The following is a 72,089-nucleotide window of genomic DNA, read 5'->3' as shown; positions in this document are numbered from 1 at the left end:
GCGCCTCTCCTCAACCTGTAGTGGAGTGAGGTCCCAGGATGTGGGAACGTGGTCTGACTGAGAGGCAGAGGGGAGAAAAAGATCGAGTAGTGCGGAGCAGTGTACGACCCCTCCAAAGTAGGTGTCATAATCAGGGAGAGAACTATAGTGGGAGAAGAAGGGAGAGATGGTATCAGTGACAACCCCTCTATCCTAGGGGAGGGTGGAGCAATCGATGTCATGGATAGGGGTATATCAGTGCTAGTAGCTGTAGTTGTGGATGTAGAGGCTGTGGATGGGGCTGAAACTGAAACTGAGGCTAATGCTGAAGCTAAAGCTGAGACTGAGGCTGAGGCTGATGTAGTTGAGGCGGAAGCTGAGACGGAAGCTGAGACTGAAGCTGAGGCTGAAGCTGACGCTAAGGTGGATCCTGCCTTTGCTTTGCTGTCAACTCCAAGTCCACTGCGGTTGTAGTGTGTGTTCACATCCTCGAGTTTGAGTTGGGTTTGTTTCTTGTTTTTGTTGTCGTCTTTCTTGGCGGCTTTATCCGTATCTTTGCCACCTTTCCCCATTTCTTTGTTTGGCTGATCCTGCGTTCGGTGCAGGTCTTAGTGCAAGAGCGGGAGCGGGAGCACGAGCCCCCCCCCATGGCGTGAGGCGTACCCAGTCTTGGAGCTGAAAATGGCGGGGAGTGGGAGAGCTAGAAGGGGGGGCTGAAGGGGAATGAAGGAGGGGAGCAAGGGGCTCCTGCAAGGGGCTGCAAGGGTGGAGCAGCAAGGAGGGGAGACGAAGCAGCTAGGAGGGAAGGAGAGGCTGGAGCGGAGAGCAGCCGGCGGGAGGGGCGGAGGAGCTGTGAAAGAGGAGAGGAGGGGGCGGAGCTGCAGGCAGTAGCAGCGAGCAGGAGAGGGGAGGGGGGGGCGGAGCTGTAGTGGGCAGCTAGCAAGAGCGGAGAGGAGGGGCGAGCAGGAGCGGGGATGAGGGAGCAGCAGGCGTGGCCGGCGGGCAGGGAGGGAGCTGCAGGGCGGGGCAGTGACCAGGAGCGGAGAGAAGGGGCGGGCAGGAGCGGAGAGGAGGGAGCTGTGGAGGGGCTGCGAGGGCGGAGAGGCAGCCGGGTGGAGGAGCTGCGCGGGCGAAGGAGGAGGAGCTGCAGCGGGCGGGGGAGCTGCAGCAGGCGGGGGGGAGCTGCGAGGAAGGAGCTGCAGCGGGCGGGAGGGAGGAGGGCGGGAGCGGAGAGGAGGGGAGGGGGCTTCGCTGCAGAGGCAGCGAGCAGGAGGGGAAGGGGCAGAGCAGCGAGCAGGTGGGAGGGAGCTGCAGCGGGCAGGCGGGAGAGAGAGAGAGAGAGAGAGAGAGAGAATAGGAGGATTTCTAGGGAGAAGAGGGGATTATCTAGAAGTTAGACTCCAAAACTAGTTTCATCACTAAGGCTACCTTTCAGGCAGGCCAAAAATAAAGAAGAAAGAAGAAAAGGAAAGGAGATTACATTAGCATGTCTTCAAAAGATCAATGTGATTTGCGGACGAAAATTGATAACCATCAATAGATTTTTTAATGACTGTGTAACAATGTCAAGCAAGGAATTCCAATCAATTGTACTGGTGAATTGTCGGCAGAGTGAGTTGGGGGGGTGGACGTCTATCCATACCGATGCCATTTTAAGCAATGGCACTAACCAATAAGAGAGCCCCAACCCATGTTGATTTAGTGGGTTGCTGCAACAACTTAAAGAAGCAAGTGGTCCCATTTGGGTCACCCAATGGAAGGGAGAAGATTGTCGATGGTCCCATGTAGCATCTCATTACACAAGTGGCCTTGGGCCAATAATAAATAATTTCAAAAGAATGTGAGTTTCCACATTACAATAATTGAGAATTGTGGTGGGACCTTTTTGTCTTGAGGATGAAAGGGTTGAGTTGCCCTGAAGATCCTCTTCTAAGAAGAGGATTTTTGAGGTAGTAATTCAAAAAATTAGAAGGTATCCTCAACACAACCTAGTAAAGAAGAGCTACACTTTAAATTCCTTGAAGCCTTGAAGGAGGCATATAATGATCCCAGTACGAGATAGCCTAAGCTACCAACTTGATGTAAGCCCATTTCGACTTGAGCCAATAAAAGTAGTGGTCAAACCAAAGCATTGATGAGCGAGGGAAGCCAAGATGTGGAGGAAAAAGCCTTCTTTGAAGCTAGTCTTCTAGAACCCAAAGCTCTCGCCATTTATTTATACCAAGTCTTCAGCATTTGCAACAACTAGTACTACATTGGTAGCAACAGCTGCACCAAAATGGCATTAGTACCATCTATGCCTACTTTTTACCGCTCTTGGCTTCAACACCAATCATGTTCAAACTGTATTTACCATATTTTTCAATTTCCTGTAGACTATGATTCGACACCAACAATAGTTTTGTGTTGACTATTATAGCCTCCACCCACTATTGCTCCACTCACTTTTGCAACAGAATGACCTCCTTACTTTTTTACATCAATAATTTTTTTATTGACCATGGCCTCAACATACTATGGCTTCACCAAGGCTTCTGCAACAAGCATGAATTGTGGTAATGCCTCAAAGTAGTGGATATCGGTGAGTGTGTCTTGCATGATTGAGGCCACCGCCTCACTATTGGTATCATCATTGGTGAGGTCATGGATTCAAAATAGATGCCTTCATCTCTATCTTGCAGATGGATGTCTAATTCCCAAAGGGGCGGTAGGGATGGCATCTGCCAATGGAGATTGATCGCCCTCCACCAACTCGTAATATATAATAAACAAGTATTTTCTTTTTATGCTTGATTAGAATTAATTTGACTACAATCAAAAGACCTGGCCATGGCAAAGAGACTTGAGTCCACTTGACTTCGGTCCAAAACGGTTGACCATGGTCAACCCTTCTTGACCGAAGTCAAGTCTCCTAGCTCAACCCCCTCGTGGTCCCTAAACTTCTTATCAAATGGAAGGACAAATTAGTGGCAACAACTCTTGGGAGAGTGTTGCATTGGCAGTTTCCTAATTTCCTAGCTCAAAACTTCCTAGTACAGATGTTTTGTGGTGGGAGAAATGTTATGACCCCAAGGTCATAGCTTGGTTAGGCCTTAGCATTGGATTCTTTAAAATGGGTCAGTTAGAACACCTAGTGTACGTGCCCTTAAGTTAAGGACATCCTTGGGTAAGTCTATAAATATGAGTTGTGGAATCCCTCGGGATGGATTCCATGGGACACCGAGACCTTGAGCAAGCCTACGCCTAGACAGGCCGAACACTTAGATTGGTAGACTCATGTGGTATGGGACGTAGGGTTATGGTCATGGATAGGACATGGTGCTTAGCCAACCTCAGGCTTGGAGGGTGATCCTTTATACTAGATCTACAGCTGGGTGGTGAGGCTATCAGCTCTCCTTTATATGGTCTTCCTAACCTATGGTTGTTTTTTGGTACTTGGCGCTAGAGTAGAACCTGGATTACACCCAAGATTGGGCCTAGCTAACTTCGCCTTCAGTGCCCGTTTCTAGACTAGCGACACTCTACTGCCCTTCAACATATGGCCGTGCTTGCTTAGCATTGACTTTAGTCAAAGACACTAGACTTCGGTCAAGAAGGCTTGACTTTGATCAGGCAGACTTGGTTTAGGCCAAGAGGGTTGCTGACTACGATCAACCAGAGTTTTTGTGATCAAAGAGATTTGACTAGGGATAAGTATTCTCTTTTCTACTGTCAACCATTGGGTTTGTAGAGTGCATAGTAGGAACAACTAGAATTCTTGCATCTTGACCTTTTCAGGGGGCATAGTCAGGTATGATTCCACTTTCCATTTGCTGAACCATTTCCTTATATCTGTCCCCCATCCTGTGCAGATGATCTTGCTTTTATGATTCTTCTGAAGTTTCATACTACAGTCCATGCTCTATGTGGCTACTTCCACTAGGTACTGCATCACTCTGATTAGTGCATGGAATTCAATTGGCCGCCTGCCCGTTTCCAATAAGAGGACTAGGTAGTTGCCTTGACTCCTAGATGTCTTCGTAGGAAAGCTTTCTGCATTTTTTCAATCTCATGCCATGTGGAGAGAGTGATGCTGCCCCCCCATACTTCTAATCCATATAACACTGTTTGAACCACATATGCATCAAACAACATATTCTGAATCTTCCAATTCCAGGTGTCAGTGTGCCTACAGTCGTTTTCAAATTGATAGTACTTCCCCCAACCTGTATCCAGCCTTCTTTGTGCACATTGACACCATCTGTGATCGGCTGGTATGTCAATTCCCAAATATTTAAAGGTATCGACATATTCAATGGGCTGCCCCTCAAAGCTGATAACCGGGGGATGTTCAGGTCGGGTGGTGCATACTACCACCACATTCATATGGGCCAGGACATAATCAAGGACACTATGCCCCCCGTTGGCAGAGGAGCATGTCATCTTGTTGGTCCTTGGAAAGCGTTGCATCCCATTCAAAATTGGCATATGCAGCCCATTCATCATACACCTGAGTGCTCTTCCTTGCGCATTTACACTATCATCTTCTGATGTCCTATGCCACAAGGCATCTATTTCAATTGCAGCTTCTTTGTCCAATTCATCGTGCATAATAGGTTGGAATTGCAACTGCCCAATTCTGGCATTGAGGTCTCCCATGACTATTACCTTGCCAATGTCTTTCAGTTCTGCAATGTCTAGGCATAGTGATTCAAATGCATCACTTGAATCCAGGCATAGAAAGGGGACTCATGGTGAGGTATATAACATCCTGCCAAGAAGAGAGGGTAGTCACCAAATTCTAGTTTCAGCCATATAAACCTCTTGTGCTTATCAGCTCTGTACATGCTGATTTGTCTGCTAAGTGTTCCTGGATCATGCATGCCACTCCTCCTTGGCCTCTCTTTCCAATTTGTTTTTGGTAGACTGTATGTAATACATATTCCGGTATTTCTGGGATTCTGCAAAGCTCGCTTTCCCAAGTTTCCCCCAGGAAAACTATATATGCTCCCTGTATGAATGCATTAATACTGACTCCCTTATTCCAAGGGAAACCTCTACAATTCCAAAACATCACTTGTAACGACGTGTATGTCCCATGGGTCTTGTACCCCTATTTGGCATCCTGGTTGCTTTCTTAAGTAGGGGACATCTTGCCTTGTCTCATTTGTCTTTCTGCATATTGCTTCCTTCTAGCTTCTTGCTGTTTCGGGGTGCGATCTTCGCTGACATAATAGGGGGGACCTTTGAGATAAATCCTGCTACTATCAAGAATGATAGCCCTCTTCCTGGCATCCATCACAATGCATACAATGGCTCTCTTGTTGGGCATGCCCTCTTGCATCCTCCCAACCCGATGGGCTCCATAGACTGCCACATCTGGGATCGCGAAGTGTTGAGCAAAGAAACCCGCCACCTCCTTTGCCAAGGTAAGGGGGCTTTCCTTTTCCACTTCTGGGAGCCCACAAATCACTAGATTTTGGGCACGCTTTTCTCTTTCCTTTTGCTCCTACATGTCCTCCTTTGATGGGGTGTTACTGCGTGTTTGAGGTTGGGCTTTAGGCTCACTTGCAGGTTCCATAGGGGGGAACTTGGAGGCAATCTCTACCCATTTCTTGGGCTCTTCCAATTTGGCTTTCTCCTTAGTCTTTCCCTTGTTTTGCATTAGATTTTGCAACTGTTCTAGTTGCTGGGCACCCTCTTGTAATTGCTTGCATCCTGCTTCCATAGCACTTTCTAGCACATGCACTTTGCTTTGGAGTTGAGTAACTGTTTTTTTCAGTTGAAAATTCTCAGCTTGAAGCTCTTGGAAAATGTCCATGAGCATATCAATTCTCTTACTGTTTTTTGTGACATATGCTTTCGGGAGTGGTGTGACCAAGTCATTCTTCTTGTTCAATCTGAAGGGAGTCTTGAAAGGAGTTCCCATCTGTCTTAGCAGAAAAGAATTACTGTTTGCAATGGGAGCAAAAGGAATAGTCCAAAGGTGACTACAATCTTCAGAAAGATGACAGTCGCCCCTTGCTGTGGGAGATGACAGATGACTGTACACCTACCACACAAGTGGCTTGCGGGATCTGAAAAAAACAGATGAAGTCGGCCCCTTGACAAATGACAGTCAGCCTCAGATGACCTGTGTGATCTTCTTTGAAAACAAGCCCAGTTAGAGCAGCAAACAAGGGTCCAATGAGCCAAATAGCCCAACTTTTCTGCTATACGTAATTCACCAGGCCTTTGTCCACAGGCACTGCAAGGTTCCAAGCTACCACAAACGCCACAGTTGTCGTCACAAGTCCTGCTCTATATAAAAGAACCTCGCGCACGTCATTGGAATCGATGGACCAAGGACCGTAAACGCCTTGAAAAACCTGTCCCTTGGGAGAGGCAGAGTCATCGACAGCAGCTCGGAGCGACTTTCTCCTTAGAGTTCCCAGCGATGATTTCCTGCGCAATCCAAAATATGGTGTGCGAAGAAGAGGGTCGATGCAAGTCGGAGCAACGAGCAACAGGTGCAAGTCGGGGGTTAGCAGCAGGTGTGGGGTCAAGGTGCTGGTAGAGGTGCGAGGTGCAAGCGGCAAATAGCAACAGGTCGAGGTGCGAGGTCGAGAAGCTCGCAGGTCACGCGTGCAATGTCCATGCAGGTCACGAATCATGCAGCCATCCACGCAGTCACGTCCTCACGCAGCTCACTTCCATGAAGCCAGAGAGAGAGAGAGAGAGAAGGCGTCCTCACACAGCTCAAAAGCGAGAGAGAAGAGGCTCCTCGCGCAGGTCAGGTGCTCAGCAGGAGGTGTTGGTTCTAAGCCCTTGTCCTATGCAAAGAGAGAGGAGAAAGGGAGTGATTTTTCAATTGTGAAGAGATACTGACGATTGCATCTATGGATTTCTCGTTGAAGTACCTGAAGATTGCATTGGTATCAAAGCGAAAGTTCACGCTCTTTCTCAAGAGGGGACAATCTTAGAGTCCAAGAGAGAATGGAAAATTCACAGACTATGTGCATATTGTGATGAATACGCCAAAGGAGGACGCCCAGCTTACGCATGCATACTCTATTTGCATGACTCTACGTCACCAACTTGAAGATGAGCCACAGGATTTATTTGGGTATCTAATGTCCAACATTTCCTTGGTAGATCCGAAGCCTGTAGTGGTTCACCCTCGAGCTGACACCTGGCGATTGGCTAGGAGGGGATACAGTCAATGTATGCATAGTGTGAAATTATCCAACATGCACAAGGAGTGACTGTGAGCAGATTCTTAATCACACTTTGGACGCATATTCCCTGAGCCACATTGAGATTGAGAAGTCAAGGTGCATCTTTTGAGCACATGATGGTCAACGACATACTGAGGGCCTTAGTACGGGGGAAAGGTGTAGGATCGAATGAAAGAGAGAGAGAGTGCAGGTAGCAAAGAGTCGCACGAGTCATAGCCGTCAAAACTAGGATCAAGTACAAAGTACTTGTACCTAGGACTAAGTGTCCTAGGTGTCACATAGGACTAAGTGTCCTATGTGGCCTAAAAGGCACTAACACTACAAGTGCCTACATTTATGCCTACAAGGCACCATGGCCTATAGGGCATCACTAGAACCACCAGAAGATGGCCTACAAACCTCCCTCCATGGGATGGGCTGAAGTACTCTGGAAATGTCTCAGAGTACCTGGTATTTTCTGGTCATGGTGGCACATGTTTATCCAAAAGGATATAGCCACCTATGAATGTACAAGGGATGTCAGATCATGTAACAAAGGGAACCAAGTGTAAAGCATGTCGGAAGACTTCGAACTTGGGACGAGGAAGTGCCTTTGTAAACATATCTGCTATGTTGTCCTCTGTGGGAAGATAGGACAACTCTATGTCTCCTGCTGACAACCGCTCCCGAACATAATGATAGTGAACTTCAATATGCTTGGTACGCACATGAAACACTGGGTTATGCGCAATAGTGTAGACAATAGTGGAGGATGTCTGGTAAATACCAAGATCTGTAAGTAACTGTCAAAGCCAAACACACTCTACTGTAGCGGTAAAAGCTGCCCTGTACTCAGCCTCACAGCTAGACGTGGCAACTGCTGGTTGCTTCTTGCTGAGCTAACTCTTTGCTGTCAAAAGCATCTTTATGGCACAAAGGCTCTTCATTGCAAGCTGTAGCAAGAAGAGCAAACTCAAAAAAGTGACCATGCTGTCTGTTCCCTGATCTTGTCCGGGCAGCAAAAGGCTAATCTTGTTTGCTGTCCCTCAATGTATCAAGAAGCCATCTGGGAACTTGCCTTTGCTGTCTATTGACAGCTCTTTCTTCAATGACTGCATCATGACTAGTGGGATCATTTTGTGCCGGAAGAGAAACCTGCAAATCAGCATGAGGTTGTGGCTCATTATTGCTTAGTGGAGGGCCTGCAGGAGGCTCATGTTGCTGGTCAAAATCCTCTTCTGATGATGGCAGAGGTAACCAAGATTCGAAGGCATCAAACATGTCAACATCTGGCTTTGCTTTGCAGTCCACAAGAGGAGAAACTGAATGTTCAGCAAAGATTACATCTCTACTGACAATAATCTTCCCAGTATTTGGTTGATATAACCGATACCCTCTGCTCTCCTCGCTGTAACCAATAAATATGCATTTGATTGCCTTGTCATCAAGCTTATGTCTCAGCTGAGATGGTACATGAACATATGCAAGAGACCCAAAAACTCTCATGTGTGAAAGTGAAGGTTTCATGCCTTTCCATGCTTCATAAGGTGTAATAGTCCTCAATGCCCGTGTAGGTGATCTATTCAGCACATAGTTGGCACACATTACTGCATCAAGCCAAAATTTATTGGGTAAAGACTTGGCCTTAAGCATGCATCTTGCCATCTCCATTGTGGACCTGTTTTTCCTTTCAGAAACAGGATTCTGCTGAGGAGTTAAGGAGTAGTGCATGAGTGAATAATGCCCCGTGAAGACAGAAATGCATCAAACTCCTTTGACATATACTCTCCCCCCCTATCTGTGTTGAGGGTGACAAGCTTGCATCCTGATTCATTCTCAACCATATTCAGCCATCTCTGAAAGCATAAGAAAACTTCAGATTTGGCCTTTAAAGGATATACCCAGCAATATCTTGTGAAATCATCAATGAGAGTCATGAAATACTTATACCCCCCAATGGCATTTGTCCTCATTGGGCCACAGACATCACTGTGTACTAGCTGCAATTTCCTTTGTGAGAGTTTTGGACAATTCTTTTGAAAAGGAAATCGATGCATCTTACCCAAAAGACAACCCTCACACACATGTTTGGAAACTGTGTGAGTCTGACGTACGTCATTTGCCATCTGCTGTGAATGTAGCTTTGCAAGAGCTCTATAATTGAGATGGCCCATTCTCTCATGCCAAAGATGACTTTCAGCAAGCTGTGAATCTGAATGCAGCTGAATGATGATCAAGGCGATAAAGCCCTTTTTGCATAGTGCCAGTGAGAACTATGGCATTGTCATCACGAAGATCATAAACTAGACATCTGTAGCCATCAAAAATCACTTTGAAACCTGAAGTAGCAATTGCTGAAATTGAAATCAAGTTGACTTCAATGTCAGGCACAAAAAGAACATTTGTCAGAGTGACAGGATGGCTTGAAATGGATGTGAGCTGCACATCTCCAACTCCTTTTACAGCATATGAAGCATTATTAGCACATGTAACAGTCCCCCCTCGAGGTGCAGCAGCTAAAGAATGAAACAACTGTCTGCAAGATGTGACATGCTTGGAAGCACCACTATCAAAGTACCAGGACTAAGCATCATTGGCAGTAAAGAGATCAGCTTTGGATGGATCAAATGAGCAATGGACAGCCCATGCCCAATCATCCTGAAGAACATGTGCATGTGAAGCATCTTCTGGCTCATGGGATTCAATAGCATGAGAGGCATTAACTGTCAATCCTGCTTTCTTTTTCTCTGAAGCAATGCGCTTCCTGCATTCTGAAATGTCATGTCCATGCTTGCGACAATAGTTGCATCTTTTCTTCTTTGCCTTATCTGCTGTATTTTTAGATGCATGGGAGGAATTGCAGCTGCTATGCACAGATTTTGGCTTGCCCATAGGCTTGGAAGCCTTGCCTCTTCCTGTCTGCTGTGAAGCAAATGCATGATCAGGAATAATGGCTTGTCTATTAGCTCTACTTTGCTCTTCCTGCAAAAGCAAAGTAACTAGCTGATCAAAAGAATAGTGGTCTGGATTACCCATGGCCACTAATCGAAGGGTTGTAGCAAACCCTTGATATGTATCTGGCAATCCATTCAATGTGGTACTAACAAGCTGTGAATTTGGCACCACCTCATCAATGTTGACAAGCTGTTCCATGAGGTCCTTGACCTTTGTCAAGTATGCATCCATTGACTCACCTTCATTCATGCTGACTTCCTGTAATTGCCTTCTCAAATATGCAACACGAGCTTCATTGCGAATCTGATAGAGAGAAGCCAATTTATCCCAAGCATCCTTTGCTGTCCTGCAAGACCGGATGTGTGGAATAATGATTCTCTTGCATGATAAAGCAATGCATGAATGTGCATTTGCATCTCTTGCATCCCATCTTGACTGTTCTTGAGTTGGAAGAGCAGTAGCAGGAGTGCTAGAGGAAGAGGCATCAGGAGGAGTACCCCCTGCAGAAGGACCAGCAGTAGAGGCAACCACTGTAGCGTTGGCTGGCCTCAGATCAGCCCCAGAAACAATATTCCACAAATGCTTTGCAACAAGAATATGTTTTGTTTCATGAGATAAGACCACATCGGATAGTTGGTGCCATCCAACTTATCATCTTCACGAAGAACTCCAAATAAATCTTGATTGTTCCCAGCCATAGTAAATGTGATACCCTGAAAAAGACTTGAAAACCCAAAAGCCTCAAGGCTATCACTGCAAAAAGCTGGCTGTCCAAAAATGACAGCAAATATCTGCAAATTTCTGACCCAAATCAAAGGGCAAATGCAGATCTGACCCAAATGTGACTGTGACAGGCAATGTTCACCGCAAAAAATAGCAAATCTGGCAAAAGCCCCAAATTTATTGAGGGCAAGTAGGCCAAAAAGAGGGCAAATGCAGAAAAGCCCCAAATTTTGCTGAAATTTTCACAAATGTGACCCAATGTATGCAAATCTGACTCAATGTCCTGCAAAAGTGACTCAATGTCTGAAAATCTGGCTCAATGTCCTGCAAATGTGACTTAATGTACTACAATCAAAAAGAAATTGCAGACCAAATCCCGATCTCTAGTGTTCTTGCAAGAAGTTGCAACTAGAGGAGATGAAAGGTATTGAAAGCCCCAAATTTGCCAATGTCCTGCAAAAGACTTCACACGTGCCAAACCTCTACGGAATTCTCGGGACAAGTACGAGCTATACAGACAACTGTTTTGTACGGAACATGTACGGTGTAGTTGTACAGATGTACTGAGCAAGTCCAGTGTACGGTGTACGTACAATCGTTTAGATCTGGTACAATGTACGGATGCAAGTACAATGCGCGGATGCATGTACAGTGTACGGATGCATAGTACATTATACAGTTGTACAGCGGCGCATGTACGGAGTTGTACGATGGCTGTACGGGACACATGTACGTAGATGTACGGTGGCTCAAGTACGGAGCTCAATGTACGTCAGTACGTCGACGTGTGTACGGAATGCAGTACGGCAAAGTACAGAATGCGGGTACGTAGATGTACGGTGGTTCAAATACGGAGCTGAGTGTACGTCTGTACGTCGGCGCAAGTACGGAATGCAGTACGGCGAAGTACAGAACGTAGGTATGTAGATGTATGATGCAAGAACGTTGTTTGTGCAAGCCGTGTGTACGAGCGTCCGTACAGTCGTACGGACTGTACGGATGGAGGAACAGGTAGGCTGAGAGGAGCTGGTGCACGTCCAGGAGCAAGAGACGAGTCAAACGTGGCTCTGATACCACTGTAGGCTCGAATGAAAGAGAGAGAGAGTGCAGGTAGCAAAGAGTTGCACAAGTCTTAGCCGTCAAAACTAGGATCATGAAAAATAGGAGTACAAAGCACTTGTACCTAGACCTAGGACTAAGTGTCCTAGGTGTCACATAGGACTAAGTGTCCTATGTGGCCTAAAAGGCACTAACACTACAAGTGCCTACATTTATGCCTACAAGGCACATACCATGGCCTATAGGGCATCACTAGAACCACCAGAAGATGGCCTACAAAAGGTTCGCAGCCCATAAAATTATCAAGTGTGTATTCACGTATCGCAATTCTGCCAAGAGAAATGTCCAAAATCGTATGCTGGTCATGTTTGTTTGGATTCAGTAGTATATGCACAGTTTGGGTTGCAAATTGACGTGGTGATGAAACATTTCTTGTATGTCTTTCTTTTCTACCCAAAAAACAAAAGAAAGAGAGCACATCTGAGTGCTTGACTGCCTAAAATTGACAGACCCAAAAAGACAGCATGATAATTTGATGCCTAAAAAAATTTAGGGGATTATGCCTTGAAAGAAAGCAAATTTTTGCACAAGGGGGATACTGTCAAGATAAAGTTGCAGGTTTTCCATACCTCTTGCTTAAGGATTTTCCAGCTGAATAGGAAAGACTGTCTGGATTATCTTTATAATCCTATCATCTCCTTTGAGTGAGGCTGACAAATTTGAAGTCAAGATCATAGAGATGGCTTCACAAGACCAATTTAACTCACCCCATAAAGGGATCGCAGGCACTGATAAGGTCACGAAGAGGGCACGCAGTTTAATATTGAGGACTCCTACAGGGAGTTGCTTGCACAGCTATAGCACAGGCAAGAAGGGATCCTCTATTTCGCAAATTATAATTTCCTCTTGCAGAAGAAGGGCCAGAGAAAGCTCCTTCTGGAGCATCCCAAACGGAGATTGGCAGCAAGAGATCCCTGAGTTCAACCCCTTCTCTTTCCTCAGATGATGCATCTAGGAGGAGTAAGAAATCTCGCCATGAGAGCAAGAAAAAGAGGAAAAGAGATGACCAAGAGAGTCCAGGAAGAGGAAAACCAGGCATCATCACAAATCCCCAAGTTCTTCTTCCTCTTCTTCTAGTTCCACCTCTTTGTCTTCTTCTTCTACATCAATACCACCTAAGTCCAGAAGCAAGAGGTCAACCAAGGGGAAACATGCAGTAATAAAGGCAGCAAAGCCTCGGGAATTTAAAGAAAGTGGGGAGTCTGTAAAATTCGTCACCTATAATGGCCAGTATGGTCACACTATGAAGGCTATGCAGTTCATAAGACAATTTGATGCTGCTTTTGGTACAGAGAACTTTCAGGAGTCTTCAAAATTGCGCATGGTTAGTTTGCATCTCATAGGCACAGCCAGTGCACGGTGGAGTGCACAGACCATAGATGGCTTCGTCTTCAAGGATTAGAAGGGCTTCAAGAAAGCCTTTCATAAGAAGCTTATGCCTAAGCAATTCCAAGACCACGTCCTCCTTGGTTGGGAGTGCTTGCGTATGGATGCGGGGGATACAGTAAAGGTATGCCACCGTGCCATCTTTGCAGGCAAGGGACTACTAAAAGAAGGAAACTTGAGTTTTCCAGGTCCAAAAAGAAAGAGTTCCCTAAGGCTGAGAAAAAGGGATTTCAACCTCAGAAGCCGAGGGGCACTCAGATGCCCAAAACTTATAAGGGTAAGTCCTAGACTCCTAGTTTACCCATGAGCCGATTGCCATTTTTCGCAGAGACGGGAAGTGTTTTCGATGTGGGAACAAAGGGCATGTGTCTACCCAGTGCGCTGAGAGGCCTTCGCTCTCAAGGGAGAAGAAAAGGCCACAAGGACCGCCGAAGCCAGTGGGGGGAGGAGTCCCGGATGTATTGGGACGAGCTAGTGGTCCTGAAGCAAGAGAGTTATACCTTGCTTGGGGAAAGATCAGAGACCAGGCAATAACATTGTTTGACCTAGGGGCAATGGATAAATTTACATTAGGGGATCTAGCCCTCAAACTAGGTATTAAGACTGAAGAGTTAGACAGATGCCAATCAAATGTTTCACGAGGACCATGTGCATGTTACTCCCTTGATTGGGAAGCTTCATGTGCAAATACTAGATCAGGAAGACGACGACTTCTTTTTTTTTTTGCTTTGAAAAGAAGATTTTATATTAACTTTGAGTAACCTTTGTACATCAATAGAGTTTATCCATGAGAGTTTTTCCGACCCTCGTAAGGTCTAACATCTTACAAAAAGCTAAAAGCAAAAGATAGACAAGATGCATCCTCAGTATTTCTTGTGCAAACAAGATGAAACTTGAAAAGAAAAACTTGTAGTATATATCATCATTGAGTCCTACACTGTGAACAGGAGTAGTAGCAGCAGCAGTAGGAACGCCGTGTGCAGGATCAAGAGACATCTCCTCATAAATATGAGACCAAGGCTGAGATGAGGGGGCAGCAGATTCTTGACTTTGGGTAGATGGGTGCTATGTGGAAGGGCCAGCAGCAACAGAGCTCGGGCCAGCTGAGGGAGGCCTCCTTTGCAGAAAAGGGGGCGGCTTGTCATGTTCTTTAGTGATAAAACACCTGCTCTTGTGCTTTGAAATAGCACCATTCAACCTTGTGTACAAGAGATTGTAAGCCTCTATCTGAAATTCAAGTCTTCTATTTTCCTGTCCCACCATGAAACAAACGGGGCATCAGTACAGAGTTCTTTATGATTAAACTGAAAATTATTTCTAGAGATCCAAATAAACCATAGAGCATGTGCCCTTATTTGGAACCAAGGCTCATGCCTAGTTTTGCATGCATCCCCAAGAAGTATAGCTTTCCAGTTAATTGGCTCTACACACTCTATCTGGATGAACTTCCAAACTCTTCTCACATGAGGACAAGCTACAAACAAGTGTAATATATCCTCCAAAGGACCAAGGCATCTTTTACAATTCCCATCTCCCTTCCCTATTCTGAGTCCGTCCATACTGAATAGTAAAGAATGGGCTAGGAGAGACACGACATCTTCTCTAGCACCATTTAACCCAGAGTTTGTCAAATCTTTCATACCATTTATCTCTACTATCCTGCAGATTCCATCTAGCATTAAGAGTATTAAAAAGATGTCTTCCATGTGAACTATTCTCTCTGCCACAGCTGGCCCCATGTATGCAATTCTTTCTTAAAAGGGTGTTTGCCAAAGTAAAATGATCATCAGTTAGTTGAGAGTTTCTAAATTTGATGAAACCCAAATTGAATCATTAGCCATAAAGGCATCTTTGCCAAAGAATTGTAAAAAAGCTTTTATATCCTCAAAAGCTCCCCAAATGGATTGCCACAGTGAGCTCCCTTTGGCTTTGCAGAGTTCATCTATATTACAGACAGCAGAAACTAGGGGATAATTCTTCCACTTGGGAGCCCTAACTGGTCTAATGTATTTCATATTTCTCAGCAGAAGCTGAACCCAATCACACTTTGGGTTTAAAATAGCTTTAATTACCCAAGTAGCAGATAGCTTTCTTGCTGCAATTGATATATCTAGCCCTCTAGGTTTAGTACAATAGCTCCATCTTACTTTGGATATCTCGGAGCTACCTCCTCACAAAAAAGATCTGCAAATTCTTATAAACCTCAGGGAGCCCAACAAGAGAGAGAAAAGATAGCGATAGGGCATATGCAGTAATTGAGAACTAAACTCCTTCTTGCCAAATTGGCCTGAAATCCCCTCAAATTGTCAATTCTTTTTTGAAATCTGTCCAAAAATCACTCCCACCTTGGCTTCATAGTTACTTCAAAGCCCATTGGAATCCCCAGAAGTCTAAAAACTGTGCCCTTTTTCATTCTGACATCCCAAACTATGCATAACCAACTAGTTGCTTCTTGCCACTTAAAGTGCCATATCTTGTTTTTGAGTGATTAATTATAGAACCTGAAGCTTTACAGAAAGTATCAAGACAGTCCATAATACATCTAATATTCTGATCATTATTCCTAGGAGTAAGAGTGGTGTCATCTGCAAATTGCTTATACAATAAGTGCTTAACATTCATGAGTTCAGTCCCCTTAAGGTTACCTTCCTGTATTTGGCTTCTGATAAGCCAATCAAGAGCATCCGCTGCTATAGCAAAAAGGAGAGGAGCTAAAGGACAACCTTGTCTTATTGATCTTTTCACGAGAATAGGTTTACTCATGTCTCCATTGACACTTACCTTAGCTGAAGCATTAGTGAGTAAGAGTTTGACACTTGAGACAAAAGAATGGCCATGCCCCATGTCCTGCATGGATTGTGTTAAGAAATCCCATTCTAGCCTATCATATGCTTTATCAAAGTCAATCTTAAGGAAGCATATACCTTGTTTAGTCTCCTTGGCATACTCACATCCTTCCCATATATTTACAATAGCTTCAAGAAGATGACACCCCCTTATAAAACCCTTATTGTCAAGAAGTATACATTCTTTCATCTTACTTTGGATTCTAAGGGCCAAAGCCTTTGCAAAAATCTTGTAGCTGCAATTGAGCATTGTTAAAGGCCTCAAATGTTTTAGCTCATCTTTGGGTCCTTCCTTTGGGATGAGCTTAATTATTCCCACATTGACATGAGGGGGGAGAGCACCCTTCATAGTACTTTCTTGTCAAAGTAACAGCAGGTAGGGACCTACCAGATCCCAGAAAACCTTGTAGAATTCAATGGGAAGACCAAATCCTCGTCTGGTGTCTTGTCATCTGCCATCACTATGACTGTCTCCTTCAGCTCTTCAATGGTAATGGGCTTCTCTAAAAAAGGAAGATCAGAATTTTCTACAGCTTTCTCTCTTATGATTTGACATAGCTGTCTAGACTTGAGTATCCTCATCTGGAATGACTACAGAGGATAAGAGAACCTGGAAATGCTTTTGAATCAGTTGGATGTTCTCCTCTATGAATGAAACACAAGTGCCATCAGCCTTTCTTAAAAGGGGTATATCTTCATTTACTCTTTTTCTTCAGATCAGTTTGAAGAGCTCTTTGGTAGATCTCTCTATTTTCCCTGCCCACCAATCTTTGAAGTAAACCTTGGAAGTCATTTAACCTGATTTGCTCTTGTTTTCTGAGTTCCTTTTTGGCAGTAAGTAGCTCCCCTTGTCACAGTGGTATCCCCTGCTCTGGCCTGCTGTTCTAAAATTTTAATGTAGCTCTGTATTAGATCCATTCTCTGAGCCCTTACCTTGGCTCTGTTTTTTCTAGCTGTCTTGAGAATTTTTTGAGCATCCTCAGCAACTAAAGCCCAAGCATCTGAAGCATCAGCCTTTCTTGAAAGGGTATATCTTCATTTACTCTTTTTTTTCTGATCAGTTTGAAGACCTCTTTGGTAGGTCTGTCTATTTTCCCTGCCCACCAATCTTTGAAGTAAACCTTGGAGTCATTTAACCTTATCTGCTCTTGTTTTCTGAGTTCCTTTTTGGCAGTAAGTAGCTCCCCTTGTACAGCAGTATCCCTTGCTCTGGCCTGCTGTTCTAAAATTTTAATGTAGCTCTGTATTAGATCCATTCTCTGAGCCCTTACCATGGCTCTGTTTTTTCTAGCTGTCTTGAGAATTTTTTGAGCATCCTCAACAACTAAAGCCCAAGCATCTGACGCATCTGACTTTCTTAAAAGGGGTATATCTTCATTTACTCTTTTTCTTCTGATCAGTTTGAAGACCTCTTTGGTAGGTCTGTCTATTTTCCCTGCCCACCAATCTTTGAAGTAAACCTTGGAGTCATTTAACCTGATCTGCTCTTGTTTTCTGAGTTCCTTTTTAGCAGTAAGTAGCTCCCCTTGTGCAGCGGTATCCCCTACTTTGGCCTACTGTTCTAAAATTTTAATGTAGCTCTGTATTAGATCCATTCTCTAAGCCCTTACCTTGGCTCTATTTTTTCTAGCTCTCTTGAGAATTTTTTGAGTATCCTCAGCAACTAAAGTTGTCACCACAATGTAAATATCGTAAGTAAAAGTACAGTTGACCATTTATCTTATCATAATTAAAGAGTTTTCATATGTGTTAATTATGGCCAAAGAGTTCTTTTAATGGTCAAAGAATTGACTACGGTCAAAGATACTTGACTCTGATCAAGTAAGCCTGACTTCGATCGGGGAGACTTGGTTTATTACCAAGAGGGTTACTTGCAGTTAACCAGAGAACCACAAAGCCGACTACGGTCAGAGAGTGTTGACTTCGATCAATGAGACTTGGCATGCACCAAGAGGGTTAACTACAGTTAATCTTGTGCCAGCTTCGGTTGGAGAGATGTGCCAGCTACGGTTGGAGAGACTTGGCCATAATTAAGGCGCCCGACCATTGGTCAAAGCCCCTTAATTACGACCAAGAGGGTTGACTTTGATCGACCAAGAATTGTGTTCTGTGTTTTGTTCACATTTTGTTTAGAGGAAACGCCCACCCGTGACTAGGATTAGTCCGCAGTTTGTTATTTGCATGCAAGGCGCTAACAATTAATGGGTGCCATGGTGGTGCGCTTTAATTAATTGTTGCAGGTACTAAGAAGGGTTGATTTGCCAAGCGCTAAGAGCTTAGCAAGCGTCCAAAAGATGTTCGTGTGACCAAGGAACATCGAGGACCCTAAAGATTGCCCTTTGTGGCATGTACTAAATTTTAGTTAGATATTTTGACACTTGGCATGTTGCCAAATTATTGAGCCATGAGCTCTTTGTAAAAAGAATGCATGTTTTGAATTTGGAGCATCAGCTCCAAGCTGAACTCTTGTAACAGATTCTCTCTTCATGAATAAAGCCTTCGGGGGGGTCTAGCCCGACGATAGTGTGTTGAGAGAGAGAGCAAAAGAGATAGTGTCTTGCAGTAGTTTTGTCAAGGAGATTGCCTTGGTATCAAAGCCAAGATTCACAGACTCCTTAGGCTGTGACGATCCAAGGAAAGAGGGTTGAAATTTTGATGAACGGTGTGAGACATACTGAAATATTAGCATGAAGTGACCGGAACGGAGCGCTTCCCGTTGAAGACCATTAGCTAGTCTGGTGTAGTGGTGGATGTCTATGCCCAAGTAAAGTTACACCGGGGAGACATTGCTCAGACGCGGGTGACTTTTGAATGACGTGGCACACTGCTGACATGTTTGCATGCGTGAATGGCTTGCGTCACGAGTTCTTTACTATGTAAAACTGACTGGAGCTCTCCAAGTGTCGAAATTCGCCGTTAAATAGTAAAACTCTAGACTAGATTCTTATATCCCTCTCCTGGTCCATTCAGGATGACTTAAACAATTTCTACGAGATTCATAGTCTCTCTTACTGCTACAAGTTGATTGTTGTAATCCTTGATTTAGAGTACGTAAGCATGACCGGTTTCACTGTTGCGAAAACTCTCCTTGATCTGGTTTCTCAGTGTGAGAATCCTGAAAGTGTTCTTGGACTCATTAAGAGCTGCGAACATATCCCATGCTTCTTTTGATGTCTTAACTGTGTTGAGCTCTCCTAGCATAACATCTTGCACATTCTGCTTGATTTATATGCATATTTGTCTTCATTGTCCCATTCTGCCTGTGCTCGGGCAATGGCAAGATTTGCTACAAGTGCAATCACTGTTGGTGTAGCTGTAGATCATGGTGCTAGTGCTGCGGCAACAGATGGAGTAGTGATACTGCTGGCTGGATCGTCCAATGGTCTAGGTGTAAATCCATCGACATACTCCCATTTGTCTTGAAGTACAAGAATGATCTCCATTCGGTATTTCCATGTGCTGTAATTGGAGTTGTCTAGCTTAGCAGATGCCTCCAGATTGAGATTGCTAGTCGTAGACATGGTGCAAGAAATGTAGGGTCTGTAAAATCATTGTTTGAATCAACTGCAAAACACTGACTGTATCAAGTGAAATCTAAACTGTCGATGAAGATAGAACTGCAATATATAATCCAATCTGTTACAAGGCTTGTGGCAAATGATGCCAAGAATAGCCAAGAGGCTTTACAAGGCTTGAAATGATGTGCACAATGCCGAAAAATAGCCAAATAGGCTTTATAATGATGACATGTGTGTGAAATCAAATCATGTACTATCTATCCACTGATCGATCGGTCAATGTCTCTAAACACTCTGAAGTCTGCTCACTCAACTGTGAAACGCCCGGTTTCAAGTAATGTGATTATGTGAAACCGCATGTGAGCGAAGGGACTGACTCAGAGTAGAAACTATTTAGAAATTTTTCAACACTACTTCATTTGACTACTTTGGAGTTCTCTCCGTTATGGATGATTTAATCTACTCTGAACTAGATCTAGACTAACCGCCGAGCGATGAAAAAGCAACAAATAATTTCTTTTATTTGTTCGTAAGTGCTGAGTCAGATGCGTCGATGTAGAGGTTGATGTGCGTGCAAGAAGTGGATTTATCGCCAAGACTCAAAAGTGTGTGATACTTGCGTCGAAATGTGCGTGTGATGTAACGAGTGTGTAGAGCACGAGGAATCGAGTGATTTTTCTTTTTGAAGCGTCCTCAAATTCTTCATGGATCTTGCAAGAGACACGGCGGAGGGACAAAAAAGGATGCAGATTTATGATTCACCACTGATATACCAAGAATCTTGATCTGCTTGGTCGACTTGATAACTAAATTCCTCTTTAAAATTGCAATCAATGCTTGGTCGACAAAAATCTTCAACTCTCATGGACGGAATTCTCTCACCAAAGGATGGAAATTGTATGATGAAAATTTCTTTCACCAACGGAATGAAAGATGGAAACTCAATCACTCAATCTCTCGATCTCTCAGACAAGGATGGCGCCTCAGCGGAATCTACAACTCTCATGGACAGAATTCTCTCACCAATGGACGAAAATTATATGACGGAAATTTCTTTCACCAACGGAATGAAAGATAGAAACTCAATCACTCAATCTCTCGATCTCTCACACAAGGATGGCGCCTCAGCAGAAGGCAGAACAATGCTCTGATACCATGATAAAACATGAAGAGGAGAGAGGAAAAGAGGGGAGAGGAGAAGAGTGGAGATGAGGAGAAAGGGCACAGCTAGAGAGCACACCACAAATGAGTAACTATACACTAGATTTAGTTGAAATTGTAGAATATATACAAACCCTCTTAGGGTTAGGGTTAGGGTTAGGGCATCTAACCCTTTCCTTTATAGCACTCTATTGGTTAGTGCTATGCACATATGATCACATGATGTTGAGCATGGTTTCTCAACATAAGCTTCCTGGGACCAAAGGCCTATCTGCACTTCTTCATTTCCCCTCTCAAGCATCATGATGTAGTTCTTGGGATGCCTCGGTTTCATCGTAAGGCAGTGAAATTCGAAAGAGTGTTAGATTTTGTACATAGGGTTGCAAGGCAATGGATCGTTGCCAGGAACAAAGAGGCGACTATCCCCATTATATATGATGTTTCTATTGGCAAAGCAATAAAATCTGTTGTTTTAGCGTACATGGTTTTCATTAAGAAAAAATATTTAAAAGTGCATGCTGAAACGGATCATGCTGATAAGAAAACTTTCAATTTCATGTATGTTTTAAAGATTGCTTTTCAGATGCCTTACCAGGGGAGCTATCCTTTGAGAGACAATAGGATCATTAGATAGAGCTTATGCCCAGCACTGAGCCACCCACTAGACCACCTTACAGTGGAGCTTTGGTATTTAGCACAATAGACCTGAAAAGTGGTTATCATCAAGTCTGCATACAATCACAGAATGTGCATAAGACCGCATTCCGCACTACCCATGTTTTATACGAGTATTTGGTGATGCCGTTTGGTTTGACAAATCCCCTCGCCACCTGTAACAGAATGATGGATCATATCTTCCGTCCCTATAGACACTTCACTAATACCTTCTTCGATGACATTGTAGTGTTTTCCAAATCTGAAGAAAAGCATAGGGACCATCTTGGTATTGTTTTCAAGAGCTGCGTAATCATCACCTCTATGCAAATAGCAAAAATAGAGAATTTTTCTTGGAACAGATCCATTATCTGGGGCATATTATTTCCAAGAAAGGAATACACATGGATCCTGCTAAGATACAAGCCATTCAAAAATGGCCTAAGTTGAAAACTGTGCATGAAGTACACAACTTCTTAGGCCTAGCACTTGGCACATGTCATTGCTCCACTGCATGATTTGACCAAGAACAATGGAGCTTTCAAATGAGGTGAACCACAAAAGACAACATTTAGTACACTCAAAGGGAAGTTGACTATAGAGCCAATTCTTGTAGTCCCTGACTTGCACAAACCCTTTGATGTGAATTGTGATGCTTGCGGAGAATGTGTTGGAATTGCACTTCATCAAAATGGTCATGTAACGGCTTATGAAAGCCGGAGACTACGAGATGCTGAAAGGCACATGGGAATCTATGAGAAAGAGTTGCTAGCTGTGATACATGCAATGAATATATGAAAGGACTATCTCTTGGGTGCAGAGTTTACTGTTAAGACTGATCACCAAAGTCTAAGATACTTATTGACACAGACCAAGCTCTCTGAGAAGCGCATGAAATGGGCAAATATGCTGTCTATGTATCATTTTCAAATTGTCCATATGGCAAAAGCCTTATCTCAAAGACCCCAGGTCAATAATGTGACCATTGCTTACCATGGGGATCTCGAAGAGATGAGGGAGCAATATGTTAATGACCCTGAATTTGGAGAGATAATGCAGCAAATGCAGGAGGGGCATTCGACAAGTCAATATTCCATGAAAGATGGCTATTTAATGAGGGATGACTAAATGTGCATCAACCGAGATATGAGGCAAAAGATCTTGTAGAAATGCCATGCACCTCCATATACTAGACATAGAGGTATTGCAGCTACTACTCAAGCTTTGGAGAGGCATTTTCGTCACCGTTGCAGTCTCGTAATGGGGGGCAGCAGCTTCGTCACACTACCACCCTCATCTGTTAGAAACATGGTGAAGCGAGATAGAGAGAGACACTTAGGGTGTAAGGAAATAATGCTCAAATGAGACATGAAGAAAGGCTTTCATTCATTCATCAAGTGTGACAAGACAATTGAAGTACAAGCCTTATGTAGGTTACTCACTCACACAGTTAGGGTGTAAGGAAATAATGCTCAAATGAAGACATGAAGAAAGGCTTTCATTCATTCATCAAGTGTGACAAGACAAGTGAAGTACAAGCCTTATGTAGGTTACTCACTCATACACTAGCACCTAGTGCATATGGGATAAGTCCCATGATGACACGTGGCACTCACACAAGACTCACACATGGACTAGTACTAGATCACCTAGTACTACACACCAACACACTCTTTGACTATGATATCTCCAACACCCCCCTTCAGAGCAAAGAGTGTGAGACCCAACACGCAAGAGTAGACCGATCCCCCCTCCACCGCAATATTGCAAAGAGCAAGTCCAACTATCCAACACCTCCTGTGTAATAGTAACTTCTCGATCAGCTTGCGACCAGCAAGGGCAAACCATCACTCGTCATTCCCCCTTACTCTGAACTAGGTGGTCAATACCATCAACCAAAGTAAAACACAATACAATCATTTTTGGGGGACAACCTAGGGCAGAGGTTAACCTAGGGCAGAGGACCTTTTATTGACTCTTCAAACATTCATTTTAGAGGGACTACTCAAGGCAAAGAACCTTTAACTCAAACATAGAAATATTTCCATTCATTTTATGCATAGCAAGGGCAGCAAACCCATGATCTCGAAGTAGCTACCGCACAAGAGTGTGCACATCCTGATGCGAAGAGGTATGTCGGTGATAGGATGCCCTCGAATGATGTGTCGATGAAGTCCATAGGAGCAGCTACCAAGGGAGATCATGTCATGACTCTCAATGTGCAGATTGGAGAGTCACAAATGCGAAGAAGATCTTCAAATTTGAGCAATTATGCCTGAAGGAAGCAAAATGCCCAAATGATGTACAAGATAGTAATGAAATTACATGAATTTTGAGAAATCCCCAAATGTCTAAATGCAATACAGCTTAGGGGATGCAAAAAACAGAAATGCTCTAAAATTTGAAAATTAGGGTTTAGTGAAAAACTAGGGTTTGAAAAATTTTGGGGCTTTTCAAACTTTCTTGCAGGAGAATGTTCTTGCAACACTCAGGAGCCCTCAAATCATAAAAGCCCTAAAAATTTTGGAAGATCTGAGCAGATATTGCAAAAATCGACTTTTAGGGTTTCGGGGCAGTTAGAGGTCCGAAATCTGCATGGAGCAAGTCCTGGGCTGGAGTAGAGGCGAAGTCAGCACCTCCAAAACGTCGTGAGCAGTGGCAGCTCCAAAGCATGAACTGTATGGGCAAGTCGTACGACCTGTACGGTAGTTGGCAGATCGTACAATCAGTCGTATGGCAGCTCTACGCAGGCAGATGCAGCAGACCGAGCAGTTGTACGGATGACTGGTACGGCAGCTACGTAGGCAGATGCAGCATATCGTGCCGTCAATCGTACGGCAGGGGCAGTTGTACGGAGGACCAGTTGTGCATCACATCAGTACAGTTGGTACGGGCAGAAATGGACGCAAAGAAGAGGCGGCTATGGAGTCGGCTATGGAGGTTCTAGGTGGGCAGGTAGGAGTGCAAAGGATTGCAAGAGGAGGCAGAACTGACGCGGCTGCAAGAGAGAAATGGAGCTTGAGTTAGGGTGACGAAGTTAGGGCAAGGGTGACGTGGCAGCTATGGAAGGTGGCTCTGATACCATGTTAGAAACATGGTGAAGGGAGATAGAGAGAGAGAGAGAGAGAGAGAGGGTGTGAGGAAATAATGCTCAAATGAAGACACGAAGAAAGGCTTTCATTCATTCATCAAGTGTGACAAGACAAGTGAAGTACAAGCCTTATGTAGGCTACTCACTCACACACTAGCACCTAGTGCACATGGGATAAGTCCCATGATGACACGTGGCACTCACACAAGCCTCACACACATAGACTAGTACTAGATCACCTAGTACTACACACCAACACACTCTTTGACTATGGTATCTCCAACATCATCAACATTTGGATCTACAACTTCCATACAATCCAACAGGAAAGTCCAAGTAGACCATTGAGCAGTGTGAGTATTTCTCCAAGGCATCACCTCAAGTACACTTTATCACAGATCAAAGAATCTCTTGGTTATATAGTCCACCACACTAGTTGTTGACATCTGCTTCCAAGGCACCCTAGGCAACGAGCTGGCGTCTAGAGAAGTAGGAAGTAGGACTGCCATTTTCGCTCTCAGTGCCTCACAAAGAGCTGACTCTCTATATTATTTCAAAATTTTACTAGAAGGTACTTTTTTATGGAGGGGAGAAAGATCTATTTTAGTCATTTTGTGTAATTGCTACGTTCTCCTTGTGCATCATTGAACCCCCTCACCAAGACTTTCTTTTTCAAATTTGCCAGTGGCACAAAAAGGTGTTCTCCATCACATTCTAATTACAAAACAAGAGCTCAATATCATAGACTAAGAAAAGTCCTCAAATTTTTTACTGGTTAGTTTTCAATGAAAAAACAATGGCATCCATCACCCTGTATACATGATCATTTTCTGAAGGCCTATTTCATAACCGTGTGTGCATGCTTTCATGCATGTATTCCGGATGAGGGAGGGGTGGGGGGGCAGAAGGGCAGTGCTGATATTGGGCAGGTGACATTTGGCATTGAAATGTGTTCTATTGGCAATATCCACATGGGACACAAAAAAGCATCTGCCCCTCGTCTCCTCATCAGAATCTCATGTTCCAAAGCACCTTCTCTATAAAAGGAAAGTTTGAAAAGGGATCTAATTCTGATTTGTTTTAAGTTGGTTGTAGACTGTTTCCTTATAATTCACAACTTGTGTTGTGTTATTGACTGATTCCACTTCACTTACTCCAAACAGATTGCCGAGAGTGGTTTGAACTGGCATTGGAAAAAAGAAGTAGGTGTTGAAACAATTTTCATTGGTGCAACAGGGTAAGTCATCCATTACCCTTTAATCTGGTAGATAAATGAGCTATTGAATTTGAATTTCCGTGGACTATGGATTGTGAAGACCTCCTTCCCTATTTCAATGCAAACAGTTCGGAAAACTTTACAATGATACTGTCCAGAATAAAGTCTTCCATCACAACTTCTAAATTAGATGCTCTCTCTCTCTCTCTCTCTCTCTCTCTCTCTCTCTCTCATTCGCAGCCTGTATAAGTTATGCTCTCTCATTAGTGGATATAGTTTCTTCTATGTCTTATCTGTCTTTTGCTTCGTCTTTTGTTTTTTGTCCTGTGTCCATCTAGAATTTGAGGTCCAGACATTCATTGCCTTCACCCTATAAATATTATTTGTATCTCTCTTTCGTCTCTTAATATTGCCACTACCTCTTTACAAGGTAGTGCTCAAGGGAAATTTAAATGCATAGTTGTGTGATTTTCTGAAGGCCCAAATTAAATTTGAAGAATCTCTTTTTAAGGAACTCCTCGTCTCCACTAATTTTTAACTTTATTTTCCTAACTTGCTCTTATATCACCTCCTTTCAAAACCACAAAATCATGCCCACCAACATTCATGCTCTCTTGGTTCCTCTTGCTTCTTGTCTTCTAACAATACAGGCTCTCAGCTTCTTCTATTGACTCCAGATTAGCCACATTGCTGTTTTCCCACATGAACTGCTGCCAAGCTCTGATGAGGCCACCACAAAATGAAGCTTTTAGCATACTGAGTTCGAAGAGGTCTTGGGGCTACTTGGAAAATTGCGAGGGTAGATCAACGATGGTCGTCTTTGGCTGGCACAACGAGTTTAGAAGACAATGCAAGAACTGCTGGGGCTTCCTAAATCACCAGAGTGGATATCAATCCTAAGAAATTTAATGTAGGTTGGCAGTATGAGGGTTCAATGGAAAGATGATACAACCAAACAATCCATGAATGTGTGATCTAAGGGATAACAGAGACCTAATCAGTGTGTTCTTTCCTGCAGAAACTAAGGGTTATTTCTTACACATTGGCCCCAAAAAAATACAGAAAAATAGAAAGAGAATGCCATGACAACAAAGGTCATTTGCCAGTATATGTGAAAAAAAGACCATGACACAGTCTCTCATGAAAGCTGCTCTCCAGGCCACTGCTGCAGGTGAGGAATCCTGAACTTTGCTCCAAGTGGCCATAATATCTTACCAGATAATAAGAGTTGACTGAGAGGCATAGGTCTGGACCCCATCTAAGGCTAGGAGGAAGCTTAACGTCTGTGCAAGAAAACCAGCACTGCATATAGATTGATAAGCCGAGGGGCAACCTGACTATGAGAATGGCCCTTTCCAAGTATGCTCCCTTGTACAATATCTGTGGACCTGACTGAGTGAACCACACCACCAATCCCCAAGTAAGTGATGCAACAAGTACCTCTTCTCATCCTGTGAAACTAGTGTGCAATGCCCTACCAGATCCTCTACAACCTCATAAAGAATTGTCTCTCCTCCCTGATCCCAAAGGATGCAAATGACCAGCAGGGGAACACATGTGCTTGAGAAACAAGCCTCGCCCACCAGTCAACCTATGGACCCTCAAACTCCCTGAAGCAAGTCAAGGGGTATAGCGATGTCAATCTACAGGTTCTGTCTATGAGTGCCTCTTAAATCCTGAGTGATGTGTGATGCTCCTTGAAGACTCTCCAAGCACCCACAGTGCAGGCAGTAACCCTCCCCCATCTAGACCTACATGTATCTTCGAGTAATGACAAGTCTCTGGTGTATAGGGGTTAGGGTGCTTCTCCTCTCTCTGAAGAGAAGCAGGCTATATAGGTCTTGCTGCCTTCTCCTAAAGAAGGATGCAAATCTTCTCTCTGACGCTACCCGATGGTAGAGGTCACTGGTGAGCTGAAGAGCTGTAATGAGACCTAGAGATCCATTTCCAGTAGTGTGAAATCCCAGCTGCTACAGATATCCACAATCTGCTGTCAGAGCTCTTCATCCGAGTACATAGAGTCTCTCTCTCTATATATATATATGAAAAAGCTATTTTCTAGAACAGGGAATTAAGATGGTAGCTTTCAATTGGAATCTACATCAAGGATATTCATGTGCATACTACGTATCTATGTACGTATGTTTGTGCACAAGCACAATCACTCCCCCCCATGGACGTTAATAAATTCTACTTGTACTTCTCTCTCTCTCTCTCTCTCAGTGGATGGATTCTTGCTCTGTTTTAGTAGATGAAGAACCGATGAAGACAACGTCCTGGTATGATGTACGATGCAAAACTCTTTTCACCAAGAGTGTCTCTTCCTCCTAGATCCCCACAATGTCTATTTGTGTGTGTGGCACCCCTCTCTCTTTTTAATGTTGTGCTTCCCTTTCTCCTAGATCCCCCAAAGAAAAAAACCCTCAAGCAGTGTGTGCATTGTACCTATTTGGTTGTTCGTGCCCCTTATCCCTAGGTTTATGTGCGCGTGCGCATGCACGTGTGTGTGTGTGTGTGTGTGTCAGCTATTCCTCTGCCATCTAATAAAGGAGGTCAGAAGACATATGTGGAAAAGATTGAAGCTAAAGGAGCAAAGCCTTCAGTTCATACAGGGAGCCAGGCTAATTCAGCTCAAAATAAATAAAGGAAAAAGCAAGTTAGGGGAAAATAACCCATCTTCTCATGAGGGATGGCAGACTGCAAAGAAGACGGTGCCCCTCAAACAAAGACCTCTCCAATCTCGTAATTGGGATGCCTCTGCTCCTTCTCCAGGACAATCTTCTACCTCTCCAAGCAACCCCATCTCAAAGGCATGGGTTAATGCAGTCAAGAAGGGTCTTCCCCTTTGTGAAGAAGATGATATTATCAGGGAATTGGATGCTGAGGGTCAGCAAGACCCTGTGGCAATGGCAGAGGCTTGAGGCCTCCTGTTCTTTTTGAGGACCGAACATCTCTTGCATATATTTTCATGCGTGCTTCTCTTAAATGTTTTTCCTATAATATACAGGGCCTCTGCAACCAGAATAAATGGAGGCTTTTATGGCATTATATAAATACAACTCATCCGGATGTTGTGTGTCTACAAGAGCATAATCAGCATTTTTTGGCTGGCCAGCATGGGTTTTTTTCTGGATATGATATATTTTATTCAGGATCTGAACAGTTCTCTGGGCTGTGCATTTTAGCCAGACATGATCTGCAACCCTGGATAGCATATAATGATCTTGGTGGACGATGGATGATTATCCAATGTATGATTAATGGAGAGATTTTTGAAATAGGATCTTTGTATGCTTCTCAAAATTCAGCTTCAAGAGCTCAAATGTGGAACTCCATCAAGCAATATCCTTGGTCTTCAAATGCACTACTTTGAGGTGATTTCAACAATTCTCCTCACTGGAAGGACAACACTACACATAAATCCCATATGCTGCCCTCTGAAATTCAGCAATGGGAACATATGACAATCTCTTCAATTTGCAGATTTATGGACAGCAACTCACCCATCAGTTATGGGATTTACATATCATCATAATGCTTTCACAGAATATTGGGCCAGGCTTGATAGATTTTATCTCATTCATGCTCAGCAATATGATGAATATACATGTCAAATGCGGACTGATTATTCACAGCAATTATCTGATCATACTCCACTATGGCTCATCCTTTCTTTTGGTATGCCTCTGGATGACTTGCAGCTCTCTCCAGTCAGAAATTTACAGGTCAATCAATTATATCTCTCTCATGAAAATTTCCAGCATATGATCAGATTGGCTTGCAGGCCATTGATTTCCCATGCTCAGGAGGATCTGGACTTTGCTTGGACCTCTTTCATACATCATTAAGGAATATGGAAGATGGTACATGGCAGAAACCAGACATCATATCCAGTGGGCAAAATCATACAAGCAGTATTTGGTACAGATTAGTCATCAAAGATCTCTATCTGATTCTGAGCAGCATTTATTGTCTTGGCCCATTATGGACACATGGCACTCAAGTAGGTTACAAGTGGCAAGTGTTGGGTTTGGTGGGAGGATTCTAGAGGGAGCATGAGAAAAGTGCAAAAAAGAGACAGGCTCATAAAGAAGGGATCCGTGCCAGGGTGGTTTATCGAGCAAAACCCTCCTTTGTGGTCTGAGATTGTAACACAGACTGTTGTTGACTACTATAATTTTTTCTAGTACCATGTATGGGGATTAGAATATTACTGGATGTTTGACTTATAATGTTGATCGAAAAGGATGCTAACGATTTAAAAGCTAGTCAATAATTTGCAGCATAAAAAAACCTAGGCATTCAATGCCAACATTTGTTTTGAATGGTTGAAAGAATGTTGTATGTGTTAAAAAATGGAGCTACTGTGGTAAAGAGAGTATTAAAGCTTCCTCCATAATTGATGCCAATGATAAACGCAAGTTGTCCAAATGGCACAGATCCGGGCCAGAGCTAAACCTATGCTAGATAAAAGCTGTTCCTCGAAATCTTTTTTTCGGAACTTACATGCACATAGACAAAGCCAATCTATCATGAGGGTCAGGAAACCAGAAGGCCTTTGGACCCAGACTCTATCTCAGCTAGAAAAACAATGTTTGGATCATTTTCAGCTTCTCTTTTCTCAGCCATCTTCTTCTACACCTCCGGTTATTTCAGCCCGTAACAGATTTACTGTTTTTGTTTCTCCTATTGTCTCCTTGCAAAAAGCCTCAATGCTGGAAATGTCTTTTTCAGATGTTGAATTGGATGAAGCTCTTAGGCATTTGGGTAAACATAAATCCCCTAGCTGGGATGGTCTGACGGTCGAATTTTTTGAAGCCTTTTGGCCTGAACTGAAGGGTCCAATTCTGCAGTTTATAAATGTAGCCTGGCAGCATCAACATCTTCCCTCAGCTTGGAAGGTCTGGTTAAGCTTGTGCCCAAAAAACCTCTATGTGAGACTATGGATGACTGGAGGCCCATCACTTTGATGCCGGTTATATACAAACTGATTGCCAAAATGTTGATACATCGGATAAAGGATATCCTTCATGAAGGCCTTCATCCCAGGCAATATGGTTTTGTTCCTAGACGGCACATACATGACAATATCTCTAACACTATCATTGCAATGGAATATGCAAAATATTCAAATCAAGATGTGTTAGTCATGCAGGTGGATGTGGCGAAGGCTTTTGATGGGACTATGTTTCTCAAATCATGTTAAAACTTGGTTTTGGGCCAAAGCTAGTTAATGTCATATATTGGCTTTACTCAGATTCCACTGCACAATGCTTTATAGGGAATCATTTGTCTGAGTCTTGGACTCTCGAACGCTCAATTCGACAGGGATGCCCTCTCAGTGCTTTGCTTTATGCCATTGCTTCACATCCTTTGCTACTTTATATGGATCACATGGTTGATACTGGACAGCTAGAGGGGCTTCAGATTTCTGGTTCACGACCCTTCATTGCACAGGCCTATGCAGATGATTCATTCTTCATGCCAAAGAATAGTCCTTTGGAGATTCGCATCTTGATGGATACCCTTTCAGAATCTGGGTTAGCAGCTGGTCTTAAAATTAATTTTCAGAAATCAAAACTCTTGCCTCTCAAGCATTGACTGGCATGCTATCTTGTGGCCAGGCTAGATTGTTTATCCGTAAAACATAGTAAGACATTTGGGCTATCCCATTGGCTGGAAAATCAGCAATAAGCAACAAATGTCCTGGGTGGCAAACAAAATTCAGAACAAATTAGAATATTGGAAGATCTCCACTTGGCCTCTGCATGTACGGCTTCGAATTGTCCAGTCTATTATTCTAGCTTATGTCCAGTTCTATCTTCCTCTATTACATTGGTCATCTCGAGATCTCACTTCCTTTATGTCTCAAGCCATGGAGATTTTTTGGAAAACAAAGCTTCATAAAAAAGCTTTACGGCTGCTCAAAATGGACTTGCTCTGCTCACCAAGAATGCATGGTGGTTTGAATATAATAAACATCAAATTTCATGTGTTGGCAAGAAAGATCACTATGCTCAAGACATTTTTTGAACAAGAGCAGCCTTGGTCTATCATGTTGACAATTTTGTGTGGACAGATGAGCACTAATGCTTATGGACACTGGCTAGTTGATCCATCGGAAGTAGTGCTTGGCAAATTGCAAGGTAAAATCCCAGGTTGTCCATTTTCTAATTCCTTGATTCAAGACTGGAAGCAAGTACTCTCTCACATCAAATGGTCTCCCCATCCTGCTTCTTTAGCTTCCTCACTCAGAATGGAAAGTATTCATTGGAGTGCTGTGTTTTCCTCTCCCCTTGCTGTTCAACAACCCATCAGAGCTTACAATCTTATGAAAATGGGTATCCGGTTCATTGATGACGTAGTAGATATGCAAGGAAATATTCTCACTTTTCCAGTAGCATGTCGACAATACAATTTGGGGATGCATCATAGACCCAATTGGAAAGATATTGCTGATCTCTTACTCCCTCTGATTCCGATTCCGACATTGAATGTCAGAGACAGGCTTCAAAATTGGCACCTTTGGTCTTCAAATACAAGCATATCCTCTAGGCCTTTGAATTTATTAACTTCTATACAGGCTTATCGATTGATATTACCTCCTCCCTGGATTGCCCATCATGCTAATTCTCTATGGCATTTGAACAAGTCATTAGCCTGGTGGAAAGGAAGATTGCAATTGATATGGAAGTTGAAAATGCCTTTGAAGCAACGACTCTTTCTATGGAGATGTATTGTTGGTATTCTTCCAGTAGGGGTGAAATTGGCTCAAAGAAGGATAGCTTCGTCCCTTTGTCCAAGATGTCATCTTACATCTGAGAGTATTCCGCATTTACTGTGGTTTTATTCATATTCCAGAGACCTTCTAGACAGAATCTCCTATTTCTTATCTCTCAGATTCCCAGCTCACAGGTTCTACAGGTTTTTCTGGATATATGACACACTATCAGCTTCTTTGTCACAGTATTCTCTTTTCTTCCACTGGATCAGATACTGGGCCTTATGGACCCTCTGGTTACAGCGCAATCAAGCATATTTGAATTCTCCACTTCAGCAGCCATATGAGTTCTTTCAAGCCTCATTGCGGCAATCTTTATATGATGCCTTACATGAGGAAGATTCAGATGTTTCTTGTATTCAGCTTTTCTTTTACTGCTTTTGATGGATAGGGCTTTGGTTCTCTTTTGAGCTATGCCCAGATGTAAATGAATGTATTATAATATAAGTATCTTGGTTTCACAAAAAAAAAAGTGTGTGTATGTGTGTGTATGTGTGTGTGTGTGTGTGTGTGTGTGTGATATACACGTGTGTATTATGTGAGATTTTTATATAAAGTACGTATGTTGCAGTAGATGACTCAATGACGACTACTGATTCTGAGTCCTAATGCATCTAATTGTGTGGAACTCTCTCTCTCTATGTTTCAATAGACAATGAACCGATGAGTGCAAAATCTAAGTCTGATGTATAATGCAAAACCCTTTTAAACAACAGAGTAACAGACTACTGGGGGAAATCTCTATAACCTTGGGAAACTGCTTGGCCATAACACAACTTCATCTCTACTGAAGCAGCCCTTCAAAGCCATTCATATGAGCTTGGTGTATGAACAAAGTGTGGTGGCTTGCTCTTGTTAGAAATAATTTAATGCGTGATGTAACGACTGCCTTAGCTAGTTACTTAGCTCTACAACATATCAATCTATGCATGCATCATCTCTCTAGCAACATCCCATCTTAGCTCAACATGTTGAATAGTCTCGCGTGAGTTTCCTTGTCAACCAACAAATTTATGGGTGATGCCCAACAACTTTGACAAATAGGATGGCTTTGCAATACCTCAATTTTTGCATTGGAGTCATCAACAGTCTTCAAGTTCTCTAAGAATTTCCAAACCTCAAATAGTTGTATCCTCTGCTCTTAGGCCATCACATAGAAGAAGATAAATTTTGTGTGTGTGTGTGCATGCGCGTGCCTGTGTGTTATAAATGCATGTGTGTGTGTGTATGTGTGTGTTATATACGCATGTGTGTATTATGTGGTATTTTTATATAAAGTACGTATGTATGTACACACACACACATAGCAAATGACTCAATGGTGACAACTAATTTTGAGTCCTACTGCAGCTAAGTGTGTGGAAGCACTCTCTCTCTCTCTCTCTCTCTCTCTCTCTCTCTCTCTCTCTCTCTCTCTCTCTAAGCAGGTGGATTCTTGCTATGTTTTAGTAGACAATGAACCAATGAGGGAAGAACTAGTATGATGCAAAAAGCTTTTCAACAACCTCCCACCCATGCTCGGTGGACTCCAAAGGATTTATTTCTAGAGTAACAAACTAACGGGGGATTGATATCTCTGTGACCTTGGGAAACTGCTTGGCCCTAATACAGCTTCATCTCTACTTGAAGCAGCTCTTCAAAGCCATTCAATAGGAGCGTGGTATGATGAACAAAGTGTGGTGGCTTGCTCTTGCTAGAAATAATATAATAGGTGATGTACCAACTGCCTTGGCTAGCTACTTAGCTCTACAACATACTGATCAATGCATGCATCATCTCCCCAGCAACATCCCATCTGTAGTATTGACCACCCAAATTGAATTTAATGTACAAGCAAATAGAATGGTTGAAAACACAATCATGACATAAGGCATGAGGTGGCAGCCTTCACACGTGGCATGATGATGTGGAGGCTATGATAAGTGGCATGATGACATGGCAGCTTGTGAGGTGGCATAGGATGTGGCAGGACCCATGACTCATGGCACCATTGTCACCTATTCTCGAGTTGCATTGAAGCATGCAGATTTGCTGAATCAGAATCTCCTTTCTAAAGCATTGGTTACTGATGTGTGGAAACAGTGGTAATAGTGCATCTACCCTCAAGATTGCAGTGCCCTTGTACCTAAAGCTAGGCTATCTGTAGGACATTGTTTCTGTATATAGACTAGTTACTCATTCATAACCTTCATTTCATGCCTTGTCCTTAGTTTCATGCTTATAGACTAAGTCCTCAATTTGGTCTCAAGTTTGGAAGATATTGAAAAGATCTACTTCAATATCTCGGTCTTGTATCCCTTTGAAATTAGAGAGCCTGGCCTTGGCCCCTTAATCCCGTGTTTATCTTTCTAATTGTACAAAGTTTATGAACATGAAACTCGGAAGCAAAGAACAATTTCTGCATTGTCAAGCAGTTCAATCTTTTCCATCCTCTTTTTTAAAAAACCACTGAGAGGTTTCACTACTATGCAAGAGTCAGCCTGTGTGGCATCCAAATAGAGATATCCGTCCCAAAAAGGCAACATGATCCTTTTTCGGATTGGGTGCATAGAGACTGAGCACCCCAATCAAAGAGCTCCCAATGAGAAGTATGATCCACTCAATCAAAACACCGTGTGTGATAACAGCAGGAAGCATGTGGACTGAAATTAAAATGCAAACTGCACCTTGTCAGGAGCTTATCGTGTGTCTAGGTACGAGCTTATCTGTCTTAACACAGTCTATTGATGAGCTTGTACACTTGGAGAAGGAGGATGTTGATCAGCCCATGAGTGCCCAGCAGTGAAGCTGGTCCCTGACAATCTGCAACCTGATACCACTAGGGGATCCCGCCCAAGCCTAGACATTCCTGTGAGAAGTGCAGCAGAAATGAACAGAAGAGAGAGAGAGAGAGATAGCACGCCTCACACACACACTGAGAAGGAGAGAAAGGGGAGAGAGGCACAGGAGAACTGCAAGTGATCTCTGGAGAAAACCCCGGGGGAAAACCTCGGAACCAACGGGCTGATCGCGAGCTCAGACAAACAGCTCAACAACCAAGACAACGGAAGGCTCAAAGAGTGGAAGAACTGCTACACAGCTCTGCCCTAACACTGCTCACCAAGGCAGACTACACTGCTCCACAAGGCAGTGGACTGCAGTGCTATGCTGCACCTCTAGGTGGTGCAAAACAAGGAGAATGAGGGGCCTATATATAGGCAGCCCCCCTGCCTGGTCGTTTGATCCAGAGGGGGCCGACCTGTATGTGTGGGCCGACCCAGCCCTAGGGAGCCGCCCATAGCCCTATAAAGGGGAGGCTCTCCCATAGCCTATAAGGGGCTGACACCAGCCAAGGTGGCCGACCTGCACCCTCTGCTCTACAGCTGTCATGAGGACATGAAATTATGGGACTTTTCATTTGCGACTCCCGTAATTTGCGTGTGACTGCCTTGAGACTCTGGAGCGCGAGGGTCCAGCCATGGTTCATTACTTGGGGAATTAAAATTCCCTAGTGGTCTCTTGGAAATAGTGAATGTGTGCCCAGTTACTAGGCAATTAATTCCTAGGGCCAAAGTGTGCAACTGGGGGGCCAAAAGAGTGGTGCAATTAAAAAAACACTGCTTTTTTGAGCATAGGGCTTTAAAAGGGGGAGGAGCCCTTCTTTTGGATTCGGTTGGCCAAATAAGTTCCAGAGGAGCCAGATCATCAGTTTGGAGCTGCCAGAGCCGGCAGAGGTGCTGCTAGAGTCAAATCGCTTTTTACCAGGAGGTTCCAAAGCCTACCAGGGAAATTCGTTTTTAGCCAGGGGCCAGTTTCAGGTGTTCCAGAGCCTGCCAGGCAAATTCGTTTTTACCCAGGGGCCAGTTTCAGGTGATCCAGAGCCTGCCAGGGAAATTCGTTTTTACCCAAGGGCCAATTGCAGGTGTTCCAGAGCCTGCCAAGGAAATTCGTTTTTACCCAGGGGCCAGTTCTAGGTGATCCAAGGCCTGCCAAAGCAAATCGCAATTGATCCAAGAGTCTATTGCAGGTGGCGATTTCTGCCAAGGTGTCTGTTCCAATTTACGATTTGCTTTTGGGCTGTTCCAAGTGCCTACGATTGGTTCTAGGGCTGTTCTAGGAGTTCTGGACCTAACCAAGCTACTCCGGGTGAACTGCAACTTGCTTTTTTCAGGCTTTCGGGCTCTGTAGGAGATTTAGACCTGATTTTCTGGAGCTTTCTGGGTGTTGTGGCTGGTTTCGGTATCTTTCCAAGCATGGGTGTTCTATTCTAGGCTGCTTCTGAGCTGTGCCAGGGCGGAATCAGCTTATCTCCGTAGGATCTAGGGTTTTCCAGCCAGGGTGACCTTTCTTCTATAAATTCCGGGTAGAAGGCTTGTCTTTGCCTGTTTTTGCCATTTCCTGATTGGTTGCTGGCTAGTTATTGCGTTTGGGTTTTTTTCCTCGCGAAGAAGAACTGATTTATACTGTTGGGCAATGGCCAGGGAGGCTATAGATTGAAGAAACTCGCTGGGAAGTGTTTGGTTGTTTGATTGCACCAGAGCTCAGCTGTTGAGGGCTTTGTCTTGCAGTTGTACAGCCGTGTTGGCTGGTTGGGCACTTGGATGTGCGATTGCAGGAGTGGTTGAGACAGTGGATGCTATTGGGGTCTTTGTTGCATGCTTTGGTTGGTTGAGGATACAGGATTGTCTAGTGATTGGATGCCATTCACCTTTTGAAGTTGAGCAAGGAATTACAGGGTGGGCTGGACGAGGAGTCTGTGGGCATTGGTTTGCCTGTGGTGCAGCTTCCCAAAGACCTTTGTAATTAGCCACTTGGCTTCAAATGAATGTTAAATAAATACCGCAAGGAGCGCCAACGTTTGGGGCCAATCGGTGTCTTGTTTCTGAGTAGGAGCGCTCTAGCTCCCCTGTGATTTGTTCTGTGGTGCATATTTACTTGTCTATTTACTATGTATGCTATATTTAAGTGGATCCTAGAGGGTACAGCCCTCATCTAGGGCGCCTATAAGGGCACAACCATGGCTGCACAACAGGGCATATCTGCCCAAACAGTCCCACAACCCTCCCGGCAGCCTCCATGGCCATCATGGCAACGCATGGACCAGAAAAGGGTGCGGCGGGCACACCCACAACACAAGCCCTCGCTCTCTATGCTACCCTCACTCACTGGGCGGGCACACCCACAATCAAAGCCCTCTCTCTCTAAGGTGACATCAGGAGATGTTGACCTCCAACACCCCCTCTCAGCTCCTAGATGGAGCAGAGATACCAAGGAGTTGGGTGTGCCATTGGAACAACTGGAGGAATCCATCGTGTGATACTCCACCGCTGAACACCGCCACAGGTATTGTCGAAGAAGCACCCTCGTGGCACACACCGCCTCAGCATGATCACTGGAAACCTGAAGCTGTTGCTCCCAAGCTGCAGGTGCTACTAGCTAGGTACATTCTTCTAGTCTGATATGGTACACTGGGTCATCTGGTACAACAATCCAACTGCTGGTACTGGTACATGACTCCAACAGAGGATCCTAGAACAAAAAATCCAACTGATACTGCCTCTGGTGCTAGGTCTGCTTCCCTGTGGGCACCTATATCTCAGAGCTAGATAATCCCCTCTAAAGCCCCGTCTCAAGTCCAAACTGGTACACTGTCTCCATATCGATGAACTTCAGTGCTCCAATGGCAACGGGCATAGAACAGCTCACAAGGATCAATCAACTCTGTCTGGGTTCCCGCGCTGGCAACCTACTGACCCATCTGGATCTCCAGCGGCATCAGACAATCGCTACAACAAATTTCTAGGAGGACTCCTTTGGATTTGCCAAGTCATAACGTCCAAACAAAATACAAACTGAAAACATACTGTCACGGGGGCGTGAAATTCTAGGTACTTTAATGTACTACAAGACCGTGACAACTTTGGAAAAGTCCAAGCGTGGGCTTAATAATGTGTAATTAAACGCGGCATGGTGCCTAGCACATAAGCGTAATCAATCCCTAGGCCCAAAGGCATTCCAAGGAATTAAAAGAGTGGTTGTTGGGAAATGATGACGTGGCATTTTTAATGGGCCCCCTAGAGGGCCATGTACCTTCAGTGGCCCCCCTAGAGTTCCAGGTGGCTCTAGTGCCTTCTACATGCTCCTTTGCCATTCGTGGACCTTCCTGGGCCTTCTAAACTTCACATGTGTGGTTTTCTCTCTCATCTTCTCCCTTTGTTGAGATTTTGGACTGGTTTTTCAGCCTCCTTCAGCTGAATTCCGTTTTTCTTCATAACTCCTCACCCGTTTGGATTCCTCGACTTCCGTTTGGCCCGATGGCTTCCCCTCTGCCTCCCCTTCGTAGTGATATGCTTTTCCCTCCGTGCGTTTGGTAGAACGGGCAGAGCTGAGCACTTCTTTTGTTGGTCGAATTTGCAAAAGTGGCTTTTTCTGGACCTTTTTTCTTCTACCGCCTCCTGGGCCTCTCTTCTTGCAAAGCTACAGCTTTCTGTCGAATTTCAAGTGGTCCGACGCGCTGGTTGACTGGTTTTTCTCAATTTGGGAGGACTTTCCGGCGATGAAACTTCTCCAAAACCTTCTCAATGCATTCCTCTCTGAAGCACGCTTCTTTTGAGCCCAAGAACTCCCACTTCTTCGCGACAGAAGTGCTTCTTTTCGCATTTTTCAGTGGAATTCTTGCTGGTCGGCTCTTGTAAATGCTCTTTCTTCATGCCTTTGCACTCCTCTTTGGCTGAGAATGCAATTGGGCATTGGCTACTATGTCCTCTTGGCGATTGAGGACTTGGTTCGAGTTTTCAGGGCTTGGTGAGTTGTGATTTTGCTACTGCAATTTCTTTTTGCCATAAGCTATTGGTTGGCCTTGTGTGCCGCCTCTTTCTTGGCTCGCAGGTGCCCAGGCAGAGCTACATGAGTCATTCTTTGGTTGGGTACTTTGCTGATTTTATTTTGGAGCTTTGAAAAGCTTTGTGAATGCCATCTGGAAACCACTCAAAGAGAGTGCAGCTGGGGTGCAGTGTGATTGCATCTGGACAGCCAATGGAATTGCACTCGGAAAAGAGAATGCCTTTGGGTTGAGCCTATGGGTTAAGTGCACTTATGTGATGGTGTTCTATGCTTGAAAGCCTTGCGAAGGCTTAGTGAATTGGGGCTGCGTGCTCAGTTGCAGGGAAGGTCTCCCAGATGCAACTTGTAATCATTTCACTGTGAAATATAAAGAAATACCGAAAGGGGCGCCACGGTGTTTGGGGCCAATCGGGTGCACTTGTCTATGTCTGTTGAGCAGGGGCATTCTAGCCTCCATCCCTTTTTCAGTGGTTTTGTTTGTGAACAAATGGGTAAATGCCAAATGGTGATCATGCAATGGTTAATGATTGTGATATATGCTTTGTGAGCTGTAAATAAGTGCTGAAGTGATTAAAGGTTTAGTTCCACTGCCCTCTGAGTGATTAGAGGCCGGTTTCATTGGTTCCATTGCCGGGATACCACACACTCTTTCTCAAGAGGTGGGCCTCGGTAGTTTGGTGGAAGGATATCTTTGCTGCACTTTTTGACAGCTGAATATTACAACCATAAACATGGTGAGTACCCATGAGCAAGAGAGCTCCACAACTCCTCAAAGGAGAAGGCAGGAAAGCCTTAATGATCCAGCTAGTGTACAGCTGCAGGAAGCACAACAAATGCCTTTTGAGCAGGCCACACATGAAGCTACAACTGAGCTCAACGGTGATACTAGTTCTAGCAGTGAGTCAGATGATGCTACTATGTTGAATGCACAGCTTGCAAGTGCAGTGACTGCTTTGACTCAGCTGGCTCAAAATTTGGCTCAGATTGTGCAAACAAATGCTAAGAAGAAGAAGAAATCAAGAAATCACAAGCACGGAAAGAGTGAGTACACACATGCATCAGCTTCTCATGGCGGACCGCACACTCATGCATCAGTTTCCCATGAGGGACAGCCATCAAAAATGACTCAGAAAGTGACTTCCAAGAGAGAGGAATCGCCCAAAAGAGCACTTGAGAAAGAGGTACAAAAAGTACATCCAGTGCAACAGTATGAGCAGCCAGCACAAGGCCTTGGTTTGGGTATTTCTACTCCTCAAAATAATAATGTGCAGTCCATAAATGTGGCTCAACCACCTCAGCCATATTTGAGGCAGCAACCTGAATATTTTGGTACAGATTCTATCTTTGATGCTATGTTGATTTCACCGCCAATTGGGCATAGAAAGCAAGCCATGTATGACAATGTGGGAATGCAGCCAGGCATGCAAGCCACAGCATATGCTCCCATGCCTAATGTTCAGCCAAGCATGGCTCTCCCTAGTGAAGGGAATGCTGCAAATATACAGCCATCTTTGGGACAGCCAATATCAAATGTATATAAAGAATTTAAGGATGGTGGTTCTCATGTCAAGTTTGATACATATAATGGAGTACAGGACAGGTACAAAGCCCTCACATTCCTTCAACAGTTTGATGCTGCATTTCTTGGGGGTTTGTTTACAGAAGCATCCAAGATGAGGAAGGTTGCCACATTTTTGAAAGGCAATGCACTTAAGTGGTACACTAACCTTATGCTTCATGGAGATGCACCTGCTACTTGGCTGGAATTTAAGCAAGTGTTCTCTTCTACTTGGCTTACTCCAACTTTTGAAGTTGAAGTACTTTCACACTGGCATGACTTGTCATACAAACTTTGCAAGAATCTTGATGATTACACCCAGAGGTTTTGGGATGTTTTGCTGCCATTGAGCTCTTACAGGCATGTTTCTTTGAAAGAGCAAATAGAGAGGTACTGTTGTGGATTGCCTAGTGAGCTACGTGATTATTGCATCAAAACCAAGGTGGGTTCTATGACTCAATTAATTGAGAATGCAAGGACAGCATATGCATGGATGCAAGAGAAGAATTTGGGCTTTATGGACAGCAAGAAAGAAGAAAACAAACGGGCTGCCAAACACCAGGATAAGGACATCAAATCTGAAAATAAAAATTATGGCAAACGACCGTTTCAAAAGGGAGGAAAAGCCCAATTCAAAGCTGGTCAAAGGCGTGGACAGCCTAATAAACAGCCCCGTACCAAGTTATCTGATGAAGAGAAAAAGTCACTCATGGAGCAAAACAAATGTTTTATATGCAAAGGAGAGGGACACCGCTCTTATGATTGCCCATTCAAGAAAAGAGACAGGTCAGATGATGATAAGAATGGTGATAAACAGGCTGATCCGAAGGGCAAAAAGCCTAAACCTTCTGCAGGACTTCTTCCAGATGTGATTGGGAGTTTGCCACATGCACATGATGAAGAGGAAATGAAAAAGACTGAGATGTGCAGAGCATGGGGAAAAATCAGAAATCAGAATTGTTTGTTTTTCTTTGATTCTGGGGCAAAGGCAAATTTCATAACTCCTGATATGGCAGGAAGGCTTGGCATCGAGCCTGAGGAAATGGGGCCATCCGGCATGTGTGATATGGCCAACCCTGAACTCAACACACCTGTCACTCCTATCATTGGCAAGTTGAGGATGCATATCCAGGGATATCAGGATGCAGAGGACTTCTACATTATGCCTTTGCCAGAGTGTGATGCTTTGCTTGGGATGCCTTGGATGTACAGGGTGGGGGCTGATGTGCAGATGAGAAACAAGAAGATTTCTTTAACTCATAGAGGCAAAAATCATGTACTTGATGTAAAGTTGAAAGGGGAGTCCATCCCTATAGTTTCAGCTTCTTGTATTTCCAATGTAATAAAGCGTCATATTTCAGCGTACTTGATTTTTGTCAAAGAGGACAGCCAACTAGTTCAAGAAGGCTCTACTCTTTCTGCTTTAGATAGAGAAAGGGCTGCTTTTATTTCAGATTTTCAAGATTGTTTCTCAGATGCACTTCCTCAAGAATTACCTCCCAAGAGGCCCGAGGATCATCAAATTGATATAATTCCAGGAAGCTCACCGCCTAATATACCTCCCTATCGTGTCAGTAAGGCACAACAGGAAGAGATAATGTCACAAGTGAAGGAACTCTTGGAAAAGGAATTAATACAGCCAAGTAATTCTCCTTACTGTTCCCCTGTGTTGCTTGTGCAAAAGAAGGATGGCAGTTGGAGAATGTGTATTGATTATAGGGCTTTGAATAAAGTCACAATTAAGAACCGTTTTCCAATTCCACGCATTGATGATATATTGGATCGGTTGGAAGGTTCCTCAATGTTCAGTCGTATTGACCTTAAAAGTGGATACCATCAGATAAGGATACGGCCTGAAGATGTCTACAAGACTGCCTTCCGCACTTCATTTGGCTTATATGAGTTCCTTGTGATGCCTTTTGGTTTGACTAATGCACCTGCCACTTTCAATAGAATGATGGACAGAATTTTTAGAGCACACAGAAAGTTTGTGGGCACTTTCTTCGATGACATCATTGTGTTCTCTAAAAATGAGCAAGAGCACAGGAAACACCTCACTATTGTGTTTCAAGAGTTGAAAAGACACAAGCTATTAATAAACACCAAGAAAAGTGAGTTCTTTATGCATGAGATTCATTTTCTCGGTCATATAGTGTCAAAAGATGGAGTCAAGATGGATCCTGCAAAAGTTGAGGCCATAAGGAATTGGCCAATTTTGAAAAATCTGCATGAAGTCAGAAGCTTTCTTGGGTTGTGTTCATACTATCGGAGGTTTATAAAGTACTTTGCAGAAATTGCTTCTCCCTTGCATGCTTTACAAAAGAAAGCTGTACCGTTTCGGTGGGGACCAAAGGAAAATGCAGCTTTTGAAGAGCTGAAGCAAAAATTGTGTTCTGAACCCGTTATTATCTTGCCAGATCTTGCAAAACCCTTCGCTGTAACTTGTGATGCATGTGGGAACAGCATAGGAGGCACTTTGATGCAGGATGGCAGAGTGGTTGCATATGAGAGTAGAGTTCTCAAAGATGCTGAATTGTACTTGCAGATATATGAGAAGGAAATGTTAGCAGTGATACATGCTTTGACCACATGGAAACATTACCTTCTTGGAGCTGATTTTTATGTGCAGACAGATCATCAGTCACTTAGATATTTTCTCACGCAGAGAAAATTATCTGAAAAGCACATGAGATGGGCTAACTTCCTCTCAATGTTTCATTTTCAAATTGTACATGTGCCGGGTAACAAAAATGTCGTGGCTGATGCACTTTCCAGGAAACCACAGCCTGAAGCAGTCTCCAAGAAACCCAGTGTTTCAGCAGTGAGCATTGCTTACAACAATGTGTTAGATGTGATGAAAGATCAGTATGTTAATGATGCTGATTTTTCAACTATTTATGAACAGCTTTCTGATGGTCAAAGGCATGATCACTATATGTTGAAAGAGGGTTTCATTTTGATGCATGGACGACTCTGTGTCACTGATCAGATGCGACAGAAAGTCATAATGGAAAGTCATGCTCCTCCATATGCAGGACATAGGGGAATTACAGCAACAATTACAGCAGTGGAGCAATATCTTTGAGGAAAGATGTGGAAGAATATGTGAGAACATGCATGGTTTGTCAGAAAGAAAAGTTTGACAGGCAGAAGGCACCTGGCTTGTTACACCCTTTGCCAATTCCCGATAGACCATGGCAAAGCATAGCTATGGATTTTGTGTTTGATCTTCCACGTACTCCTACTGGACATGATGGATTGTGGACAATAATTTGCAGGTTTAGCAAACAAGCCCACTTTGTGCCAGTAAGAAAGAAAATTACAGCAGATCAAATGGCCAAATTGTTCTTGCAGCATGTCTTCAAGTATCATGGGATGCCTGAATCCATAATCAGTGATAGAGATCCGAGGATGACCAGCCTCTTTTGGAGAGGACTGTTTGAAAATATGGGCACTACGCTGAATTTTTCATCATCTTTTCACCCTCAGTCTGATGGACAATCGGAGCAGGAAAACTCTACCATCTTGAATATGTTTAAATGCTATGTCTCAGACCACAAAAGCAAATGGGAGCATTATTTACCTTTGCTGGAATATGCTTACAATAATACGGTGCACACATCCACAGGTAAAGCACCTTTTGAAATAGTGGAAGGTGCTAGGAAGATACCTCCCATTTTGCATACAAAAGAGAAAATCTTCGAAGCTGATCGTTTTGTGGAAAGCCTTGAAGAGGCTTACAAGAAGATCAAATATGCCTTGCAAAGAAGTCAAGACAAGCAGAAAAGAGCAGCAGATAAGCACCGCAGGGAATTGGTATTCACAGAAGGTGATTGGGTTTTGCTGCGTTTTCAGAAGGCAAGGCTGAAAAATAAGAAAGGCAAGGAAAGGTTGTACACAAAGCTGAACATGCGTTACTATGGTCCTTTCCAGGTTTCTGAAAAGATAAACGAGGTAGCTTACAGGCTGAAGTTGCCTCCGCATTGGAAGATACATAATGCCTTTCATGTGAGCTTATTAAAGCAATATCATGGAGATATTCCCGAGGATGTACCTGATGAGGTGCAGCCTGAAGTGGAAGAACAGGATGAACTTCTGGTCCCAGAGCAGATTCTGGCACACAGAGATAGAAAGCTCAAGGGTAAAGTTATCCGTCGCTACTTGGTAAAATTTCAAAATTACCCATCACTTGATGCGAAATGGATGGAGGAAGGTGAACTGGCAGATTCACCTGGGATATTGCAGCTTTACCTTGATGCTTTCCAATTAGAGCCGACTGCGGTTCCTACAGGAAGTTCAGCAGAGCGAGCGTCTAGAGCATTACCTGATGTTCGAGAGGGGGGTAGCACCTCCACTCCCTCAGTACAGACGGGCTCACTGTGATTTCATGAGGTCGCTTGATGACACTGTATGTTTCATCCGAGATACTGAGCTGACAGTATTTCTGCTGTGAGACTTCATGATATTGATGCATCTTGACTATTGATCGCCGAGGATCACATAGATTTTGAGCAGTATATATGGATGGATGCATGCCTCTCCTAGCCATATTTTCACTGTCTCTGTATACTATAGCTGCGGCTTTCTTGTATACTCTTTTATGCTATATTTCATGCTCGCTCCTGTGTTTTGGGGCAGCAAACTGTGGTTTGCTGTTTCAAGAGAGGGGTATGTCACGGGGGCGTGAAATTCTAGGTACTTTAATGTACTACAAGACCGTGACAACTTTGGTTTTAAAAGTCCAAGCGTGGGCTTAATAATGTGTAATTAAACGCGGCATGGTGCCTAGCACATAAGCGTAATTAATCCCTAGGCCCAAAGGCATTCCAAGGAATTAAAAGAGTGGTTGTTGGGAAATGATGACGTGGCATTTTTAATGGGCCCCCTAGAGGGCCATGTACCTTCAGTGGCCCCCCTAGAGTTCCAGGTGGCTCTAGTGCCTTCTACATGCTCCTTTGCCATTCGTGGACCTTCCTGGGCCTTCTAAACTTCACATGTGTGGTTTTCTCTCTCATCTTCTCCCTTTGTTGAGATTTTGGACTGGTTTTTCAGCCTCCTTCAGCTGAATTCCGTTTTTCTTCATAACTCCTCACCCGTTTGGATTCCTCGACTTCCGTTTGGCCCGATGGCTTCCCCTCTGCCTCCCCTTCGTAGTGATATGCTTTTCCCTCCGTGCGTTTGGTAGAACGGGCAGAGCTGAGCACTTCTTTTGCTGGTCGAATTTGCAAAAGTGGCTTTTTCTGGACCTTTTTTCTTCTACCGCCTCCTGGGCCTCTCTTCTTGCAAAGCTACAGCTTTCTGTCGAATTTCAAGTGGTCCGACGCACTGGTTGACTGGTTTTTCTCAGTTTGGGAGGACTTTCCGGCGATGAAACTTCTCCAAAACCTTCTCAATGCATTCCTCTCTGAAGCACGCTTCTTTTGAGCCCAAGAACTCCCACTTCTTCGCGACAGAAGTGCTTCTTTTCGCATTTTTCAGTGGAATTCTTGCTGGTCGGCTCTTGTAAATGCTCTTTCTTCATGCCTTTGCACTCCTCTTTGGCTGAGAATGCAATTGGGCATTGGCTACTATGTCCTCTTGGCGATTGAGGACTTGGTTCGAGTTTTCAGGGCTTGGTGAGTTGTGATTTTGCTACTGCAATTTCTTTTTGCCATAAGCTATTGGTTGGCCTTGTGTGCCGCCTCTTTCTTGGCTCGCAGGTGCCCAGGCAGAGCTACATGAGTCATTCTTTGGTTGGGTACTTTGCTGATTTTATTTTGGAGCTTTGAAAAGCTTTGTGAATGCCATCTGGAAACCACTCAAAGAGAGTGCAGCTGGGGTGCAGTGTGATTGCATCTGGACAGCCAATGGAATTGCACTCGGAAAAGAGAATGCCTTTGGGTTGAGCCTATGGGTTAAGTGCACTTATGTGATGGTGTTCTATGCTTGAAAGCCTTGCGAAGGCTTAGTGAATTGGGGCTGCGTGCTCAGTTGCAGGGAAGGTCTCCCAGATGCAACTTGTAATCATTTCACTGTGAAATATAAAGAAATACCGAAAGGGGCGCCACGGTGTTTGGGGCCAATCGGGTGCACTTGTCTATGTCTGTTGAGCAGGGGCATTCTAGCCTCCATCCCTTTTTCAGTGGTTTTGTTTGTGAACAAATGGGTAAATGCCAAATGGTGATCATGCAATGGTTAATGATTGTGATATATGCTTTGTGAGCTGTAAATAAGTGCTGAAGTGATTAAAGGTTTAGTTCCACTGCCCTCTGAGTGATTAGAGGTCGGTTTCACATACTGCCACCTGAGTCAGCAGGAACAACTCCTCGTGGCTCGATGTCCTGCTTGAAAGCCTCCCTCGATAAATGACTCCCTATTCGATGCACCTGATCGACACGTCCAACTGCCACAGACAAGCAAGCAATCCTCCATCTGGATCCAGAAAGGCCTGCTGGCAGCACTTGCCTCGTGTTACTAGAAGGCTGGAGTAAACGTAGTTGGAAGCTACACCTCGTAGGTGTGACCACTAGGCGTCGTAATCAAGTGTAGCTTCAGCACAAGTTTGTGGTTAACAAAGTTGTGAGAACTACTTGGGTCAAAAAGAATGTGAATCCGTGCCCCTTGAATCTCACCATAAGCCCGGTAAAGATCATGGGGGCCAAACATTGAATTATTAAAAGAACAATCACAAGAATGAGGGCGGGTGAGGACATTGACACAAATACCTATCAAAGTAGTCTCGGCTCCTTGCGCCTTACCGGTTTTTGGCTTCTTCAAAGAAGGATGGTCAAAAGATCTCACTTCTCCGGTGCTAGTAGCTGCATTGAAGAACTTTCTCGTGTTCTCCCCCTGAGTCTCGAGTGTAGACAACTTCTTGGTCGAGGCCATCGTATCATCATAAATGCGCACGAAATGTATGGCCTCCTTCAAGGTTGAGCTCTTATTGTTCTTAACTTGCAACTTGTAGGAATCGGGCAAGCCGGCCACGAAGAAACCCAAAAGGGTCACAGGATCCATCTTTGTAGCGCGGATTTGAAGGTCATGAAATTGCTGGAGATAACTTTCGAAAGTGAGGCTCTATTTGGTCATATCCAAGGCCTTAAACTTGGCCACGATGTCGTAATTATCTTCCTTTTTTAGAAACTAAGTTCTAAAGGCTTCTTCAAACTCTGTCGTTCCTTTGGGGACATTAACTCCTGAAACCTCTGATCTGCAAGCAAAGACAGGAACACACCAACGTGAGGAAACTGAGCAAGCTGCTCACCACCCAACCATGACATCTACGAGCCTGGTGTACCAGGTAGCGCTGTGAAGCCTGGGATCTGCTGCTGGGCCTTGGGCTACGCTATGATGCAGGCGCACGTCCACGACTCAATCCAAGATCAGACCTAGCACCTAGGAACGAAACTTGCTCCCTTCGGCTCTCTAAGAGCTCAACCTCTGGGCCCCTTATATAGACTCGGGCCCCAAGCGCCAAAAATAGCGAAGACCTCTAACTGGTTCGTACCCTTGTCACTCAACCCGAGAATCAAGCCTCCCCAGGCTACCTGAGCTAGTCTTGTGTACCCAGTACACGTCGGATACCAATCCGTGCACATGACATACTTCCCCTCCTCTAAAAACTCACTCCAGAGTTCGCTAAAAAACCCGGGAATGTCTTCTGGAGGTTCTATAAAGTCTCCCATGTTGCATCCTCCTCAACACGATCCTTCCAGTTGATCTTGTATTCCGTGATAGTTCTATAACGAATCTGTCTTTCACAAAATTCAAGAATACACTCAGGTTCGTGTGGAATAAAAGTCAAATCTGTAACTTCTATTATTTCTTGAGGAGAAACAAGTCGATCATCCGCACCCAATACTTCTTTCAGTCGACTGACATGAAATACTGGATGTACTTTAACATCAGGAGGCAATTCTAGTCTATATACAACTAGTCCAATTCTTTTAATAACCTTGAACGGACCACAGTATCTGGGAGATAACTTCATAACCAAACCAGTACTCAGGCTCTTGGATTCTGGGAATTCGCAAATATAATATCGTTCCTTCAGAGAACTCTCTAGGTGAACGATGTCTATTAGCATAAAATCTGTCCCGATCTTGGGCACTTCTAATAGACTCCTTGGCAAACTGCAACATTTCCTGCATGTCTAGCAAGAAGGTCTTTGCAGCATCATTTTGGATTCCCTTTAACCCAACCATAACTGGTGACTTAGGTTGAAACCCGTACATAAGCATAAAAGGATTGTAACCAGTACTCGAATGCTTTGCACTGTTATAAGCAAATTCTATCATAGGTAGATAATCTTCCCATGAAGACAGTCTCTTAGAAACATATGCCCGAAGCATATCATCCACCAATTGGTTGACCTTCTCTGTACTGCCATCGGATTGTGCATGACCTGAGGAACTCATACTTAGAGTAGTTTCTAACTTCTCAAAAACAAGTGTCTAAAAGTTACTTGTAAACTTCGAGTCCCTGTCACTAACTATGTCAGAGGGCAAACCATACAGCTTAAACAAGTGGTCCACAAACTCGTGAGCCAGCTGAACAACTGAAATAGTTGTTCTAGTAGGTAAGAATCGAGCCATTTTTGTCAGACGGTCGACTATGACCCAAATGGAGTCATGACCCTTGCGCGTTCGAGGCAAACCAGTAATAAAATCCATGGAAATACTTTCCCATTTATTACCTGGAATTTGCAATGGCTGTAATAACCCCGTGCTTCTAAGGCGTTCTGCCTTAGTAACCTGACAAACCCGGCATCCTACCACATAGTTTTCAATAAATGCACGCATCTTAGGCCAATAAAAGGTATGCTTCACAAGAGACAGAGTCCAATGTATACCCAGATGTCCAGGAGCATCATGACACTCCCAGAGAATCGTGGATCGAAGTTCCAGAACATCTGGCACACAAATCTTTCCATTCCGGAACAGCAAGCCGTTCCTAATCATCCACTGACCTCCTGCCGCCTATACCGTAGGGGGCACAATCCCTGAGTCTTGGTCAACCATGGAGCTCCCATCCTGGACTTTCTGCCAATAAGAGCTGAAATGACTATCAGTTGCGCAAAGCCCTCTCAAGGATTGAAATAGGTCTGAGGATATTTCCGTAAATGACATAGCATTTACAAACTTGACTCGACTTAAGGCATCCGCCACACTATTCAACGAACCCTTGCGATAACGTATTTCAAAATCAAAATCTTGCATTAATTCTACCCATCTAGCTTTCTGTCCCCTCAATTCAGACCCATCACACACATACTTGATTGACTGATGATCGGTCAATACAAGAAACTTCTAACCATACAAGTAGTGTCTCCAAACCTTCAAGGTGTGGGCCAACGATATTGGGTGTCGTCTAGTTTCTTACTCTCAAAAGCTACAAGTCTACCCTCTTGGAATAAAGCTGCCCCAATCGATCACTCGCATCGGCGTCTAAAACATAAGGCCAGGTAGGATCGAGTAATGCAAGAACGGGTGCTTCCTTGATAGCTAACTTCAAGGTTTCAAAAGCCTTGTTCAATGCATCATTCCAAGAGATCGGCTGAGTAGACCTGCGTCCACGACCTTTCAATATGTTTGTCAGGGGTGCCGTGATGTGAGAATAATCACGCACAAACTTCCGTAGAAATACCGTAAATCCTAGGAAAGAACGAAGTTGTTTAAAACCTTCTAGATACGATCCAGATCGATGCTAATACCTTCAGAAGAAATCTTGTGTCCTAAGTAAATGATCTCCTTCATAAAGAAGTCACATTTACTTATCTTGGCACAGAGCTTATTCTGTCTTAGAATAACTCAAACAATCCGGAGGTGTCCTATGTGATCCTCTAGCGTTCGGCTATATACCAAGATGTCATCTAAGAACACTACAACGAATTTGCCCAGAAAATCTCGGAACAAATCGTTCATCATTTGCTGGAAGGTGGCGGGAGCATTGGTCAAACCAAAAGGTAATACAAGAAACTCGTAGTGGCCACACCTAGTTCGGAATGCGGTTCTATCTATGTGTTTAGCATAGATACGGATTTGGTGATGACCCGTACGCAAATCAATCTTAGTGAAATACTTCGCTCCGGCCAAACGGTCTATTAGATCATCGGAACGAGGTAGAGGGTATCGATTCTTAATTGTCACTTTATTCAATCGTTTATAATCTATACACATTCTCCATGAAGTATCTTTCTTCTTTCTTAAGAGGACAGGTGCTCCCCAAGGTGATTTACTTGGGCGAATATAGCCCATATTCAAATAATCATGTAGCTATGAAGCTAACTCATCCTCCTCAAGCTGGCTCATCCTATAAGGTGGAACACTAATAGGTTGAGCCCCAGGTACTAAATCTATGCGATGATCTACTGCCCGTTCTGGAGGTAAACCTTCCGGCAGTTGAGCAAGGAATACATCCATGAAATCATCTAACAACGTTCTCAATTCACGGTGTTCAAACACACTTAAATCATTCTTGTTATTAACAGAGACAACAAATGAAGAAAGCGGAATCAAAACACACTAATAGACATCATAATGAAAAGTGTTTAATATATTCCGAAGCTGCATCGCAGATATAATAGGTCCCTGAGAAGAGTGAATATTATCACACTCAATACAAAATTGGGTGTCCTTATCCAAAAAAGAAAGAGTATGTTCCTTCCATCCAATCTGAATATCGTGGGTTTTAAACCACTCTATTCCGATTAACAAGTCCACGTGCTCCAAGTGCATGACATAGCACGTAAGAGCCGCTGTGTATTCTTGAACCCGGATAGAAAGCGCTTCAATCTTGCGATCCCAAAACTGCTTCCCAGCTGAAAGCTGCACCTCATAGGTGTGATCGCTAGGTATCGTGGACAGCCCCATCTTCTGCACAAGTTTGTAATTAACAAAGTTGTGAGAGCTGCCCGGGTCAAAGAGAATGTGAACTCTTTGGTCCCTAACTTCTTCATAAACTCGAAAAAGATCATGGGAACCAAATAACAAAGTATTAAAAGTGCAATTACAAGAAAGTGGGCAGGTAATGACATTTACAGAAATACCTGTCATCGAAACTTGATTAGCTCCCTTAGCTTTGGTACCCAGACCCGCCTGGAGCTTTGGTCCCGGCGCTTGCTTTTGGTTCTTGCGCTTAGGACAATCATTCTTAGTGTGGCCCCGCTCCTCGCAAATGAAGCAACGTCCCTCTTTCTTTAGCTTCAAGGTACAAAGGAAACGGGCACGACCATTCTTCGCCTGAGTCAAATGTTTCTTGGAGGCGTTGTCTATAGACTTCGACTCCCCGGTACCAGTGGTAGACTGGAAGAACTTCCTCTTGTTCTTTCCACCCGTGTCAACAACTGTGGTTCCCTTTGCACTGGCCATAGTATCATCATAAATGCGCGCGTAATTCATGGCCTCTTGCAATGTGGTACACTTGTTCTTCTTGATCTGTAACTTGTACGAGTCAGGCAAACCATCCACAAAGAAACCTAATAAGGTCACTGAATCCATCTTTGTAGCTCTAGTCTGCAAATCCCGAAACCTCTAAAGATAAACCTCAAAAGTCAAATTCAGCTTGGACATATCGAGGGCTTTGAGCTTGCCTACGATATGGTAATCTTCCTCCTTCTTCAGAAACTCTTTCCTCAAGACCCCTTCGAATTCTATCCATGTTACAGGCTTGGGTTGGAGTTCCTTCCACCACAATAAAGCCTTTCTTGACATAAACCCGGCTGCAAGCTGTATTTTCTTGTCATTTGGGTAAGAGTGAAACTGGAAGTGTACTTGCCACTTGTGCAACCAAGTGTCAATAACCTCCTTGGTATGAGACTTTTGATCTCCGGGAAAAGGATCAGGAGTGATGTTTGGACCTAACACTGAAGCCATAGCATCCACATGCATAAGCACCTAAACAGTGCTAGTCAAAAGTGTGAGTGTAGTTTGAATCCCTTGGAGTTGTTGTGTCAACCCCGTTTGATTCGTGTTAACTTGCTCAAACTTTCCATCAAGAGCAGTGGTGAATTCACTGAAGGCTTTTTTCGTAATCAGATCATCGTAGAGACCCTGGTCATCCTCCCCATGGTAGTTCATATCCTGGTCTCCCATCGCAAGCTCAGGGTCTACAGAATCAGCCATAACTGAATCAAATCTATTGAAGAAAATAGGCTGAGAGAAGAGAAGGGACAGGTGGGCTCAAAACTAGGAGACTGGAACAGATAAAAAATCTGACGAAACAAAGGGGGATGAGAGAAAGAGGCTGGCTGGTCGAAAGAAGAAGGGGCTGGCGGAGGCTGTCAATCCAGGAGCCGAGCTCCTTGCTGGCCTGCACAGAAATCTGCAACAGGCGGTACCTGAGAGTGGAATGGTCAAGAGGGGCGTAGAGGGGTAGAGACTTGCGCACAGGTCATGATAAGGGGAGGAGCTGCTGCTGCGCTATGCTCTAGAATAGGGGGACGCAACTCTTAGAGAGTTCAGCTGTCAAAAAAAACGCACCCTCCTAAGTTGGAGGGGTGGTGCTTTTTTTAGCAAAAAAGCTCACCCTCCTAAGTTGGAGGGGTGGTGCTTTTTTTAGCATCCAGACCCCCCCCCAATTAGCACAGCCTTGCCCTGAGACCTGCTCCCACCCATGGCGCACCACACAACTCACCCCTTGGCTGCGAACTGCTCTAACGAACTCCTCCAGCCTATGGTGCACTCCAGGTCTCTGCTCAGACCGACCATACCTAGGTGCAACTGAAGCTCCGCCTCAGCCCATTGCTTACCAACGATCAGCCCATATCTTCAATCTTGTGAGTGCTTCTCACCTACAATCACTCTCCCTTGCAATCGTTCTCTGGCCCTCCAAGCTACACCTCATTCTCTCTCTTACCTAACACCTCAGTTCAACTTCGAATTCACTCACCCTCTGCTTTCTCCTGCCTTCTTCCCCTAATCTTAACCACTTCCCAAACCGATGAACCAAATAAGCACTTGCAGGGTAATGAACATGAATTTCGAAATTAGGGCATACCTGGAGAAAAAAATCGTCCAAAATTCTCGCAACAAAAGTTCCTACCTCAGGAGTTGGCTCTAATACCAACTGACACATCCCCAGCACTCCTGAAAACTCTAATCTGCAAGCAAACACAAGAACATACCAACGTGAGGAAACTGAGCAGGCTGCTCACCACCCAACCATGACATCTACGAAATGTGATCCCGAATCAAGAGATGTCCCCTCCGAGCCACGAGCTGAGCTACTGGCACGAACTCCCAACCAGATCCTAACCAGCCTGGTGTCCCATACCACCAGGTGGCGTTGTGAAGCCTGGGATCTGCTGCTCGGCCTTGGGCTACGCTATGATGCAGGCGCGCGTCCGCAACTCAATCCAGGATCAGACCTAGCACCTAGGAACGAAACTTGCTCCCTTCGGCTCTCTGAGAACTGAACCTCTGGGCCCCTTATATAGACTCGGGCCCCAAGTGCCAAAAATAGCGAAGACCTCTAACTCGTTCGTACCCTTGCCACTCAACCCGAGAATCAAGCCTGCCTAGCTCTAAGCCTCCCTAGGCTACCTGAGCTAGTCTTGTGTACCCAGTACACGTCAGATACCAATCCGTGCACATGACATTTGGGATGCCTTGAAAGCTTCTTGTTCCTCAGCTGTCAAAGCCTCAGGCTGACTATCGTAGGTACAATCGACAAAACGCTCCTCCTAGTTAAGCACCATGGGGACCAATTTCTCCCAGGTCAACTCATTCACCCTTCCGCTGGTGATCAAGGATGAATGGAAGGCCCCGTGAGAGGATAACTAGGACGCATAGATGAAGATTTCTTGGCATTTAACAACCTCATCTAGACCTCCAGACCCTCTTCATGAACGAGATTCGGTTATACATGGCCGCCAAATGATCCCTATATACTTTTGGCCACCGTCATGTGCTTCATGTGATCAATCACCTCAGGAGTACAGTTAAGAAAGATAAAGGATCTTACCCTCGCATTAACACAGTCCCACAGCTGGGACAAAGTCTCGGCCTCCTTAGTGGACTGTTCGGGTGACCAGCAAAGGGGTGACTTTGAAGGGTGTTTTCATATCAGAGAGGAGGTGTTTCCAAGGAACGGAAAGCGAGGTGTGAAGGTTCATTGGGCTGTCAGCCCCTTCATCCTCTTCATTCGCCTTCTCCTTTCTTCTGCCCTCAGTTCTTTTCTATCCCATCCATCTTCTCTTTTAGTTCATCATCCTCTTCACTCCGACATGGTGACTTTGTCCGAGATGGCAGAGAACAAGACTAGAATCTAGTGTTGCCCATGTTCCAACTTCCCGGTTGACTGGCAGTTAGATGGGCTCAATTACGGCATTTGGGGGGTGATGATGGAATCTATGCTACAGTCATACGACATGGCAGATTCCGTCTTGATAGGTGTTGCCCGTCCAGATCCCTTGGCAGAGGATCTTGGCATCCTTGCTTGGACCTCAAACACGCTCCTCCTCAAAGATACCTCCGAACAGCACCCTAATCCTCCTCTCTGTGTGTTGACTCAACACTCCCTCCGCTCCTTGGGTCTCAAGCCAACCGTGGCTCTGATACAATGTGAGAAGTGCAGCGGAAATGAACGGAAGAGAGAGAGAGAGAGATAGCACGCCTCACACACACACTGAGAAGGAGAGAAAGGAGAGAGAGGCACAGGAGAACTGCAAATGATCTCTAAACCTGCTACAACTGGGGGAAAACCTCGGAACCGACAGGCTGCTCGAGAGCTCAGACAAACAGCTCAACAACCAAGAGAACGGGAGGTTTAGAGAGTGGAAGAACTGCTCCACAGCTCTGCCCTAACACTGCTCACCAAGGCAGACTATGCTGCTCCACAAGGCAGTGGACTGCAGTGCTATGCTGCTCAAAACAAGGAGAATGGTTATATCAGAAACTAAAGCCATGAGGATTGAAGATATCCCTAATGAATGGGTGTGCTGCTTTAGATGTTTTTTAATTGTTTTCGACCGGGACTGAAATGAGCTTGTTCCTCAACTATGGTCCAGATCACATCACGTCCTTATTAAGCTAGGGAACTCTAGTAACAAAATATGTTCCCATGATCTTTCCAGTATTGCCACTGACTGTAATAGCACCTTGGGCTTCCTCTGCTTTCTGACATAACATACATGCTGAAATTAAGCAACAGTGTCTTTCTTCATGTCAGGTCAATAGGAGAGTTTACCAACAGCTGTAAACGTGGCCACAATTCTTCTATGACCAGCATTAGGGCGCATTATGACATTGTCAAAGCTCTTTCGTAATGCATAGTTTCAAGTATCCATCATTGAGATGATAAGCATGATGAATATTTGAGTCATCAGGTGTGCCCTTACTTGAGAAAATATCAGCACCTTGTGCATACATTCTTTAAGAGCTATTGATTCATCATAAATATGAGCTGAGATATGACCTACGAGAGAGTATCTGCAACTACATTTTCTTTTCCAAAAGTGTATTGTATCTGGAAATGAAAATATTACAAGAAAATTGACCACCACACATATAATATCCATTAGTTAACTCCCAAAGGCCACCACTGAATAATCTGCTGGACTGCCTATACCTTTGATTTCTTGCAATGAAAACACAGACTAATCTGCAAATCCGTTGTACCCTCATTTCGAAAGTACACCTTCCAACTTTCAATCACTGTGTTTCCCCTGCCACCACTTACTTCAGAATGTAAACTCCAATAAATCGTGCAGTTACTAGATAGTCACCAAGGTTACAAGCAAGCTGAGATAGTATCCTTATTCCTCCTTTTACTTGCACTTTAGTTTTAAGTACAACAGTGCATGTAATACAAGTTTGCTCAGTTGTGACATGTTACGGGAGTTGATATTTGGGGCAGATATTTGGCTCCAGAGTACGGTGAAAGTGGCAACCTCACTGTGAAAACTGATGTGTATGCTTATGGTGTGATATTGCTCGAGTTGATCACCGGATACAAAGCAAATCCACGGCCACCTCAGCATGGCTCCTTAACAGAGTGGGTAAGCAAGCTGTCGCAGAATAAGAATTAGACAGAATGTTTCAATTTCCTTTGCAGAAGAATACATACCATTAGAATATATATATATATATCTCGTACACATTGGTATCTCTACCACAGACGGACTGTAATATCGACAGCAAATGGAATTTATTGCAGGCAAGGCCTCGGCTTCAGGGTGAAACGATCCATGAATTGCTTGATAAGCGGATTAAAGATGCAACAGATAAGGTTCAGCTGCGCCGGATGATACATGCAGCATCTCTATGCATTAATAAAGACCCTCAGAAGCGGCCAAACATGAGTCAGGTCAGTACCTCTCAAGGTTGGCCAATGCTAAAGGATGAGTTGTCCGTTTGAGCCTTCGACACAAGCCAACCACTGACAGCCGTTAGAACCAAAATAGAGACTAGTGCTGTGAGTTCGATTTGGGACCTGAGTTTCGCAACGTGCTAGGAAAAGAAGAAATGTCGCGTATCCCGAACAGTCTTCTAACAGGCGTCGTTTGTAACGTATGTCCAGGTGCTTCGTATATTGGAAACAGGGCAAAGCGCTCCAATAACTTCGAAATCTCGAAAATCTGTCGAAAGTGCACGCAAAGGTGCTAGCAGTCAAGTATCATCCCACCGACTCACAAGAAACCCCGTGCATGTTACTGCATATCCTCAACTGGGAAGAGATGTAAGAAACTTTATACCTGCCTATTGGTGGCATGAAAAAAATGTTTTTCCCGCCGATTGTTGGCCGCAGGTTGGATGTATACAAAGGCCACCACGTATCTCACAGCCACAGCAAAATCGGCAACCACGGGACAGGAGGACCGGTGAGGTTCCTTTCATGCAGCAACAATTTGAAGCAATCCCCCCGCAAAAATGAAGAGAAAGCACAAGTTTTGCTCGTGGCTAAAAGGGTCTGATGCTCTATAGATTACCACATCGGAGTCAACACATGAATCTATTCTTTTTAATTCACGAAGCCATGTCTTGAGCATAGGGCCTAAGGCCTTTTTGATATTGGGCAAATTGATAAAGAACTTGATGCTCTCGACTCCGTGAACCCATACATAGCATGTGCTTGAAACAATTCAAATACTTTGCATGATGTTCAAGACTACGTATATGTAACTTATGTGTTCTCCATAACATTCTAATAATCTAGGACCAAAAAGTCATACCATTGCCTCCTTGAACTTGATGCTAAAATTGGTCCAAAAGCTAGTTTCCTAATGAAGATGGTAACTTTGATAAAAGGTATGAAGATGGTATCTTTGATGAAATAGTACTTATCTTAGGATCAAATTTTGGCTACACACATATGTGCAAGTAAGTATGCTCAATAGAGATCCTCACAAACACAAGGATTCAACTAAGTGACCACTGATGCTCTTTCTCTTGCTCCCCATTTGCATGGTTGTACAATATAGCCATGGTCGTTAAGCTATGCGATGTAGCCCTTGAATTGTACAAAGAAATTTGAGGGCACTCTTTTTATAACTCTTCTAGTTTTTGTGCAAACTTGAAAGGCTTCAAGTTTTTATAACCTTCACTTAAGGAACCATTTCATGATGGCAAATATTAACTCCATTTACTTCCTTGAAATGGGTATCACCTCTTAATTTGCCTTGATTCCAGGCTTTTGTCTTTCCATGTGCTCAATCTTCACTTTGCCTCTTTTTAATGAGGCTAATTTTGACAAGTTGTTGCCATGTGTTTTTTCCCCATCCTTTCCTATATCCCCTCTAATATGGAAGCACTCTTTCCACATTACTTGCCTCCTTGCTTACATGGGTAGAGCAACTGGGGCTAGAAACTAGAAATCGTTACTTTTATACAACATGTCTATACACTCCATGCAATTTCAAAAAAGCCTTTAGAATCTACTTGGGAAATTTTTGCTTGAAACCACATGGATTTCCATGCCTAAAACTATAGGAAGAATGTCCATTGCTGGCAATGCATTACTATCCTAAAAATAGAATTACCTTAAACAATTAATCATAGATCTATGGTGAAGAGGAGATGGACAATAGGAAAAAGTGAAATCATTCCAAAAACTTTGAAAATCCAAATCAAGTAGATGGACTAAGAATGGCTACTAGTACATTAGCATAAGGACATCCTTTACATTGAATCAAGGAGTGGCAATGTCATACAACTAGCATAACACATTATAACTATATGTGTTAATATTGCAATAGAATGAATAACTTTTGACAACACTATGATCGTATATGCTTAGTCACATAGATCTACCTTGTGTACATAACAAGGAGCTAACAAAGAACTAATAAGCAAGGATAAGAACCTAGCATTTTCAATAGAAAAGTATGAACCCAAACTCAACAACAAAAAGCTCAAGCTATAATGGCCATCTGAAGAGAAGGCATATCAAATGTTGGCTACATAAGGGCAACCATATCTTGCTATTATTGATCATTGTGAAAGCTGATTTGAAAATCTAACAAGTGGTGTAGTATTTACAAATCTGATGAAATTAGAGGTGGTGCAATAAAAACATGGAGGTGGTATGAATTGAGAATCATGGTGGTGCAAGTTACATAATCTCTTAGCCGATGTATAATTAAATCAAAATCTCAAACTTGGAATGACATCACCTGCTAGGAAGACATTAGCCAACTATTGACCTAGAGCATATGAAGATTTCATGAGAATTTCTAGAAAAGGGCAATCAAAGCACCATTTACTCGACCAGGTATTTCCCTTTTTTGTAGCAAGTGATGAGGAGCTTCGTGATGAGTTAGTCGATTGGCTAAATTTGCATGTCTAAGTTGGTTTCCTTCTTGGTGCATGCTCCCTTGCTTCTATTTTGGAAGCATGGGTGCAAAATAAGTGGGCAACACAACGTATAACAAGTGTGTGTTCCTTAGGAGAGGGTGTTTCATATAACTATTTAAAAGAGTAGACATAGCTTCTAGAGTATTCCATTACAGGCTATGGATAATAAAAAATCAGCCCTTGTACTTAGAACAATTGCATATTTTAATCTAGACAAGTAGAGGTCGACCAAAATGCTAGTCCGGATGTTGATTTACCAGATTTGCCCTTATCTCTAACAAGTGTGTGTTCCTTAGGAGAGGGTGTTTCATATACCTATTTAAAAGAGTAGACATAGCTTCTAGAGTATTCTTTTACAAACTATGGACAATAAAACATCAGCCCTTGTACTTAGAACGATGGATTGTGTATTTTAACCTAGACAAGTAGAGGTCGACCAAAATGCTAGTATGGATGTTGATTTACTAGATTTGTCCTTGTCTCTATGTAACCAAGTTGTAGCTTTATGTAGCAGTCCAAAGGAGGTCATCAGTGTTGAAGGGAATAGTTTATATACCGATGGGGTAATCCCTAGGTTGTATGTTAGCGGGGATATTGCTAAGGACTTACATAGCACACTAGCCATTCTTAATAAAATAGCTAAAATCTTCAAGGAACGCCCTTGGTGTACAATAATTTACCTAACTCATGCTTACTTTGTGGGTTGTCAAGCCATGTAGTCAAAACTTGCCTTCAAAAGAAAACAAACCCTAAAGACAGAGTCGTAATTTGTTATGCCTAGGGTTAAGGGGTGAAATTATGCCCACATCATGAGTACATCTAGATCCATAGAGCATGTCATGGTTGGAGAGGGTGTTGTTGGAAAGACTTGTATGCCCATCTCCTACATTATATATTCACAATTGTAATTGCCTTCACAATCTCGCATACTATATAAATTTTCTTATAATTCCTACATATTTGGAGGATCACATCCCTAGGAGTATAAGGGTCCCCTTGGAGGGACTTTGAGCTTAGCAAATTTTCTAAATCCTTTTGGGTTTCTTACAAATAGGATGTCCATTGGACCTCTTAGCTTTCCTACATGGCTTTGGTTGTTTTATACAGGATTATGTGCCTACCTTGTTTGATAACTTCACTGCTACTAACCTTGGCTATGGGATACTATAGGTGATGTATAGATTGTCAATTATCAATTTAGACAGATGGGCTTTCTAACTTTGTATGCCATTCACATTTCACTCGATGGAAATTTTTAATGAGATGACTTTCTAATTTACAACCCAGGCCAAGAGCAGAAGGTGAAGACCCATTGAGAGAGAGAGAGAAAGAGAGAGAGAGGGGGGGGGGGGCCGAGACAGGGGGCATTTGTTATGCTCAAGGACAAGGGGTGAAATCTACCCGTGATGATGTATACATCAATGTTTATGGCATGTGCCACAATAAGGTATGCTATTGGCAAGACTTGTCCTACAATAGTAACACATTCCTAACTGTAAGTGCCTCCATCATCTCACATACTACAATTCCATAAAAAACTTTAAAGATCACGAGTCCTCTCCTTTACAATGCTTGATTTAGCCTAGCCTAATCACGTGGGATTATCCCCTAGGAAAGAGTAGTTCTAAGCTCAAATCTTTGTAACCTAGATTATTGTCATGGTTTCTCTGTTGGAATTCCATCATGTGGAAAAATGGATCCCCCTCAGTTAGGTATTGAAATCAACCAACTACATAAGGAACTACTCCTTGGCAAAGAAAAAATGGCTTAATTAATTATCTATGCATTATGATTCCTAAATTTTATACTTCCTTAGGGAACATTGGATTGAGATTGGGTTCCAATTAGTTGAACCAATTGTTCATTTCTTCCATAGTTGATAAATGCACATTTCAACCATCCAAACCCCAATTTAAAAAGAGACCAACAATTTCTTTGGGCTCATCTATGTGTAGCTAGTATTGTATTTTGCTCATACATTTAGAAAATAGGAGGATCACACCCAACGAAAAGATTATAACATGCTCAATCTTGGTTATGGGACCCTATAAGTGATGTATAGACGGTCTATCTTCAATTTTAGATAGATGGGATTTCCATATTTGTATGCCATTCATGTTTTAATTAATAGGCATTTTTAATGCAATGGATTTTTGATTTCCCACCTAGGCAAAGAGGAGAAGGGGAAGAGCCACAAAGATATGAACATCAAAGAGATGAGTGGATAGCGAAAGTATTAAGCAAGGCCAATGTAGTGGGAGGTACTCTATTATGTATATCTAGCCTTGGGGGGGGAGGGGACCTTAGTTAACAAAGGTAAGTTTTTTATTGGGGACTTAAGTTGCCATCACATACATGAGGGATTTAATAAGCACATTAAAAACTATCAAAATTTTATGTATGTGGTTATTTCAAATGCACACTTGCTTGCACAGGCCATGTGGCTTGTTACAAAGTGACCCCCTTTCTAAACCTATGGACAAGGGATTCCTACAAGGAATGCTCAAGAATTGAAGAGTCGGCTAGGTTAAACCACGTGACATTGTGATGTTGCCTTCTAGAGAGTAACGTCAAAGCTGGAGTGTGCAATGGGGGAGACTATAGAGTTGGAGCATGGAGTGGTTTTGAAAGATGGTGTCTTTCATGAGATCTCCTCCTAAGGGCAAGGGACGGTTGTGCCATGTGGCACCCTCTCCTTGATACTTCTCTCTCTCTCTCTCTCTCTCTGTCTCTCTCTCTCTCACACACACACACACACATACACTTACTATCCTCCTTTTTCTTTTGCATCCACTTAATTTCTTAATTTTCCCTTTTCCTATTTTTTCTAATTCCTTTTCCTTCTATCTTACAAACACTCCCTGATTTTTCATGATTCCTCCTTTTTTTTAAAATTTCTCTCTTAAAGCTCTGAATTTTTATATCTCTCTCTCTCCCCCCCCCCCTCACATGTTTAACCAATTTTCTCCAATTTTCTTCCCTATTTTTTCCTCTTTCTTCCCCATAATTTTCCCTAAATTCACTTGATTTCCACCTAATTATTGTTATTTATTTTTTAAAGCTAACTTTTTAAATCCCTTTTCCTTTAATCTGGGAATTGTTTGGGGTGGAAGACTTCTTAGAAAGAAGAAAAAACCAAAAGAAAGAGAAAATTGCTCGGCAAGCAATGAAATGAGTCAAAAGACAACGCCATGATTACTTAAATGTAATAAGTGCAACCATCTAAAGATGCTTGAGATGAGGGAGAAGGAACTAGAAGAGGATTGTTGAGAGCTGCTTATTGGAGTGAAACATCCCATGAAAAATTATGAAAGGAAAATAGGACACATGTTAGAAAAAGGAGTCAAGAAGCCAAAAAGGGCCTTATTGACTTAAGTGTACTATGTGTAACCGTCCAGAGTTGCAAAAGGGCATGTATGTGGAAGACAAGACAACAATCCCTTTTGCATAGTGAAAAGACAAAAGAGTCATGGTAAAGGATAGGAAGAGAACATTATATGATTAAGGAAGAGTTTGAGTATGTAGGTAAAGCACCTACAAAATTGCATAAAAAGTATATAAGAGCTTTGATAAAAAATCACAATAATGTTTTTGCAAAAAAACATTTTGATAAAAAAGTATATAAGAGCTTTGATAAAAAAGTATATAAGAGCTTTGATAAAAAATCACAATAATGTTTTTACAAAAGAGTCATGGTAAAGGATAGGAAGAGAACATTATAGGATTAAGGAAGAGTTTGAGTATGTAGGTAAAGCACCTACAAAATTGCATAAAAAGTATATAAGAGCTTTGATAAAAAATCACAACAATGTTTTTGCAAAAAAACATTTTGCAAAAAAAATTGAAGCTTGGTAAAGTCTTAATAAGCATTTTCTTTATTGAAAAGGAGAGTCTGCATACCTACCATCATCCAACAAGTAAACATGGTAAGAACTCGCTTAACTTTAATTGGGAAGATAGGTGTCATAAGCACCCCTCCCTTGCCATCACGATCACAATAAAATAGTGGCTTAAACACATACTTAAATAACTCGATGTGGACTTTAAAGGTGTAAAAAAAGGGGGCTAGAGAGAATTTGAAACTCCATTCCTATTATGGCTATCATATAAACTCTTTTTTCCCCTTGTTATGCAAAACCAGTATCTCCCATTGCTCCAAAATCGCATGTCTTACTCAAGCACTTCTCTTACTCTTTTTCCACTGCTTATTTTGACACTTCTAAAACATTACCCTTTTCGGGTAGACAATAGGTCATCACTCTAGGTGATGATCTACTGTCTCACCTACTGTGTTGTATCCTACTGGGGCAAAGGTGGGACACACACACAGTGCTCATTTTTCTTTTGCATCCACTTAATTTCTTAATTTTCCCTTTTCCTATTTTTCCTAATTCCTTTTCCTTCTATCTCACAAACACTCCCTAATTTCCCACGATTCCTCTTTTTTTTTCCAATTTCTTCCTTAAAGCTATAAATTCTCTCTCTCTCTCTCTCTCTCTCTCTCTCTCTCTCTAACCAATTTTCTTCCCTATTTTTTCCTCTTCCTTCCCCATAATTTTTCCTAAATTCACTTGATTTCTCCCCAATTATTTATATTTATTTTTGAAAAATAAAATTTTGAATCCTTTTTCCTTTTTTTCAAATTCTCTCTAGCCCCCTTTTTTTACACCTTTAAAGTCCACATTGAGCTGTTTAAGTATGTGTTTAAGTTACTATTTTATTGTGACCTTGATGACAAGGGAGGGGTGTTTATGACACATGTCTTCTCAATTAAAGTTAAGCTAGTTCTTACCATGTTTGCTTGTTGGATGGTGGTAGGTATGCAGACTCTCCTCTTGAATAAAAGAGATGCTTATCAAGACTTCACCAAGCTCCAATTTTTTTTACAAAAACATTATTGTGATTCCTTATTAAATCTCTTATATACTTTTTATGCAATTTCATAGGTGCTTTACCTACATACTCAAACTCTTCCTTAATTCTATAATGTTCTCTTTCTATCCTTTACCTCGACTCTTTTGTCTTTTCACTATGCAAAAGGGTTTGTTGTCTTGCCTTTCACACACACACACACACACACACAATTCTAAATATATAATCCCTCCCTCCCTCCCTTTCTCCCTCCCTCCCTCCCTCTCTCTCTCTCTTTCTCTCTCTTTCTAGTGAAAGAAGGTTGGTCAAATATATTGTATATATATATATATACATGTGTAAAGGTTCTTAACCATGGTCAAAGTGGGTTGACATCGATTAGCCAAAGTACTTTTATTCAATGTGCACCGGTTTTCTTGGTGTGGATGCCCATAGAGACTAGGAATAGTCTAAAGTTATATTTTGCATACAAAAGCTCATAGTTAACGGGTGCCATGGTGGTGTGCTTCATTGGCACATGGCAATTGCCAAGAGCAGAGAGCTCATCTCTCCCTTGTAATCTAAATTTTCACGTATGTAAAAATCAGCCTTCAGGCTACAACATTGTACTCTGAATTTTCATTGTGAAGGAAAGAATCCTTGGTGTGTGTTTGTGTATGCACATACACATTTATGTGCCTTCAAACATGTTTAATTTGAATAATTTCATGAACTTTATTTATTTATTTACTCAAACTAATGTAGCACATAAAACATAGCACTACATTGGCACTGAAGATATTCAACACATTAGGTACATAGCAGTAAATTGGCAAGGAGTAGATCGTTATCAAGTTGCTTGAGTCAAGAGCAGAAGGCATTACAACAAAGCAGCCACTATACCAATGGAGGCTATATGGTTTGACTCAGAATTGCCCTTCCCCACGCAGCCAACATGATAGGCTATGCTAAATCAAGCATGGTAAGGGAGTGAAAATACAAGATCTATTGAAAAATTTGTGGATATGCACTTTGAGATGATAAAGGCACTTACTTAGGAATGTGTTATTCATGTAGGCAATTAGCATACAAGTGTTTCGAGAACACTAGCTTTGACCACGACACACTTGATGAATCTAGTGATGTGGGAGAAATCTTACCCCTTACCCTAAGCCATAACAACCCCCCCCCCCCCCCCTCTCTCTCTCTCTCTCTCTCTCTCTCTCTCTCTGTCTCTCTCTGAGTCCTTGTGTTAGTTGTTTCTATCATTTTAGCAGTTCTTTTTTAAAAAAACATGCCGACTTTTATTAACAAAAACCAAATATACAAAAGAAGGTCATCTTAAAATGGCAGACTGCCTATGACCTATGCCTAAAAGGCATAGAAGACTCTACTATCAACCAAGGCACAAAGCTTAAGGTGACTAAGCATAGCGTGCTCTTTAAAGCCCATCCTTACTCCTTGGCAAAACACTTGGCTACTTCAAACATTCCACATTACTAGAAGAACAGCAATGCAGATAAACTACTAACATGCAACCAATGTAGAAGGCAGCCCTTTGGTATCCACCAATTTCCAACTTGACTGCACAGAGAATCAAGCATTGATCCAATCTTTTTGATGGCCCCAGCCATGACAACCAACCAAACATCCCTGGAAACCAGGTAGGACCATGTCAAATATAGAACATCCTCCAAGGCTTTCCCACACAAAAAACATATCAGACTGATTGTAGCCCACCTAGCCATTTGCCTCCTAACCAGGAGCCATTTATGCATCACCTTCCACATAAATAACTCTCTTTCCCCCCTTGACCCCCCTTCCACAACTCAATGATCCTACCTTTCCACTATGCTTAACCATTAGCACCTGCAAAAAGGCCCCAAGATTGGTATCACTGTACCCTTCTCAATCCACTCCAAAGACATGTCAGTTAGCCAATTCGGTAGATCCCCAAAGACTACCCTAAGGCTAAACATTTCCTCCCAACTACACATTGATCGAGATGCCACATATTTACTTAGCACTTGACATAGCTTCCACACTCTTATTGTTCTAACTGTGAGGACTACCATATCATCAACAAATGGTTGTTAACAAAATTGCTTCCTAGATGGGATCCTTATCCCTTTTATCTCTCTTGCATTCACCCCTTCTTTTATCATATGCATTAAAGGCATAGTATAGATTGCAAATAGCAAAGGTGCCAAGGGGCAACCTTGCCTAGTAAACCTATGTGATTCAAACTTCCCCACAGCTCCCCCATTTAGACACAAAATAGTAGAGGCATTACCAAATAAGATCCCAACCATTTTACAAAACCCCAACCCAAAGCCAACTTTTTTAACAATGCCAATATGTAGTCCCATCTAACCTAATCATATGCTTATTGGGGTCAAAATCAAACCCCAATAGTACACATTTCTGACTAGTCTAAACAGCAAAGACAAAAATTCAATATGTTTTGAAAATGTCTCTGGATGTCACAAATTCAGTCTTCTTCCTATTAACCACAAACATGTAGACCTTACTAATCCCTGTGGCTAACACCTTAGCCACTATTTTATATGATGTATCCATCATAGAAATGGGTTTCAAATCCGTGACTTCCAATCTATTTTGGCCTTTAGGGAGCAATGTGATTAACCCAACATTAGAATTGTTTGATAATTCACCCACCAACATTCCCTGATTAAGGATCTCCACAAAATCATCCTTCAAACAGGCCAAAAAACTATATAACTCAGCCATCAATCTATCAGGCCCATGGGACTTGTCATTTTACAGCTTCCACAAGACATCTCATAACTCAGCCTCCAAAAGGTATCTTTCTAACCCACCTCTTTGGGCTAAGGATACCCTAGGCCTTATCCCTACTAGGACCTTTGACATAGCCTTACTCCATTCAACATCCTTCTCCCCCTCAACACCCACAATACTAGCCAATTCTTTATGCAAAACCTCAGCAATATGCCAGAACTCAAGACAAGGTCACCTTGAATATCAACGACAGGTGTGAACAACCTCCATTTATTGCTTCTTCTTTACTGCCTAGAAGAGTTTGGAAGGATAATCTCCTTGTGATAGCCACCGTTCTCTGCTCAAGATATGGGCCCTCACAACACACGCCAACTCCGACACTTTCAAGGCATCCTCCTATTCCATAAGGAGTGTGGTCATATATTGATCACCGGGGGAATCTCCATAGCTTTGAGTAGCTTACTCTTGTAGTCCACAAACCACTATTAGCACACTTTTTTACAAGGTAGTTTTGCAAAGCCTCCCAAGATTTTATCATATGAAGCACCATCTTGATGGCCTTATCCCATATGATAAAAGGGTCTACAAACTAAAAGAACATGTTAATCCAGTCTCCCTTCTAATCCTATTTTTTAGCATACATTTGTCAAACTTATAGGGCACATTAAATGATTGACCAATAAATCTAGGCAAAGACAAAGATCAGCCTATAGGGAGATGATCAGACAACGTAGAGTCTACCAAAACTTTCCCACCCATAGGTGCACAGATCCACAAACCTTCCTCAAAAAAATAAACCTAGGACTAGCCTTGAAATCCGACCCTCTTCTTTTAGTGCTCCAGCTAAACCCACTTGGATTCTAGCTCATTAGCATCCACTAATCCCTTATCAAGATATAAGTCATCCTAGGACTCAGACTTTGACAAAGGTAGCCCCCCATCCCCATGAGAACTTTCCTTAGCCACCTCTGTCATATTCTAATCCCCCCTAAAGACCATCTATTACACAAGATAAGCTCATTCAACTCTCTCCAACACTCTCCATGAGCATGAGCAAACATAGACATAGGCAAAATTAAATTCAAAACCAGACAACGACATTGCCACAACCACAAAATGGCCTAGGCGATCTCTAAATTGCTCCTTGCTCATGAGAAACCTCTCTCCACATCAGCTTTCCCTTGGACTAGTGAATTCACGATAGCTACAAACCCTAATTGATGAAATGCTAACCTGACACCGTCTTTTGCACCATAATCTCTTGAAGCAAAACCAAGTCAGCATTCCACCATCTCATAGCTTCCAAACAACCTTTTGCTTTGCTTTATCACACAAACCTCTTACATTCCAAGACACCATGGAAATCAACCGCTAGCCCTCCCCCCTCTCTCACTGCGATAGGACCTTATAGGCATCATGAAGGAATTCAAACCTGTTCTTCTTTCCACCCCCACATTATGAGCCATGTACTTAATCCTTTTTTAGGCCTCCTTAGGGGCCTCCTTGAATGATTGACCTTCATCCATAGGCACTTGATTTTACACCTTTTCTTCCAGCACCTACTTTTGATGATTTATCTCTGAGAGATCATCTTCCTTATTGACCACACACATAGTAGAGTTGCTATCCATGTTTTGCACTTCCACCTCTTCTTTGAGGCTTTTACCAACCTATGACCCTTCACCAACGTCCACAAGTACTGGGTTCGGATCATCCAACATCTTGTCTAAGAAATTGTTTGGAGCTTACCCTTCTATCCCACCACCCACCAAGGACCATTAGATGTAGTAGTTGGATCATGGACCATCTCCTCCGCAATCGTATCATCCTCCTTCAGAATATTTTTCCCTGCATGCACCATTTTCTCATTTGGTTGAACCTTCATGGCCTTCCCAATAACTTGCACACCTTCCAAACTATTATGTGCTATACATTGCCTCCATTGCGTGATCAAAAGCCTCAATAGCCTAGGAACTTGAAGGAGCTTGTTGCTGAGTATTCTTTTCATTATTACCATCCTTGGCCACCTTTTTGCCCTTTTCCAACCTTCTCTTCTCTAATCTAGTGGGGCAATTCCTGGCAAGGTGTCCCATTTTCTTGCACACATAACATGGATTAGGAAAAGACTCAAAGCTAACCTTTGGACTAACCACCATATCATCTAAGAGCTACACATCAATTTTGCGTGGTCTCTGGTGGTGACTCATGTGTTGTGGAGATCTAGATAATATGCCGATGAGGCACTCCCTACAAACAACTCTGCATGAAGAGCAATGCATGTGAATGCCATCTCTTAGTGTCACTCTAGTGACTCCTAGCTTGTTGTACGATCATGAATCCGTAAGAGAAGAAGGGGGAGGGGAAGGGAGAAGGGAGAGAGAGTGTACAAGGTGTAGGGGAAGGGGGAAGTGAATATGGCATTCATGAAATCCATGAAGAGGAAACAAGAGCAAACTTCAAGAGAAGAAAAAGAGCTTGTATTCCAATATGAGCATACAACAATTGAAAACCAAAATCAACTACTTGGCATTTTATAATGCCACCTTTTGAAGGGAGGGCCAATCCTATTTTCTCTCTACCACTCTCTTTCTTCATTCATTACATTCACCTTGGGCCCAAGTGGATCCAAGGTAAACTCCTAGCAAAATACCAATGCTGAGAATACATTGGAAGTTGTCAAAATGTGGTACTGTCAACCAATATGGTTAATATGCCTCCCTTCTTAAACTTGATCCATCATTGGATCAATTGCATTGTAAGGTGGTAGAAGACTGGGCAGCTTGCATAATAGAGTTCATGTCCAGTAATCATTGTGATATTCAACGAAACGGATGGTGGGGCTCCCAAAAACTGTGTCATGCATGTCCTCGAATGTCTTGATATGATGGGCATGCAAGTTGTGAATTCATAGGTACATGTACATCATTTTGTAGAATATTGCCTTGATCTAGGGTCAAACACCAGCTCAGAGTAGAGATTGTGATGCTTTTTTTCCACTATGGGGGCCCGTTCGGGGATATTCCTTAGCAAAATGATTATTAGTCAAAAGACGTGGACAGAGGAAACTACGACCAAACTAGGAACTTTGGCATATATTATGTTGAATATTTTTAATTTGTACATGTATGTTCATCAAAGTTGTAGTCAATATGTGATCCACCTTAATTGTTTTGTGGAATAAGCAAAAAGAATTTATTCAGGATAAACGTCATGAGTAACTTTTCCATCGTTCAGGTAGTAGGCATGAAAGTTCATTGAACTTTGCAAAACTTCATAGGGTAGAGTCTATTCCATCACACCCCATGACTCACACATGGTCTTGGTCATTTGTAATTGCATTGTATTCTCCATGTTCTTTCTACATACGTATTCTCCATGTTCTTTCTACATACCATTCTGAAGTTAATAGTAGCTTGGTATGCCTTTTCAATTTTGACCTTGGCTTGTATGTGTGTGCGCGCCTATGACTTATAAGTTTTACTCTTTTTTCTAGACATGATTGGAAAAGATCCAAGCAAAACATTCGTGGAGTAGAGACTCGAGGATTTATGCCTTGAACAAGACCTCAATGAAGACAATGTATCAAAAGTACCATCAGCATCAACAGTAAGAACACATTCAAAAGAAGAATTAGTAAATCATTTGTAGGCTTTATATAAGAAATACAAAGAGATTAATAATAATAGGGTAGACTAGGGGCCACTGCCATGGTCATACCTTCTTCTAAAATTATGCAACTCTGATCTTTCTACAAGAGATTGAAATGGAGATTCTCAAGGAGGCAATATTGCAAATGGTGTCAAAGATTGAAAACTAAGGGCAAAAAGTAACTCCAAAACTTTCCTAGGAAAAATTTAGCAAAACAATGCTATGTGGATGATTAAGCAACTATCCACCTTGGTTAATGATCTAACTTATAAGTAAAATCAAATTCTAGATGGATTGTGATCAAAATTTGTTTGCGGTTCCTTTTTTCCTTGGAAGGTTTTGTGTGCCCACATGGTTTCACCTATGAAATATACCATTTGCATGGAATTAACTTTCCTAGGAAAATCCTAGTAAAAAAATGCCATGTGGGATGATTGATCGACTACAAACTTTGGTTAATGATTTATCTTTTAAGTAATTTCACGCTTCAGGGTGTCTTATTTAAACATGTGAGTGTCCAAATGGGCACTGTACATTGAATGCATCTCAATATCATTGACCTTAAGGCAAGTATAAATTATCATCCTCATCAAATATGGTTTGGATGGTCGGGGATGCATCATACCATGTTTTTCACCACCTGTGATGTACAACAGTCAAAATACACACTTTAGGATACGTTATACAAACATGGGAGCCTCTATTACACATGGTACTTTTCATGCACCTCAATTTCACTGATCTTAAGTGCATGAAAAGTATTGTACCCATCAAATATGGCTTGGATAGTCAGGAATACACTATACCATGTTTTTCACCAAGTATCATGTACAAGGGTCAAAAAGCATACTTTGGGGTGATTTATTCAAAAGGGTCCAAAAACATGCTTTGAGGTGACTTATTTGAACATGCAAGTCTTGGATTGGCATGATAATTTCTACACACTTTCATATCATCTATCTTAAGGCACATGCAAATTATCATGCCCATCAGATATGGTTTGCATCATCACAGACGTAAAACATGATTTGGGGTGGCTTATTCAAATGTGTGATTATTTGATGGTTACAATATCA

The 72,089-nt window shown here is 42.9% G+C and overlaps 1 long non-coding RNA gene across 2 annotated transcripts; it reads right to left on the bottom strand.

The window, feature by feature from the left end:
- Window positions 1-14,204: 14,204 nt before the first annotated feature.
- LOC147892395 (uncharacterized) lies at window positions 14,205-57,881 on the bottom strand. 2 transcript variants are annotated; one of them, XR_015542353.1, is made up of 4 exons: window positions 57,657-57,881; window positions 57,277-57,539; window positions 56,531-56,969; window positions 14,205-14,588 (listed from the first exon to the last, which is right to left on the bottom strand). It is a non-coding gene; the product is annotated as an uncharacterized LOC147892395 (long non-coding RNA). The 2 variants fall into 2 exon arrangements; XR_015542354.1 differs by having other exon boundaries at window positions 56,853-56,969.
- Window positions 57,882-72,089: the final 14,208 nt, after the last annotated feature.

This window comes from Dipteris shenzhenensis, chromosome 16, assembly GCF_047967505.1.
Source record: "Dipteris shenzhenensis isolate YYH24624 ecotype China chromosome 16, Dip_SZ_1.0, whole genome shotgun sequence".
Lineage (NCBI taxonomy): Eukaryota > Viridiplantae > Streptophyta > Polypodiopsida > Gleicheniales > Dipteridaceae > Dipteris > Dipteris shenzhenensis.
This window is presented reverse-complemented; position numbering and strand designations above follow the sequence as displayed.